The 71,697-nt window shown below is 42.4% G+C and overlaps 2 protein-coding genes and 1 long non-coding RNA gene across 5 annotated transcripts; 1 reads left to right on the plus strand and 2 right to left on the minus strand.

Moving 5' to 3' along the window:
* Positions 1–1,571: 1,571 nt before the first annotated feature.
* On the minus strand, positions 1,572–36,546 carry NUP58 (nucleoporin 58). 3 transcript variants are annotated; one of them, XM_083736712.1, is made up of 19 exons: positions 36,372–36,546; positions 30,444–30,580; positions 29,002–29,037; positions 27,463–27,612; positions 26,610–26,741; positions 25,851–25,961; positions 24,615–24,639; positions 22,920–22,985; positions 21,947–22,121; positions 21,293–21,372; positions 20,156–20,274; positions 19,342–19,424; positions 17,318–17,519; positions 11,779–11,877; positions 9,662–9,757; positions 3,924–4,013; positions 3,696–3,782; positions 3,484–3,564; positions 1,572–1,737 (listed from the first exon to the last, which is right to left on the minus strand). In XM_083736712.1, exons 1-19 carry the CDS (start codon positions 36,443–36,445, stop codon positions 1,658–1,660), a joined length of 1,923 nt encoding a protein of 640 aa, XP_083592838.1. In that variant the 5' UTR covers positions 36,446–36,546; the 3' UTR covers positions 1,572–1,657. The 3 variants fall into 3 exon arrangements, with proteins under 3 accessions (XP_083592838.1, XP_083592837.1, XP_083592839.1); XM_083736711.1 differs by lacking the exon at positions 36,372–36,546 and adding an exon at positions 33,057–33,418; XM_083736713.1 differs by lacking the exons at positions 1,572–1,737; positions 3,484–3,564; positions 3,696–3,782; positions 3,924–4,013; positions 36,372–36,546 and adding exons at positions 5,385–7,613; positions 33,057–33,452.
* Positions 12,376–17,311, minus strand: LOC310843861. The gene is made up of 2 exons (XR_014563712.1): positions 14,151–17,311; positions 12,376–13,887 (listed from the first exon to the last, which is right to left on the minus strand). It is a non-coding gene; the product is annotated as an uncharacterized lncRNA (long non-coding RNA).
* A 112-nt stretch (positions 36,547–36,658) lies between the features above and the next one.
* Positions 36,659–58,528, plus strand: MTMR6 (myotubularin related protein 6). Its single transcript, XM_083736770.1, has 15 exons — positions 36,659–36,710; positions 37,525–37,707; positions 44,405–44,521; positions 46,126–46,288; positions 46,554–46,711; positions 47,875–48,003; positions 48,838–48,972; positions 49,903–50,035; positions 50,527–50,636; positions 51,596–51,721; positions 52,355–52,404; positions 53,852–54,052; positions 54,773–54,907; positions 54,996–55,122; positions 55,988–58,528. Exons 2-15 carry the CDS (start codon positions 37,684–37,686, stop codon positions 56,240–56,242), a joined length of 1,863 nt encoding a protein of 620 aa, XP_083592896.1. The 5' UTR covers positions 36,659–36,710; positions 37,525–37,683; the 3' UTR covers positions 56,243–58,528.
* Positions 58,529–71,697: the final 13,169 nt, after the last annotated feature.

Raw genomic sequence — 71,697 nt, forward strand, 5'->3', positions numbered from 1 at the left:
AGGTGTAAAATTGAGGGCACTTGGAAATGAGGTCATCTGTGTCTCCACATACGAGATGCAGGATGGGGCTATGAGTTAAACTAACATGAACCCAGCTGCAATTTAAAATTAATTTTGAGAGTGCCTTAACGTTTGAAATCAACACCATAGAATTTTAATCCAGCCTTTAGCCTGTTCGAAGATTTTATGTCAAGTACAATTATTAAAATAAAGCCATGGTTTAAAAGCCACAAATGTTTCAGAAAGGAAAGTCATGGACCTAGGGTTCTATTTCATTATAGAAAGAAGCTGAGATCCAAAGGAAGGAGTTGCTTCTTGTTTTGCTACAGCAGCAATGCAGAAGAGGCAGGGCACTTTTTAAGACGAGTAGTGTGGGCTTGTCTCTTCAGCTGCAGAAACTGCTGTTTCCCTTTGTTCATTTAATAAACCATGGTGGTCAATCTAAATGGGCAAAACTGCCACCCAAAGGTCCAGCACAGTTTCCCAGGTCATGCAAAGCAAGTTGCCATCTGGGTCACCAAGTTACACAAATAATTTCCATGCCTCAGTCTGCAGCATCCAGCAGTATCACGGAGATTTGTCATGTGTTTATCAAGATTATGAAATACAATTACAGGAGGAAAGGATACAATTTTAAGGAAAAGATGTATGCTGTTATTATTGCACTGAAACCAACGTAAAAAAGAAGCTGTAACTATGGATGCATTGTGCAGAACATGATTAATTACATATCTTCATACATTTATAATAATGAATTACGGGTGTATGTCAGAGTTGGGGAACTTTTTTCAGTCCAACCTTCCAGAGGTCACATGATAGTGGCGAACAAGGCCAAAGGCAAAAGTGGGCGGAGCAACAAATGCAAATTTTACCTCTGGATAGTAGGCCACACACTCACACAACCCTCCCTAGCCTATATCCAGGCAAGTAAGAATCAAAAATACATTCCTGTCAGGCAAAAATGCTGGAGGAAGGTGTAGCTGTGGAAGGGTGGCACCTGGGGAGAGTCATGAGAGCCAGGAGAGTCCCCCCGCCCTACTTGCTTGGAATGTGGAAAAAATAAAACTCATTGATGGAAAAATATTTGTCATGTGAAACGGTCAATTCACACACCAAGGAAATCTATGCTACCTCAGTGGGCCTTGAGTTAGAAAGTGGGTTCAGGCAACCATGTTATTCTGAGAATGCTTGCAGTTCTACCACAAAGCAACCCAGTTGCTCTGGGTTTTCAGGATAAGGCAAATAACTCTATCCTTTCTTTCCTAGGATGCAGCCTGCACATAAATGCTGAACATGTAACTTTGTTCTGGACTGCCAGCTTTTCAAACTGCCTCTGTAGCTATGCTTTTAACAGCTTATTGAGATGCAGGAATTAGCAGGCAAAGCTTCCCATAACACAGAGATATCCATTGCTGCAGAACCAGCTGCTGCTAAAGGCACAGGAGCGTACCAAGAAGCTATTGGCAACCCTACCTTCATTTTAAGCTTTGTTAGGGATGTAATCACAGATCAAGAAGCCTAGGTCACCTTTGTAATAACTCTTGAGAAAAAACGACAGGTACAAAGTCTGGTCTTGGTATCAGTGCTGTATTAGGATCAAGGCATTGGAGAGAGAGAGAATGGCCATTTCTTGTCCAGGAGATTAATTCTATGCAACTTAGTTTAATTTTGTTGCTGTAACCTCCCCATTTTCTAGGATGGTGCTAAGTGCTACTGGTGAACGCCGCTTAATGATGCCTGAGGTAAAGAGAAAAAAACAATTTAGGCCAGGAGATCGGGAATAATTTTCATGCATTAGGCCACCTTCCCTTCCAAAAGCAAACATCCAGGAATCACATGGCAGTGGTGGGTGTGGCTAGAGACAAAAGTGGGAGGAGCAACTCATGTAAATCTCACTCTTTTTTCCCTTTTCTTTTTTTACAGCAGGCCAGCTTCTACACACACACACACACACACACCACTCCTCTGTACCCTCCATTAGGACAATAAAGAGGCATTATCAGATGTCAATAACACATTTCAGCCAAGCAAAAACACTCAAGGAGGGGGTGAATGGCGTGGCCTGGGGAGTGTCCTGAGGGCCAGAGAGGCCGGAACGCATTATTTGTCATTATTTATTAATCCATTATTTATTATTCATCCAAAGTTCTCAAGGTGATTCACAAGACAGATAAAAGCACAAATAAATAGAAAACAAAACAATAGCAACTCTTCTTTGAGAGTTGTTAGGAAGACCCACATTCTCCTCACGGAGCTACAATTCCCAGAGTTCTCTGTGGAGAGGGATTGATTATTAAACTAGTCTTGGAATAAGGGTCTGTTAACAACTCTCAGCGGCCTTAACAAACTACACGTCCCAGGATTCTTTTGGGGAAGTCATGACTGTTTAAATACTGCTTTACATATATACAGTATAGGGCAGAACAGGTGTCAGTGCAGACGATATTGAGATAGATGGTCTGACTCAGTATTGAGGCAGCTTCCTATATTGTATGGGAATTCAGTGGCTGGAGCTCCTAATGTATTGATTTTAACTTAGGAGCAGAAGGTGCCTGCTGAATTGGAGCCGAGTGTGGAGTTCTGCATGGTGGGTAGAAAATCTTTGGTAGTAGTAGTATCAGTTCAGAAAAACAAGGAGGTCCGAAGTCTTTCCACTGATATTGGGGGGAGGCTGGAGGCTGGACTACTAGGCACTTATTGCCACCTAGTGGTAATGATGTGTGGCAGGATTAAGGTGTATGTATAAGAGCTGTTTGACGGACTGCCTCAGAAGATGGTGAGTTCTCCTTCATTAGATAGTTAAAGAAGGGCAGCCATCTGCTGAGGTTGCAAGGTGGATATAATGACCAGAGCTTTGGGGGGGGGGCACCCCAGAGTTCCTTTCCACTCTAAAAAATGTATGATTCCATATAATCCAGTGCTTTCCTCCCTGACCAAAGACACAGACAGCAAGTTTTTTTGGGGGGGGGAATAATCCCACCTCAAATCTTTTAGCTGGAGTTGCAAGGATTGAGCCCAAACTTTTCTCTTTTGGGTGGGAGGGAAAACAAAGCATATTCTGTACCAGTGGATTATGGTCCACTCTTGCTGGACAATGCACGTCTTCAGGTAGGGTAAGAGTTGTCTTTAGCTAGGAAAGACCCAGAGAAAAGTTATCTCAGGTGCAAGGAGCATTTAGCCCTCCAGTTGTTGCTGAATTACAACTCCCCTCATTGCTCGCCACTGGCCATAGTTGCTGGGGCTGATATGAGTGCAGGCCTAAACCCCAGTTATCTACACAGCTTGCAGATTTCAGCAGATTTCAGCAAGCTAATATTTTGTAATCTGACATTATCTCCTTATCTCTGGGGAAAGTCAACACGAGACCTGTAAAACACTTTATACAGTGGAAATCCATTCAGATTTCACCCTCCTGCACCAGCTACCTCTGAGCTGAAAAGCATAGTAAGAACCAGAGCATAAATGACATAGAAATTATCTAACCTGGCACAGTCTTCATTAAGAGTATGTTTGGTGCAGATCCTATTGAAGTACATGATCCACTGAGTGCTAGGCCTGGAATTCCTGCAGAAGTGCCACACAGAAACAGAACACAAACATCTGATTGTAAGCAATTTCTATGGGTGGGGTGGGGGTGTTTGTGCTACAGCAGAAAAACCAAAGCGTTGCAGCACCTTACAGACTAACAAATTTACCTAGTGTATTCATCGTGAATGGGTTCGGTGAACATCCTACTGAAGTGCACGATGCAGCAGGAGTCGGACCTGGTGAACTCGAAACCCCTGCATAAGCACCATAGAAATAAAAGTCAAACACCTGTTTTTCTTATCCTGATACTGAATTGAAACAATTCCATGCAGAGTTGCTTGGTGTTGCAGCAAAAGCAAAGATCCCTGCGGCAACGTTAAGGTTGCAAAATTTACCTGATGTATAATCCGTTGTAAATATCTTTGGTATATTTCCCATTGCAACAAGTGATGCACTAGAAGCTGGACCAGATCCACTAGGCATTCCTACGTAAGCACCACAGAAACAAAGAGTCAAACATTTGATTTACTTATCTAGATACAAATTATAAAAGTTTTTTGGGGGTAGCTGTGTCTCAGCAAAAAAAACCCCCAAAGAGCCCTGGGTAAAGGGCTAATGTATTCTTTGTTGAGAATATGTTCAGTGTGTATCCCATTGAAGCACACAATCCATATGGAATTCCTGCACAAACTACATAGAAATAGTACATAGACACCGCATTTCCTTATCATATGTTGTAAACCATTTCAGGGGGGAATTAGCTATCACCCAAGGTATTAAAGTTACCAAACGTCCAATATCAAGTGTAACTTTTTCATGATCTTTTGTAATGGCCAGTGGTTGAAACAACAAATGATACGGATCATTCAATATTTTAATTCATCTATCCAGGTTTTGAGCTGGAGACAAAAAATAAAGGTTGTAAGGTATGATGTGAGATGCCTTAGAAGCTAACAGATCCCCGATACCAACCCTATACTGTAATTAATAAAAAAAAGAAGTAACATGAAGCATAGAATTGTACTGAGTCAGTCAAAATTTTAAAATATTTAAATGCTGAATTGGGAACTATCCAACCCAAGTGCCAAATCAGTAAAATGTTCCTAAGTGTAGGGAGGACTCGGGGTGTTCTCGCCACACTCAAGGAGTTCCAGTGTTCTTCAGCAACACAATTGCAGACGTGAATATAATGGACAAAGGACACCAGCAACTCCAAGTACGACGACAGTTCATTTTTCTGTCCATATAAAGCCTTTTAAAGGCTCAGGACCACAATACCTCAAGGACTGCCTCTCCTCATATGAACAGACCCAGACTCTGTGTTTATCACCTGAGGTCCTTCTTCATGTGACTCCCCCATGAGAGGTTGGGAGGGCAGCAACACAAGAACAGGGACGTTTCTGCAGTGGCTCCCCATTTGTCGAATGCTCTCCCCAGGGAGGTTCGGCCGGCGTCTTCATTATATGCCTTTAGGCGCCAGGCCAAAACGTTTCTCTATAACCAGGCCTTTGGTGAATTAAACGATCTATGGCCTTTTAAACTGTTGGGGATGCGTGTATTGTTTTTGTTACTGTTATGTATTTTGTGTTTTTAATACTGTGGTCCTCAGAAGGGTGGTATAGAAAATAATCGAATTGAAAGGAATTGCTGCTGGTTAAATCCAGGGATTGGATTGGATCATATGTTACACTGGCCATACAAATGCATATTGGGAAACGCTCAGGGTTGTTCTTATGTAACAGAAAACATATTGTTTGAAACAGCACCACCGATAGTCCACTGAGCACAATATCATGTGTGGGGGATCACAGCCCAAGAGGAATGAAAACACCATCCAGAAATAAATGCAAGTATTATTGACACATCACACTTCAATCCGTTTTATTATTTGTAGAACAGAAAAGATGCACATATGGACAAAGACAACACAGTTAAAAAAATAGGTTCACAAATTATATACAAAGAAATTTTAACATTTTAATATTGTAAAAAGCAGTTAACATATATCCAAGTTGCACATCTTTTTTGCTGGAGCCCAAATACAAATTCAAAACAGAACTGTGGCCTGAAATTTGTTTTTAAGTTTTCCTTAATTCTGTCAAGTTTAATTTCTTCCTCTTTCCAAAAGAAAAAGAAAAACGGCCCATACTTCATATATAAAGGTGAAATGACTTGTGTTAAGTAAGCTGTTCCCCTTACTTCTGAATGCATCACACTCAGGACTCACACATTTGCCAGATGACTTGCTGTTGCACCAAGACAAAAAACGCTGGCAGAACTTACAAAAATAGTAATGCCTGAAAGCAACCAACTTCAAAACCAGAAAATACATAGGTGCACGACTTATCTTTTTGTTTTTAAAGGTGCCTAGATGAGAACTACGAATACCTGCTTGGAGTTATATACAAAATATTCTTTGTGTAAAAAGGCTAGACCTCACAAAAATTCTGTACACAAACACGCGCGCACAAACACACACACACAGAGCAATGATCTGATGGGCTAATTTACAGCCCGGCCCTCAGAAGAGATGGCACAAGCCCCAGTGAAGTAAATGGGGTCTGTGCTGGCAACACAGTTCAAGGACTATGACTGTAGTCCCTCATTTAAGGCAATAAATGTTCCTGTTGTTTCTGTTTTAAAACATTCACTGAGCTGGAGATGCAGCTCAACTAATGCAAGGCTATTACTATTGTAATTGTGTCAAATATTGTAGTTTACTCTCAAGTGTCCTGCTGTGATCGACCCTTCGTAGCCTCTTACCATGCCTGCTATCTGTAAGCATCAATTCATGCAGAATGACGAGAGAAGCAGAGTCTGTCTGCTTTAGGATGGAAGTGAGCCCGAAGTTTAAGTGGACCCATCTGTTCCAAAACAGCCCCGTCTTATGCAAACCACTCGTGCACACGGCCTGCTCATGTGAACAGCCCAACATGGGAGAGCAGCACACTGATTTTTATGGGCAGACACTTTTTATGGGTATCACTCCCATGTATTCTTCTTGCGAGACCACACTGCTTGGGTGAGCTGTTTGTGAAAACTAAGGCCGTTTCAAAATGCACTAATCAGTCATCAGCTCTCCAAAAATCTACCTGAAGCCCTCTAGTTCGCATGGCTGCAGTTGAGCAACTGTACAGCAAAGACACATCGCCACAGCTGAGAACCAAACCGGTCTGAGAATGTTTACATTGAACATCCAGTTCATTTTAAAGCACTGAATGGAAAACAAAACAGAAATGGAAAACAGACAAAACAGCCCACAACGTCTCACATGCATTAGTAAATGTTACAGCTGGTTTTCCAATATGCTGCCACAACATAGGAGGGGAGAAAGAACCCAAAACACAAACTTGAAAACGTTCTGTCTTACAAGACAAGGTCTGAAATGCATGGTATGTACCCATATACATATCTGAGTGTGCGTTTATACTGTATATATTTACACACATATTCACAAAACCACCCTGATGTTTTTTAAAGGGCCATATCAAGAAACAGAAGACATGGACTCAAGCATTTGTACTAGAATATACTTTACCTGTACAAGGAAACCAAATATGCATCTCTCTATATGGTTTAAAGCATATTAACAAAAATATCTTGTTACTAATCTTAGGTTAAATAGATGGTTTTACACGGTTTCTTAATAATGAAGTGCATATCTAAAAACTATGATTCCCTCCCCCCACAAAAAAGGATTCTTACACGAGTTCTGAGTCACCCAAAAAATAGCTGTTTGTTACAATTACGTTTTATAATCCAGAATGGGAAGAAGTAGCAAAATGTTATAAATCTCCAAGGACACAGAGCACCTACTATATATCAGCTTAAAAAAATAGATTTCCCCCCAGGATGACTTATGCCAATGAGTTGTCCCTTTTCTCTGACCCTAGCCCTCCCACCCCCTTTTCACATTTATCTTTTCCCCCTCTTGTTCCCAGCTGGGGGTTTCTTCAGCTGGAGAAGCTGTCCTCCTGTGCCAAAACTTGCAGAGGCTGGGTTGGACACCCCAAAAGTCAGGCCAGCAGATGCCGTGATGCCAGGATTGCTGAAGTTAAACCCAGATGTGCTCGAACTGCCAAAGCCTTGTAGAGGAGGGGAAAATATTTGAACGTGAGAGACGCTGTGATCACATCAGTCTCCTAGCCAAGGCAGCTAGGGACAATCTACTGTACTACAGCTGTGGAATAAATTTCAGGCAGGTCATAAGCAAGTTCTGGTTCTTTAAACCAGGCATGGACAGACGCCAGGGCTTATGGGATCTACTTTTTTCATTTCTTCACTAGAACTGTCATGTATACCACCTGGAGCCAGGTGGGGTGGTCATGCCAAATGGAAATTGGCAGCTCAGGGGGCAGAGCCAATTACATATTGTGCCCCTGAGCCAGACACTGGGATCACCTGCATATACAAGTATATCTGACCAGACAACAGAAAAGGAATGGCAACAGCTCAATTTAGAAAAACGAAAAACAGAAGTCCTTCTTATCCCAGTAACTGGGACTAAGAAACCTTAGGCCTTATGTGCTGCTTCTAGAGAGAACCAGGTGTTAAATGAAGCAGCACATTAGAACCCTTCTACCATGAAGAGAAGCTCTCTTCCTTTCCGATGAGTCCAGAAAACAGGACCTGGCATGTCCTGAAAACCTAAGATACTTAAAGAGAAAAACTAAATCTGGATAGTACCATCTTTAGCAGAGGTATGTTATACTTTTACAAAGGAGGTTGTCAGAGTGCCACTCTAGAACATTTGGCACTGATATTACCTGGTTTTCAGTGAAGCCTTTCCCATTTGCCTAGGGCATTTTAAATGTTTTTTTGAATTGTATGGTATTCTGTTTTTAGCTTTGTTTTACTTCGTTACATTTACTGGTTGGCTTGAAATTCTATTTGTATGTTGTGAAAATTAATTTTATTCACCCTTCTGCACACCACCCTGGAAAGCTTTTAAATTAAGGACGGATTAGAAATATTCTAACGGTAAATAAATCAATAACATGATGTGAGGAGCAAGTCTATGAAGCGACCTGATGAGAAAAAGTTCCTTGCACATATTGTCAATAGTTGTTAAGCGTTTTCAATTCCACACTAACGTTAAACCCATCCAAGGAAGTTAATAATTAAGCTGGGAATCCAATTAACATTGCAACCATGAGTTGATGGTGATAGCCAATTAGCTTACAATAACTTCAAGGAAAGGTGTTTTGATGAAACATCAGATCTACATTCAGTGGGGTGGGGAGGAAGAGTCTATAGTGAGGGTAGTTGATTCTGCAGGTGCAGTTAAGTTCTTAAGCATATTCCAATAGGGCTACTTTTGTATTTAAGTGGTTTGTACATAAAGACTACATAATCCAAAAACCTGACCTTATCCACCCTGAGGGGTACCCAGTTTGGGAAACGTATTAGGTACAACTCTTACTTTTAACCCCAAAAGTGCAGCAGATACTTCGAGTCCTTTTAATGGACAAAGGCTAGAATATGAACCATCATACAGCTAGTCACATGCACCCAGAATAGATATGGATTTGCTTTTCTCAAAAGTAAACTTACAAAGTTACTGCCTAACTACAATTAAGAGGCATAAAACAATTGTCATAAGCCAACGCTTCACTGAGAGGTGTGCAAGTGGTTCAGAGAAATAACTGGTTTAGATTAGCTAGCAATAAATGAGCTGGCAGAAACTGGTGCTTTTGAAACAAGCTAGTATGCAAAATTGCATTCCAGCGAAAGGTATGGCTGCATCTATAACTAGCTCATCACCATGTCTCTATAAAGCTGCTGAAATGACTTCTTCCTTTTAAGTAGCAAATCTATCGTATCATACCCTACAATGCCGTTTTCTTCATCTTCGAAAGATTTGCTATGCAGCATTGAGGGAGACAGTATTTGAGAAAAGCAAGCCCAAAGTTCCCATGGAAGGGCCTATGGATTCTCACTACTGAGCTTGCGAGAAGGAAATGAAAACACTTTTCTAATCTACTAAATTATCCTTCTTCAGATGGGAGCTTCCAAAACCATTCTGAAAACTATAATTTCCACAAACAGAAGATTTGAATGCAACGACTAAAATGGATGCCATGCGTTAGGTACTGATAACTTATAATACCTTAACACTCAGAACAGAACAAACCTGCACTAAGGCTTCCTGAAGGCTTATTTGTAGCTCCAAATCCAAAAGATGGTGCACCCGTGCCACTGCTTCCAAAAGCAGAGCTACTTCCAAACCCTAGTGGAACAATAGTGAAGACAGGGAACACACGTTAAGATACACACAGGGCTAGATCGCTTTCAAGAATTGGCCTTCCACAATGTCTCTTCAACATATGCTCTGCAGCATTGGAGCTATTGTTATTGAACTGCCATGGGAAGGTTAAAAAAGGGGTTTATCTGCACAAGACTTCGTTATTAAGTCTGATTAAATAGAAAAGTCTGCAGGCAGACACACATTCTTCAATTGCTCTTAATGGATTAGGGAAGTTAGGGAAACGAGATGCATAGTAGGTTCAACTGATTAAGTTAAAGGACTAACTTTCTCAAACCTGGATGTGATTGCAGAAGGCAGTGGGTTGGACTAGACTTTTGGTGGCAGACACAGAAGGTAGTTTGGCATTCTTGTCAAACCCATGGTTGAGTAAATAACAAGTAAGATTCCCTCCAATTATTGTGGTAGAGAGGCAACTTTCTGCTTTGGGAGACAAGGGTTCTACCCCCAATTATAGAATTTACTTGTAAGAAAATAGAATACTGCTATGATTTCAGCAGAATTGCTTTCAAGCAAGCACGCATAAGATATCAGCCTTCTTACTAAGGAGGCAATAAAACGCCCACCTTCTTCCCCAAACATGGCTGGAAAGGAAATCTTGCATCTCAACTCCCACACTTCCACTTAGGGCAATAAATGGAGGGAGCATCTCCCTTGCTGGAAATAGCAATAATCTGGCAAGAATCTTCAGGAAGGCCGGTTTCACACTCCACTTGCACCCACCACATAGGACTGGTAGTTTACTGAGCAACAGGAATATGTATACTCAGAAACTACAGAGAGCTGCGCTTACACCTCCATTTCTGGAAACGGGAGGTGAAGGGAGAATCATGACCGAAACCTAACACAAATGGCAAAGTAGTACGCTGCAGCTCATGCAAGTTTAAAATGATTTGATTTCCTTTAACAATGCTTTTTGCACCTCACAGTTTGCTATTCTATTCTTGCAGCTAATCTCAGCTACTTTATATGGTGGGGTATCTTCACCAGCGCTTTTTGTTGCGTTTCTGACAGGTTTAGGTTTATTCTCCTTTTCTCCATGGATTTCCTGTACACACTCACACAATAACTTGTATTTACATGCACAGAATATGTGCAGACTTTAAAGACCAGGAGATGGCCAAGGGGTCATTTCTTCAAGGGAAATTTGCCAATGCACCAGTTTAGCAACACATGCTTGACATGGAGTTTTGCTGTGGCTATTCTACAGTATCCACAGAGATCTATCAACCTGATGGTTGCTCAGGCATAAAGGAAAATGGAACACCTCTCTCTGCATATCAGCAACAGGGGATGAAGTGTGTGCTGTATCAGCCAATTCCCAGAATAGATATTAACAGAATAGGCCAAAAAGCTGGTATCGACACCAGTGAAATTATATTTTTGTGAACCGTGCACTAATTTAGGTTCCAAATGCATCCTATTCCCTACGATCAAGGCACATGACAGAAGCATATCTATGTGCAAACACAAAAGAACAGAAGCCTAAATATACATTTAGGCAACCAGTCATCTCTATCCCACAAAATGTCTGTTTAAATAGAAGTGGTTTAGATGAGATGCCTTGATGTATTCTAAGAAGGATAAAGTCTTGGTGATCTCACACTATCAAACAGATGCCCAAATGAGCATAGAGATCAGGGCAGATTAAGTGGAAGGGTGCATGATGGAGATGGCAATGCAAATGAATCATCTTGGCTGAGAATAGGGAAATAAGGACTAGAAAGGTAGATTTGTCCCACTCTCTCAATGGGTGCTTACAATTGCAATAGGCTTTCTAACCCAAAATGGGAAGTTGAGAGTACAGAACCAGAGGCTGGTGGTGCTTTTGTATCAATTCATGTGGATTACAGGGCTTGATCTTGCTTATTTAGCATAAGACATTTAAGAATTTAGTTCTATGGGTGACGTGTGCTGCCTAGTCCAATTCAGGAAGTGCTGTATAATAGTAATTCAGTGAAACATTAGAAAAAGTTAAAGTGTACCTCCAAGGCTTGAAGACCCTAAGCCACTTGATTGCAAGCCAGTGCCAATACCTGAACCGAATGGCGTTCCAAAACTAACTCCCAGAGACGGCTGTGGCCCTGGTGTAAAAAAAAAATGAAAACAAAACTTGCCTTACTCTTTCGCAACAGAGATCCATGACGTAAACCCTTCCATTAAAGAGAGTAAATAATCACAGCTTAACAAACGCTTTCTGAAGCACCCAGACTTTCATTATAATTCCTCCCCAAACTATCTTAGCATCTGAATCAGTAATTCCTTAAGATACGAAATGCAATACAAGATGAAACTACTGGTAAGCCTTGCATATTATGCCACAGCATGAAACCATGATATTATGACAACTCAGCATGTAAGTTAGAATTTCTGCTCCTTGCTGGAATTATATCTGAATATCCTACAAGCAGCTAGAAGTGATTCTTTAAAAATAAAGTTTTATAGGAACATGGTTAAAATTACCACGTTACAAATGTCTGATATTAAATACTCATTTGAGTATTTTATCCAAGTTCTTTAAAAAAAACAACCCACCAAAAACAAAGTGAAACAAGTTGATAAAACACAAGACAATGACTTTGTTTTATTAAATTTATTGATCATTTTAGAGCAAGTCAAAACATGACAATTAAAACTGGTTCACACAAAAAAATGATAGAGTTACTGAGTTGTTAGAACTTTGCTACATTTACAACCATTTTGCCTGCTTAAATAAACATTTACAGAAAAGGCACAGATGTGTACCTTAACCAATACATTCAAGATTTCAGATTCAGAAATTTCTAACATCATTTAGAAGATTAGAGACAGTGGTTTCCCTACATATGCACACTGCCAAAATCCATGCTTATATGCCAAGTTTAAATAGATATTTTTAACCCATTGTCCTGTGCGGTGTGGGGTGGGGAGGGAACTATGTACTCGTCCCTCATTATAAATAAGTTATAACAAAATATCTGGAGATTAATTTCGTAACTTATAAAAAGCTACTTAACAGTTTTCAGAGTACAGTCAGCATTCCTACCCTTAAGCACAGCAAACAGTGCATTAGTTAAACCTGAAGGATTTGACAAGTTCAAATACTGTGCCTGCGTCTTCATATTTGTGTATTCCTGCAATGACTCTAATGCATGCTAGTAAAGGACAACTGGCAATATGATTACCAGCAAGTTTTTTTTTTAATTAACAAAAGCTACTCAGGATTCTAGGGGTTCTCAATTTTCCTATTTGGATACTGATCTTCCCAATTAAAATTTGTCAAGTTCTTCTGCCTCGTTATTGCATTACAGTACATTCATCTACCATGACTGCCATTTGGAAAGAAAAGAAAATAGTTGCTGACAATTTTTAGGCTGTATTGTACAAATCAGACAGTGTTCATGGCCCCCTTCTGCCCTTGTAAATATACAGACACTTGAGATTCAAGTTCTCACAACTGCTAATTAAACAGATAGCCAAATATCAAGCAAAAGGCACTGTTCTGCATTGCATCTTTTGAAAGGAACATCTCCAGACCTTAGGTGATCCAATGCAAAAATGAGGTTGTTATATTCAAGGTAGAATTATGCTGTAAAGGGCAACTAGAGTTGTGAACTTGCAATTAGTACTTAGCACTTATTTGGCAAGTTGAGGTTCTTTCTGTATTCCAAGTATGCACTATACACTAACTAAAGGTTTTGGGTCAGATCCAGACCAAGCTGAACATAATTTCTACTGAAAGGAGTAGGAAGTAAGGAAAGTCTTGACTAATTTATCCCACCAATTTCAGTGGGAACAAAGTTCAACTAATTTAGCCAGGATCTAACGTTTTATTCTTTTCATAGAACAAGCATTGCATTGACAGATAAAAACAAGTTGTAAACAAATTGATATACTCTCTACCTAGCAGCTCCTTTAAAAAATTCCAATCCAAAGTAATTTAGGCTTCTAACAAAAAAAAAGTGTCCAGTGTTCTCTTTTAAAGGAAGTGTCTCAGTTTTCCATCCTAGGAGGCACCATTGGTGGAAGACCTTTAAACAGTTTGATGACACCAAAGTCCCCCAAGCCAAGCTTGCATAAAAAGCACGCTCCAGATTTTTAGAATACAGTGGTACCTTGCAAGACGAATGCCTCGCAAGACGAAAAACGCGTAAGACGAAAGAGTTTTCCGTTTTTTGAGTCGTTCCGCAAGATGAATTTCCCTATGGGCTTGCTTCGCAAGACGAAACGTCTTGCGAGTTCTTGCGAGTTTGTTTCCTTTTTCTTAAAGCCGCTAAGCTGTTAATAGCCGTGCTTTGCAAGACGAAAAAACCGCAAGATGAAGAGACTCGCGGAACGGATTAATTTCGTCTTGCGAGGCACCACTGTAGTTCAAAACAGACCTATATTCAAGTTACGGGGGGGACGGGACAGGATTTCGTAGTTAAAGCTGACAAACTTTCAACTTAATGGCAATCTCAAATGCAACTCTGCCAGAAAACCAAATAACTTCTCATTTAAAAGTTAGGTGTACATAACTTAGGTAACACTAGAGATAGTCCATGCCAAAACACGTAAGTAAACATTGTCACCTTTGGATCACATGTTATGAAATATTTTAAACTATAATTACCTGCATTATATTTTTTAAAAATTATATATTTTTCTCCTAAGGAGCAATTTTAGTTTAAATAAATAGAGCTCACTACTAAGAGCCCGTTTACGGTAAACATCAGCAATGCTCCCTACCAGGTTTGCAAGATATCATTGCTCAAGTCTCTTCGTACTGACAATAAAAGGTGCAACCAAAATTGCCTAAGCCTATTTCAAAATAAAGTGAATTAACCCTAGCTTAGCTTCAGTTTGTGGCAAGGCATTGGATTTTAACTACACAACTAGCTCAAGCACAGGGTCCTATGAAGTGTTATGATTTGGACAGGCATTCATTCCAGCGAATATTTCCAGCGATTGCACCCTTTGCAGAGTCAAATGACACAACAAACCAGGGTAGCCAATGCTGTGCTCTCCAGATGTTGCTGGACTACAAGTCCCGACATCATTGACCAGGAGATAGATGAGTCCAACAGCATCTGGACAGTAACATGTTAGGGTATCCCTAAAACTTTAGGTGCTAGAAGGTGTTGGAACACAGCCAGGCAAAGTGCTTTTTAGGTAAGCCAATCAAATCTTGATTGCTTAGTCAGTAGCAACACACACTTAAGGCAGTAACTACACTAAACTATTTTTACATGAAAACGTCTTGATGACACAGCTATCAAAGGAGACAATAAATTAATTATTTTAATTCCTACTTTACCTAGGCTAAACAGCTTTAATACAACCTGTGCTGGGCAGAATGTGAGGCGCTCTGCTACAGTGGAGCAGTCACCATTATTCCCAGCTAGTCAGCCATTTCACAGGCATTTGTTTCCAGTTAAGAAAATATCCTAGAGCTGGAAAGGAGCGTGATTATAAAAAACAAAACCAACCCTATGGCCTCTGCTGCCATACTTCAGGGAAGTTTACTTTTCTATTCCTGGGAAACTCCCCTATGTCATAAATACAAGAATCTTCACAAATACCAGACCTCACTAACATTTAAGTTACAGAATATTCTTTAACACAAATCAAAGAAGACAGCCAGTTAGTTCACAGAATGAGCAATACCTTTTGTGACCTCTTGGCTACTTTTGATAGAAAACCACACAGCCGCCGCTTATGAACCAATGCTCCAAATGGCTGTGGCTGGCAGCGAGTCTCCAGTGTCTGAGGCTTTACTAACCCTGCTGCCCAAAAGCCTCAACCTTTATTGAACTTAGAACCTCTGTGTGCCAAGCGTATGCTCTGCCCACTGAGCTATGGCCCTTCCAAATTCCGTCGACACTTTCAATATTCACAGTTATCTACAGCTATACCATTTAGGATACACTGCTATAACATTATCAGCTGCACCTCCAAATTAACGGCCTCTCCTCTCTTTTTTTGCAATTTTCTCTTTTCAAGGCCTAATACAATTTACAGCGATGGCACAAATTCAAATACTCGCTTCCCTACCTTGCTGCCTTTGTACTAGAAGAAAAGGCAAAAGGTTGGATACAATAGGTGCCTTTTCTGTTCTGTAAGGGGCAGCTGCCTCCCACTCACAGAAGCTCTGTTCTATGCTTTACGCTACCGAAGTGCAAAAGAAAATCGAAACTAAACAGTCCTTCGGATCCATCCCACTTGCAGCAATCCATCACAGACTTCTATGGAAGCAGGCTCCACTGAATCAATGGATTTCACTTCCAAGGAAGGATATTTTGGATTCCGAGAGAGGTTTCCTACCAGGCTTCAGGTAAAGTGCTTTCCCCTTAATTTTACAAAGTGTTTAGGCAGCATTGCTTCAACAGCTTTGGGAAAAGATTTTAGAGGACTATGGTAGTTAAAGATCAGATTCAAACCTCCCTCCATAAGAAAAACCAACAACAACTGGGGAATGCATTCAAAAGTTGTCATACTTCAGCACATTTCTAGGGAAAGAATAAATTGCATTGCTACAGTAAACTAGAAGGATGTAGCAATCCTTTCGATCTCATCATGTTCTATTTGGATTCACTTATTATAGCATCCAGCTGTCAACAGTTAACTGTATGTCAAAGCTGGAAAATACCCTGTAGATCCCAATACTTACAACAGCAGCACCTCATTTAATACCTCTCTAGGTAGAAATGCTCTGTGTTGCTTTTTGCCCAGCACCAGAAACACAAAGGTGTGGTTGATGGAGACAGGACACCAAGAGCGAACGAAACTCTCTGATATGTCCAGAAGGGAGACTGCTACCCGGGCTCAGACCCATGTTTAGGCAAAGTCATCTAGTTTCAGAGTTTCTCTAAATGCAACCTGCAGATCCCGAACTCCTTGGAAGGTAGGCACTTTAAAAGAAGCAGCCACCTAGCTTCTCACTTCAAGCACCTAGACTGCCATATGTCAGTCAATAAGATATCTTATTGGAGTATTTTATAAATTAGAAGTCAACATCTCCATCCCCAAGTTGTTTAATTTCTACCCATGTTTTGCTCACCCTTGATCAACACCTCAGCTACAACTCCCCCCCCCCCCCCCAAATTTCTATACACAGTTCTGAACTACTTTAATCAACTCTCTTAATATTTTTAATGGTCCTTACATTCGTCTACCTTTTGAGGCATAATTTCAAATTACAAAGTGCTATAATGGAAAACAAATTTGAATTAGGATTTCCCAACAAATTTGAAAGTTTATACAATAGTGTCATAATTTTAGAGATAAGCTCTCCTATGTGTATTCAGAGATGACAAAGACTCACATTTGAAAGGGTTGAGTAATACAGTAAACAAGCTACTACAAATAAAAAACCACAAGATTAAATACTGGGTATATAATTATTGCTAAGTCTATCCCGCTTTTTCTATTACCTACGTTTTGATGAACTGTTACTCACAATTTTTTTTTTTTAATTTCCAACACAAAGGAAGACCTTATATAAAACATCGTACAAGTTTACCGTTTGTGTTAACACTAAAAGCTATAACTTGAATGCACTCAGACCTGTAGCAGGCTGTTGCTGCTGGGTAAGTGTTGCAGCCATGGCAACAGCTGCGGCATTTGGTATGCTGCTGAAAGGGGTCGGTCCAGTAGTAACACGCGGGGCCGTCTGCCACTTCTTTGCTTCCGTTCGCCTGGCCTCAAACACATCCACAGCATCCCCCAAAAAGGTTTTTCTGTAACCAAGATACTGGTCTTTGAGCATCTGAAAAAGACAGCAAAGGCTATCTTGATCGTACAGTTTTCAAAGGTTTGCCATAGAATCACAGACTTGTAGAGTTGGAAGGAAACTTGATGATGTTTTGGGACTACAACTCCCATCATCCCTAGCTAACAGGACCAGTGGTCAGGGATGATGGGAGTTGTAGTCTCAAAAACACCTGGAGGGCCGAGTTTGCCTATGCCCGGTCTAGACCAACCCCCCCTGCAATGCAGGAATATTGAATATTGGGGATCAAACTTGCAATCTTGGCATTATCAGCACCACACTCTAACCAAGTGAGCTAACATTTACAATGGCAACGCTACAAACAGGAAAACAGGCCCTGAAGTGCATTGGCAGTTATTAAAGATAAGAGGTGATCCTGGGAATCAGAATGCTAGAGATGTATTGTTTTTAAAAATATATTCTACATTTTCATAAGCTCAAAGTGGCTTATTATATTAAGTAAATGTTGAAGGTTTAGATATTTCCAGTTTCAGGCTCAATTTGGAGTGATTTTGACCTTTAAAGCCTTAATATCTACACCACTATCTTCTGCTACATGAACTTTCTTGTCAGTTTAGGTTCTGGAGAAATGCACTTCTCCAGGCACTGCTGAATAACTAAAGGGCCTTTTCTGTGGTGGTACCCAGATAAGCAACTCCCCCACCCCCATTTGCCTGCTGTCAACTCCATTATCTTTCAAAAACTGGGCAGAGTTCATTCTGTTTTCTCAGGCATTTAAGCAGTATGCAAGATGTTTTAATGGCCATTTATCTCCTGGACTGCTGTTTTATCTTTTTGGTTTAATTGCATTTGTTATATCGTGTTTTACTACTGCAAGTCACCTTGAGTTGGTTTATTGTAAAAGGCAAGAGAGAATTTTTTATAAATATGCTTCTACAACAAAACTAGCTAGGATTTCCCTTGCTGAACTCACAGTAGATATCAACACAGCAGGTGACAGAATACAGTACTAGCAACAGAAATAATCCTTGCTTAAACGCCTAGTAGGTGTATAGTGACACCTACTGTAAATATCTGGCTACCTCACAATAAATGAAGACAGGAATCAGCTCCACTTCAAAAATAAGACTATTCAAGATTATCAAGTACTATTTTGAATGATACCTGGTAACTTGAGCACCATGAAAAGAAACAGCGCCTCTGAAAGCCCAAGATTCTCAGAATTAAAAAACTTCACATTATGAATTTAGCAAGCCATCAGGAAACAGCTGCTAGATTGTCTGACCTTTGAAAAAAAAAACTTTCAAAAACTCCTAGCTTTAAAGTCCCTCAAGGAACATTTCAGCAACATATTCCATTTCAAAAGAAAAAGTAGAAAGTAATCTAAGAAGATACAACAATGCAGGAAGTAAAAGGGCACTGGAGTCTGAACTAGGAGCCAGAATAATTCATCAACATTAGGTAAGGTAAGGTAAGGTAAGGTGACCCCTGACCATTAGGTACAGTCGTGGCCGACTCTGGGGTTGCGGCGCTCATCTCGCTTTATTTTGCCGAGGGAGCCGGCGTACAGCTTCCGGGTCATGTGGCCAGCATGACTAAGCTGCTTCTGGCGAACCAGAGCAGCACACGGAAACGCCGTTTACGTTCCCGCTGGAGTGGTACCTATTTATCTACTTGCATTTTGACGTGCTTTTGAACTGCTAGGTTGGCAGGAGCAGGGACCGAGCAATGGGAGCTCACCCCGTCGCGGGGATTCGAACTGACGACCTGATCGGCAAGTCCTAGGCTCTGTGGTTTAACCCACCATAAAGAAGCCAGATAATCATGTCACAATTTTACATTATAAAGCAATCTTTACCTTCACATTTTCATGTACGGATTGAAGTTGTGCAGCTAAAGCTACAAATGTCTGATAGATTTTCTGCATAGCCATGGATAAATCTGTAAGACAGGGAAATTTGAAAATCAAGTCACATTGCAATATAAATTCACAGTGAAACCATGTAATTTGCCATAAAGTTACCACATAAAGCCACCACCACATTAAGGAAGCTGTGGGGATTTGTCAAAATATGATGGGGGAAGAAAAGGCGTCTCTAAACATACAGAGAATGGAGGTAGCAGTCCTTTTGATGTTTTATCAGCAAGATTATTTCTTTCTGAAACAAGAAGTTTAGTCTTAGGCCATCATTTCAACTAACGTACACACTTGAGAAGTATGATACAAAATCCTCAATGTAGTGATATAGGAACTCAAATAATAGTGGAACATGTAAACAGACTCAAACCTCCTCTAAGCCTCTCTTCACGTGGAGCATTGGTCAAGGGGATCCTGGGGGATCTCCCTCAGAGTTTTTAAAAAATGCTTGGGTTCTGTAGTCAAAGGACATACCGTATATGTGAAGGCTGTTTGCAAGAAAATAAGTAATGCTTTGCTGCCAGCCCTCTCTTGGGTGTGTGAACCCACCTTATGGATCCCAGCAATTATGTTAGCTTCTGTAACTTCGGCCCTAAATTTGGAATCAAATCTGAACACAAATCCCTGCGAGTCTGCCAGAAGCAAAAAGTGCGGTATGACACAGCAATTAATTTTTTTAAAAAAATAATATTTATTACTTTTAAACCTTACAAAAAAGCAATTAAGGCAACTGGTGAAATCACTAACTTTTTACCTTGTGGGGTTATATGGGAATTGTTTGCCTGGGTGGCAAGATGGTTTTCCAGTTCTTCAATTTGTTGTCTGTACTGCTGCAGTTGTACTTCAAACTGTTCAACCAAGATCCTGAAGTAGCTAAATTAAGTATATTTTAGAGCATTTAAATGACGGAAGTGAATAAAGAACTCTACAGAAAGTATTCAAGTCTAATTTTAAACCTTCAGAAACGGTGCATGAATTCGCTTATTTTCTTTTTCTTCTGTCCAATTCCCTTTTCTTTTTTTGTCACATCTTTCAGATGGTCAGCCTGTGGGCAGGAACTGTCTTAATTTTAATTATATAAGCTGCTCTGGAAGCCTTTTTCTGCTGAAAAGCAGGATAACCCCCCCCAAATAACCTGTGTACACACTAACGGCTCTCAATCACGAGTGAGGGAGGAGAAGTCGAGTTTCTGCAATCAGTAGAGTGTGAGACTCTTAATTTCAGGTTCATGGGTTTGAGCCCCAGATTCGGAGAAAGATTCTTGCATTGCAGGGGGTTGGACTAGATGAAGAACATGCTTCCTTCTAACTCTACAATTCCATGATTCTATATACACCCCCTGTTAACAAAGCCAGGGAAAGCCTACCATATTACAGTAACCTTTTCTTTTAAAAGGCAATTTAAAGAAGTTGTCTTTCCACCCAGCTAAATTATTTTGGACATATTCAAATCATGTCCCTAATTAAAAGGAAAAACACTAATTATTTCTCAGGAAACATCTCCCACTACAGTGAGAAATCAGTCCAGCCAGAATCAAACTGTTACACCCTTTGGTATCTATTTGAAAGAAGCTCAGAAGGCTGATCCCTTAGAACTATGTGCAAAAGAGAAATAGCGCTTAGCATATCTCTGCAAAGGGTTCATAGCAATTATCATACTCTGCTTGTGGAATCAAAATAATACATTCGGATTTAGTTTACTTTCCTTGTGCAGTATTCTAGCATGAGATACAGGACAGTCTGAGTGAACCAACCATGCAGATACAAAAGCGTATTTTATATTAAACCCATATCCAATATAAGGCTTGAACCTGTATACAATATAAGACTAACTATACAACATGCAATATAAAAACACTTATTATGGGCAAGACATGCAAGGCTGTACTCACTCTGCTGGTGCTGAATTTTCATGTTGAAGGCCAGGCGGCGTTTTCTGTGTTCTTAATGCTATTTCAGCATTTTTAAGCTCCTAAGGTGGAAAAAATGGCTCTTGTAATTCTTGCAGTTCAGTAAAATGACACACCTGTTTCAGTGAACAATTTATTCCTGATAATTTAATTAGCTAATATCTGAAGGATGAACTTTACCATGTTCATTATTATTGGGGGGCGGGCGAAGGAATGGGACGTGATTACAGATCAGACTATAATTTTAGACCAGGGGTTTTGAAAAACAAGGGGACACAGAACTTAATTGGGGACCACTGCAATAAAATTTTGCCCAGAGGCTTCAAAAACCTAACAGATAGGAGCTGGAAAAGACTAGACCTAATGAACTCTACAGGGAAAGCACACGAGAGGGAAGATATGATACAATGCCAGATACCAAGTGATGAGTTTTCTGTATTATGGAAACAACCTTTCAGGACAGCAAACATTATACTGTTACAGTTGTATGGTAAACAAAGTTCTCAGCTGCTTCAAATCAAGGACTGCCCAGCACAGCTGTTAGGCAAGCCGATCTGCATTTTCCAAGAGGATAGGAATATTATCATTTTTTCTAGCTTTAGGCTAGCACGTGATCCCCATCAGAGTTGCTTATACCTGAGCAGTTTCCACTTTCAGCTTATCAATATTAAGAGTGTTTCTCTGTAATCCACTGGCAGCAACTGATAAAAGTTGTTTCAAAGCTTTAATGTCTTCCTGCACTTTGAGCATTGCTTTGGAGGACATTCGACTAATTTCTTCCTGGACCTGCTTCTGCTCTTTTACAAACTTCCTGGGAGAGGAGAAATCAGAAGACAGAATTAATCCATGCAATGCTCCCAACCCCAACTCTTCAGAACTACAGGCTAAGGAACCTCTCTCTCCTCAGCGCTGGGAAATCTCAGAGGAAAGTGGTCAGGGCTGCGTACTGATGGTGGTTTGGGGAATAAAGTGTGTGTGTGTGTGTGTGTGTACGCGCTCTCTCTCTCTCTCTCTCTCTCTCTCCACATATCTCAAACACAACAAAGACCCCTCTCCCCCATCCTCTCTCTCACACACTCACACCTCTTTCTCCATGGCCAATTCAGTGCTTGTGTTCTGCATCGCACACTGACAATACAGACTTCCCTTTCTTAACGCAATTTCCACCTTTCCCATTCTTGAGCTGCAATCTCAGATCTGAGCTGTGCTGGGGAGAGGCACTGCAAAGAGGGGAGAAGCTTAAGGCTCCCCCCTCCGTCATCTTCCCCTCTCTCTCAAGAGAACTCTCCTCACATCACCGAACAACAGGATAAGCCGTGGTAGAGTGGACAAGGATTAGGGCTGTGACGGAGTTATCAGGGGCCCAACGGAAGCACCTTGTGGGCTGATTCCAGCCTGCAGCCCACCAGTTACATTTTACTGAAGTGACTTCAGGTAAGCAAGACCTGAGGTTCCTTCACAGCATCTGCAGAACAGTATACTCGCAGCTGTCAAAGCCAAGTATTTTGAAACTGTGAACAAAAGAGTACTCTTACTAGTCCAAAAATCTTCAAGGTAAGTTTCAGTAACAAAAGAGATCTGGAATTCCAAGGACCCAGGAAATACTTACTGAAGATTTTCTACATCTTGGCAGATTACTGGAGGTAGATTTTCATCTTTCAGGGCTTTACTATCCCTGCCAACAGACATGTACATCATTATTAGCATGACACTCTCTAAACAGCAGTAGCAGCAGCTTTTATTTAACATAACAGATGCAAAGAACTGCACTAAGCCCATTAACCACTGAATTTTTTGAATGTTCTACCCAAATTATCATTAACCAGCAGCAGAAAAAAGTTTTGGAAAACCTTCTCATTATTTCCCCCTGCAACCCCAAATATCTTTCTCCTACAGAAATGAGAAACTAGTGTTGAGAATGAACATACTAATATATATATATATATATATATATATATATATATATATATGAACATATATATATATATATGAACATACATACCTTCCTCTCTGGAAATTACAACATCACAGTCAAATCTGCACCAGCTCCATCATCCTAACTTGTTATCACGAAGATTAAACCCAATCAATTTAGTCCACTAACTGTAAACAATTCGGTACCCTTTAGGGGTCACTGACGTAAACTCCCAAAAGCCTCAGGGATGATGGAAACTGGAGTCCAGCATCGGAAAAGCACCATGAACCAGGTGTGGCCATGCAAGTTCTGGACCAGGGTACAAGTGCAGTGGTAGCCTAGAGGAGAGCCAATAAACTAAGCTGGAATCCTGGCAATATGCAGGCTCCATGGTTGGCCAACTTGCCTCTTCTGACCAGGGTTATTGTCTCTGAAGTAGCAGGTTAGGAGGTTGGTGGTGTTCCTTGACAGCATACAACACCAATGATGAAGTATCTCCTCTCAATATACTTACTATCTGGCCAAATTTAAGGTGCAACTGTTATCATATAAAGCCCTAAATAACTTGGGACCACCCTCCTTGAAGGACCACCGTTCTCCATACATTCCTGCCTATTTGAGATCTGTTGGAGAAGCATTACTAACTGTCCTTGTGATATACGTTATGCAGCCATAAGAATGGGGTACTTGGCATAGCAGCGCCAATATTGTGGAACTCATTGCCTTTGTATATTAGGCAGGCGTCTTCTGTGCTTCTTTTAAGACACCACTTTAAAACATTTATTCACACAAGCTTACCTTTCCATGTGACCCACTTTATGTTCTTCTGATCTCTGTCTTTTTTTTTTGTTTAGTTTATAACACTGATCTTATGTACCTTGGTTTGAGAATATTTAAAAAGGTAAAGGTACCCCTGCCCATACGGGCCAGTCTTGCCAGACTCTGGGGTTGTGCGCCCATCTCACTCAAGAGGCCAGGGGCCAGTGCTGTCCGAAGACACTTTCGGGTCACGTGGCCAGCATGACATTGCTGCTCTGGTGAGCCAGAGCTGCACACGGAAACGCCGTTTACCTTCCCGCTAGAAAGCGGTCCCTATTTATCTACTTGCACCCGAGGGTGCTTTCGAACTGCTAGGTTGGCAGGCGCTGGGACCGAGCAACGGGAGCGCACCCCGCCGCAGGGATTCGAACCGCCGACCTTTCAATCGGCAAGTCCTAGGCGCTGAGGTTTTTACCCACAGCGCCACCCGCGTCCCAACATTGAGAATATTTAGCGGTACAGAAATTTATGTATGCTTAAATAAAATAAGAAGTTATTGGTTGCCTTCCATTTAAGAGGCACATGGTCCCAACAGGTATTTTTCCAGCTATGAATATTTGGTACACTTACTCTGGTCTCGTTCCTGTTTTGTCACCTGAGGGGGAAAGGAAGTTAAAACTCTTAGTATAAACACAAACATGCTCCTAAATTTGAATTATGAAAGTATCAATAGGTTTCTTATATTGAACACCATCAATGACTCTCTTTTCTAAAAAGGATACCCACCCCTATTACCCTCGGCTAAAAGCTTCAAATATTATTTGGAAAAATGCTAGCTTCTGGTTCACCGCTATTGAACAAACAGCAGCCAGTTCCCTGACTTGTTTTACTTTAAGGGTCACCAAATACGGGTAGGATTGCACAGTTAGTGTCATTTAACCAATCTCAGGCCAGACATTTTCAAAGCATATTTTGATAGGTAGCAATTATTTTATTTTGGAGTACAGACTAACATGTCTGCATTAAATTTAGATTTTAAATAGTGTATTTTTTTCTTTTCTATTTTTTAAAAAACAGCAATTCTCTAACAAAAATAACCTGGTATTTTAAAACCACTGTTATTATCCATCCTACAGGGGCTCTATGCATAGTTTCAGATGCTGCAGGGCAGGGTGGAGAATGTATGGCCCTCCAAATACTGTTGGATTACAACTCCCATTGGTCAGTCAGCATAGCCCATATTCAGGGAGCTGTAATAGGAGCTGTAATTCAACAACATATGGAGGGCTACAAGTTCCCCATCCATGCTGTAATAGGAGCTTCAGTCGGAGATAAAGACAGGGGGGAAGTATATGGGAGGAGGAGGAGAAGGAGAAGAAGTGACCAAGCAGAGTTAGGGTATGTGAGAGGATTTCCTTGAGAATGCACTTGAGCACCTGAACCAAGCAGAAATGAATTTTCTGTGCATCAACTGGTGCACAGGGAGCTGGATCCTGCTTTTTGCAGGCTTCAGGTGTGCAGGCAGCTGATACAGCTCCACACCTGAGATCAGAGGTGATGTGGCTGCAGATTTGGGGAAATGGCCTGGGGGTAGAAATCTGGCCAGAACAAAAATTCCCTACTCTTGGTGTATGGAGTACTGATGAGCTGCGAAGCAACTGGGAACACAAGCCTCAGCGCCAGGCACCAAAATCCCAGAGCAGTAGAATCATAAAGCAGTTAGTTTCATTAAATAGTTTCCTATTTAAAAAGATAGATTTAGAATTTGTTGTTTTAATGAGTCCCCATGCAGTTCCAGAAAAAAGCCAGTGCCTAGTAAGTATTCTTGGAGAAACACCTTTCCAAGCTGTGTCCACAAAAACTTACTCTTTTTATCTGAAGAACTACTGAAGTCTATGCCCCCAAGACCTTCATTAACAGTAGTAGCAGGTGCTGCAGCCGTCCCTAGAGTCAAACCGAAAGCATTCTGTCCGAGCCCTGCAAGTAATCCATCAACTGTATCAGAGACTTCCTTTTGTCATGCATCAGTATTGAAAATAGTCTGAATATAGCATTTTTGAAGAAATATATCCTCAATAAATTGCCAGTAGTGAAAATCAAAGGCATGTTATGTCTACATTCACCAGCTAGAACCCATATGTAGATGTGGGGGAAAAAAAGACTTGTAGTATGTGTAGACAATGAAAAATTGTTTTCATCATCAACACTGCTCTCCAGCCAAAAATGGTAGGGATAAGGCCGTGAGCTTCAGAAATCTTCCGAGAAACATCAACACCCGACTATGTGGGTGTTATTCCAAGCTCTAAGGTGGGCAGAGGTTCATCCTTGATTCATTGATCTCAGAAACTCTCAGAAAGCAACTTAACTACTGAGAACTCTCTGTTGACCTTGAGCCCCAAACTATTTCTAATTTTCAGATAGTAACACAGCAAGTGATGCTGTTCATTTATTAGTTGTTAATGTAGATGACCACAAACCCAAGTACTTCAAAATAAAGGACCAGGAACAATTACTTAGTTCTAGCACAACAGGATTAGCAACACACACGGTATCTCAACAGTCTTGATAAGACACACATCTTTTGGACAAATCTGAGGCGGTAGATGCACATAAAAGGCTTGTCACCTGTAGCAGCTGAGCTTGCATTTGGGAAGAGTGTCCCTCCTAAACCAGCTAAGGCTCCCCCAAGAGAAAGTCCTGTGGATACTGTTGTGGTTGGAGCTGTGCCTCCCAAGTTCAGCGTAAAGCCAGTGGACCCTGAATATTAAGCAGAGGTGTAAGCTGAAAACACGCATGCTGATTTTCCTTCATAATAACAGCTATTATTACCTGCTAAATAAACAACTATTGGAATTCAGTTGTGGACAATATGGCCGAAACTTTCACAAATTCTACCTGCTGTTACCGCTGTCATCATTTACTTGCATGGATTAAGCACTCTTGCACTAAATCATCTGGAGGACTTGGGGCAACAGACATCCTTTTAAAGGAAAGCAAATTTTAAAAAGTATCTGTGACCATGCAGATGTTGCTCAGCTCCAACTCTAGCCAGCATGGCCAAGGGTTAGGAATGATACATGCTGTAGTCCAGCAATATCTAGAAGGCTATAGATTCCCCCACACCAATCTTACAGCATACATTCTGAGGCAAGTATTCCTTAGGCATGATGCATATGCTCCAATCTTACATCACTGTGCAGTTAAAGGGATTTTGATGACAAACAAAGCAGAGTTTCTTGGCACTTTTCTCCTCTTATCAGACGTAGGATGCTTCTTTTAGCATCCTTCATACTGGCTTCCCTATCACGTACCATGTTCTCAAGTTAATTCAGTGTACTAAACTAATACCATTATGTGAATGTTCAATCATCTTTATCAGAACTGCACTGATTCACCTGGTTTCTTTTTTTAGGAACAATTATGCATTTGTGAACAATGGAAAATATGATTTAAACACAAAACTATAAGTGTATATTACCTGTTGCTGGCGCAGATGCAAGAGCAGAGGAAAGTGAGAGGCCAGAGGTGGCAGAAGAGATAGGCAAAGCAAATGGTGTGGCTGATCCTGCAGGTTTGCTGAAACCTAGACTAAGTCCTGGGGTACTTGCAGAAGTAGAAGCAGGTGTGCCTGTAAAAGAACAATAAAATGTCATTCTTCTTTTGATGCCACTTAAACTGGGTATGTTCAGTAAAATTAAGAATTCTAAATTTATTACTCTAAATCTGTATATAGCCTGTGAAAAGTGAGCAAAGCCACATTAATTTTTTCACTCACTCTTCCATTAGACTCAAAGCAGTGAAACATATTTAACAACATGTACTAGCAGTAAGAGATAGCCAAGCTTCCCATATTTTGAGTGCTTCTGAAATTCTTTTAAAAACAACAACCAATAATATATGCACTGCTTCCCAACACTGTTGTCCCCTGTTCCCAGGGGATACGATGACAAAATCATCACCACCACTGGGGAAGGTCAACCCTGGGACCTACAAGTTTCATGTTTTTAATATGTACCACCTGAAACAAGGTTTCTGGTTCATCCCAGAGCATTGGAGAACCTGGAATATAATGGGTCCAAGCTATTCACTGCTTTATAGGACCACCATCAGGACCAAGGATAATAGCCAGAAACTGTAGACAGATCAAGTGGACAATAAGCGACATAATATACTCTTTGGGCCATTCCGGTCAAAACACAGGCAGAATTTGGCACCAGCTATCACTTCCCAGCTTCAATAGTGGGCCTACACAGAGTACTTTACTGTAGTCCAACTCAGAGATCACCATGCATAAGTGACAGTGGCCTAGTCCTTTTAACTAAGGAGCAACTGGATGAAGAATCAGATGCACCTGATAAAAGTATACTTCCGATGACTACTACAACCTGGATATCTGGAAGCAGGGCCCAGTCCAGGATCACAACCAAGCTGCATTAGGCATGGGATCACAACCAACACATGCTAGCTCAATTCTACCGCATATCAATGGCACGCCCTTAACAGATTATACAGAGTGCGGAAGCAGAATTGTTGATGGCTATGGACTGTGGCCTGAATACAGGCACCTTTGAAAAAAATGGGAGGAAGAGACAGACCTGATAAAAAGAACATGAAGAAAACGAAGAAAACAGGGAAACAAATAGAAAGATAATGGGAAAATATCACATAGGCAGGTTACAGAAATTGAATAGCACATATCACAACACACGAATAGCCAAGAGCTTTGGAGACTGGGGATCAGGAAGGCTAACAAGGCCGTGGAAAGGAGGTGGGGAGCTGAATGTTACATCTGGATTTGAACCAACCAAGTAAATATTTGAGTACATGTTCCTAATGTACCATTATCTACAGTTTTTACTTTCATATTTTTCTTCTTGACACTTTAGTCATCTTTGGGGTTTATCCAGCATTCCAAGTCTCTCATCATCCAAATCCAGAACTTTTCGTTTGGGCAGCTCTGAAAGTCACACCCCATTTAAAGAAAAAGCAAAGCTAGCTTTGAACATATAGCACTTACCAAGTGTCAGTCCTGTAGCCATGGTGGTTGCTGTTCCTGTGTAATACAGTGATGCCCCGCAAGACGAATGCCTCGCAAGACGAAAAACCCGCAAGACGAAAGGGTTTTTCGGTTTTTGCGTCGCTTCGCTAGACGATTTTCCCTATGGGCTTGCTTCGCAAGAAGAAAGCCCATAGGGAAATCTCCGGGGACCTCTTTTAAATGCTGGCGGTGGGGAGCAAAGCCTTTCCCCCCCCTCCGGCCTTCAGAAGAGGTCCAGGAAGGGCGGCGGGGGCCGAAAGGCTTTGCTCCCCACCGCCAGCATTTTAAAAGCGGTCCGGGATAGCAGGGAAGCGCTTCCCGCTATCCCGGACGGCTTTTGAAGACAGACGGGGGGAGCAAAAACTTTTGCCCCCCGCCGGCCTTCAGAAGAGGTACTGGACCTCTTCTGAAGGCCGGCGGGGGGCGAAAGTCTTTGCTCCCCCCCGCCTGCCTTCCCGGGGGCTTTAAAATCGCTTCTTTAAAGGACTTCTTTAAAATCGAGAAGTCTCCGCTGTCCCGGGGGCTTTTAAAATGCTGGGGGACGGCAGCGAAGCCGGTGCGCCCTATAGGACAAAAAATACGGTAAGTCTTTTTTCCGCTACGCAAAAACAGTGGCCAGAATAATTTATGCCTAAAGGTTGAAGGCCAAAAATAGACTGGCAGAATAAGCTAATAGAATATGCAGAGTAGTAATGTTGACTGCAAAGATAAGAAATCAAGATGAGTTGGATATAAAAGAAGAGTGGAAATACTTTGGCGAATATTAAAAGAAATATAACAATCAGATAAACTTCAAAGTGGCATTAGGTTTATGAGCAGCAGATAAAATAAGCAGAAGAGGGGTGGTAATTAAGGAGATGCAGCTTAACAAGGACTAAACAGGACCCCCCAGAGGGATGTGTGTGGAAGTAAGAGTGTGAGAGAAACAATGACTACTGTATAACTGATATATTAAGACATGTAAAATGCATATTTTTTTTAAATACATTATCAGCTCTCTAATAATACTATATAACCAGAGAGTGCTTTTAATAATGAAGATATAAATATTTTTGGCAAGGAGCAAAATTACTGAATATAATTTGAAATTTTAGCTACTCCTGCATTTTGCCACTAATTCTCATCACTAACTCTCAAATCAGTTACCAGTTCAAGGCTCACCTTTTTTATTTTTCAATTGAACAAAATAAAGTAGAAATAAAAAATGCATAAAGAGAAAAGCAAAAAAGGTGTATTATATCACTATACAGTATATGCAAACAACTACAGTTCCATATATGCTTGTCTAGTATACAGGTATATAAAGTGTTATTTTTAGACAAATGCATATACCGTTATTTATAACCTACTATATTTTTTTACACATTTCAAATGTCATTATACTTGTCTCATCTTAAAAGTGTAGAAATATAATATTTTACCTGTATTAGCCCCTCCCAATGTAAAACCAGTGGCAGGTTTTGAGCTAAAAAGTCCAGTTCCAAAGCCTACCGATGAAGCGGTTGTAGTTGCTGTAGCTGTCGAGCCCAATGTCCCAAAATTAAGCCCTCCAGTTGAGCTACATTACAAGACAAATAAATTAGTTAAATTTAACACACATTCATTTTTTTATTTCTTCATTGCAGTAGTTCTACAGAACAGTTTGAAAGTCAAAATGCCTCTTCCATATTTCTCCCTTTAATATGAACGTAAATGCTACCAGCAGATATTTCACCCTCAAGTCAACCAAGATTTATGTTGCCTTTTTTGGGTTTTTTGCTGCTAATTGTCATTATTTTAACACAGGCAAACACTTAAAACAAACAATTGCATTTGCAGTGTTAACATAATCAAGTAACTAATTACATGTTTCAGAACCCTATATGGAAAGGGACAGAGACCCAAAGTTATTAGTGATTTCAACTCAAGCTGAATAAAAAACAGTCCACTAGAATGAAGCAGCTCTCAAACTAAACTTCTGACATTACTGGAAATATTATAGGAAACACAAAATTCTTTACATTTTCAGTCTGAAGGGTAGGGCCTGACTATCCCAGAGATATACAGTTAACTTTATTTCTCACATCCCAGAACAAGTTTTAAAAGAAGTTATTAGCAGATTAAAAGTGAGCTCTTTTTCAGACTGAAGTAGAATAAAAAATCCTTGTAGCAATGCAACACATTTCATACATGGTTTTCAATTTCTACTATTGTTCACTCGCCATCACCTATCAGGCAGAAAAGTTTACGTGACGCTGTTGGCTCTCCAGTAATAACACAACAAGCAGCTTCTATAATTGCTGTCAACTCTGTTTTGGATCTCATATAACATTTCAGACATGGGATGTCTATGTTGCAAAATTAATAATGATGTAACCAGCAGGTTTAAATACCTTAAAGTTACGACAGTACGAATGTAATATATTATAAGACAGTGCAGATGAGCTCTATCATAGCCACAATATGGAAAGCAACTGCGAATACAACACAAAATCTGACAGCTATTCTCATCAGCACTTGTAAAGTTTATTTGATGTTTTAACACCCTGAGTGTCAGACACAACGCAATCAGGGTAAAGAACATTGAGGGGAAAAAGAACACAAAAACATAGTGTGTTCAATGTGATGGTGAGCTTAGCCTAAACCCCTTCCATCGTTATCATCCGCTATGCTAATAGTGAAATCAGTTATCTTATGCACTTTCAAACAGCACCATCGAAAACACAAGAGGCTAGTGGGAATCCTGACTGCTGGAGAAGTACAGGAAAATTGAAGAACAGAAACTCAAGAAGATATACAGAGAATAAAAAAACAATACATAAATACCTCCTAAAGAGCTCAGTGAGGAATGAGGATGCTCAGCAACCATAAAATAGTGGCTGGCTGCTGCAAGGGGGAGCAAGGGAGGTGGGAGAGCTGAATAGGAACACTCTGCTTTGCAACATTATGTACCTGCTTATTATTATTTAAATGGCAAGTGAATTTCCAGCATCAACAAGCATAGACATATCAGTTTGCATTTCTTGGTACAGAAAGTATTGGTCAGATGTGTAGAGATCTTTCTTATTCTAATTAATTCAAGAGGGTTCTGGAAGCTTCTCTGTGTGAAAGAAACAAGCAGAAGGCTCATGATGTTTGGATTATTCCTTCAGAGAAGCTGAGTACAGCTGTCTTAAGTACAGAAGATGTCTGAAGAAGTGTGCATGCACATGAAAGCTCATACCAATAACAAACTTAGTTGGTCTCTAAGGTGCTACTGGAAGGTTGTTTTTTTATTTTGTCCAAAAGAAAACAGCCAGCAATCTGCAGGTATCTAATATTCTTCACAGGACATACTTGTTTCTCCCCTAGATTCACCATCCCAGATGCACACTTGCCCAGAAGCAAACCCCACTGAGCTCAATGGGACTTAACCCCAATGTATGACTACAATTGCCGTCTTAGGTTTTGCTTTTGACTTTAGCTATTATTCATTGTGGCTCTTTCTGAGACATCCAAAATCACTTCACCCTACAAGCTGGACATATTGTGGCAATTATTATATATGGGGGTTATTTGGTTGTTTTTGATTATGTTTTTTGTGGTTTTATATTTTGTTGTGTGAACCGCCTAGAGACCTCTAGGTATAGAGCAGTATACAAATTCAATTAATAATAATAATAATAATGCTTTTATCGATCGCAGAAATTCTAGTTGAGTTTTCTTTCTTTTTTTTAAGTACTTCACTTCGGCTGCTGTTCACAACACACTTCAAAATAAATCCCAGCGTGGACTCTGGAAGACCTAGGCTAAAATCCCAGCTTCACCCACGAAGCTGGGGATGAGAGATATTTTCACCGCATAGCAACAAACTACCTCACAGGGTTCGGGTGGCGGGTGGGGAGGGAGCCACGTGCGCAGCCTCGAGCAACTTGGGCGCGCGTGTTCTACGTAACAAGACGAGGATAATAATGGCAGGGAGGCGATGCCTTCAACCGAGCCCTGCCGGCCAAGTCTACTCCCCGCTCCGTCCGAGGCGCCTCCACACTTTCCCCGCCTCCCCAAGCCCTGCTTACCTCGGGGTGCCTCCAAACGAGAAGCCCCCTCCGCCGCCGCCTCCAGTACCAGCAGCAGCTGCGGTAGCCGAAGGCAGAGTCCCGGCTCCGAAGGAGAAGCCCGCCGACATGGCGGCGGCGAGGGGGGAAAGGAACCCCCCCCTCTCCCAAGCGTGGGATGTGGGGTCGTTATGGCCTGAGCTCTCTGGACTGCAGCCGCCCTGTCAGGCTGCGGCTCTTCGGAGGTCTCCCCGGCGGGAAGTTTCAAAAGGCGGCAAGATTCCGGAGCTCGAATTACGCCACCGGCGGCGCCGCTAATAAACGTCGGAGGGAAACTCCGTCGCACGTTGTGTTCCCTTTGCGCATGCGCGCAGCCGCACGGCACCATGGGATCGTGGAGGACACTCTTTCTTTCTCCCCCCTCCTACAACTTTCGATAATCCTAGTGGACCGCAAAGATAAAGAAAAAAGTATAGACTGCCTTTTTTTCCTTAGGAGAGGAAGCTTCCGGGGCTCACGTTATAAACCGGCTCTTTTCTCCTCTTGAGCGGGAGTGAGAAAGCTCTGCCCGTAGAAATTGGTAAAGTCCGTGTTTTAGGGCAGGTGTAGTTGGGCAGCAGCGCGTCCTCCGCAACAGGTAGCAGGAGAGCATTTATGTTCTGGGAAGCCAGGACCTATTTCGGAGTTCGGTGGGCATTAAGGCATTTTTGAACATAAAAAAATTAATTAATCGCCCTAACCGTGCGACTTCAGATGTAGACTATGCTCATAACAAATGCATTCGCACCTCTTTGCCCGCCATCCTTTTAAAGGTGAGGGATGCTAGCTTGAAATTGTCATTGTTGCTGTTGTTTAATCTGTATGAAGTTTATGCTGGCCTGGTTTGATATTCTCGTTTAACTTTGGCCTTATGTCATTTCTGCCCTGGGATCTGGGGGGGGGGGCGATAAATTAATACGGAAAATAAATAACATAAATGATGAGGAGCTAGAAGCTGAGGCACAGTAGTTTAGGAACTGGGCTCATTTGGACTTCCTTTCAAAATTCCCGCCCACGAAGCACGAAAGTTGAAGAAAATGTCCACTTAAATTGTCCTGCCTGAACAGATCCAACACTCACCTGCATAAAGAAGTCTAATATTTCATTGGTTTGCATGTGGACGGGTTAGATGTCTATTCACAAGAAGAGTTCAGTGAGGCTCTAGTCTAACCTAAATGTTTAAAAACGCTGAGAAAAAAATATTATTTTTTACAAAATAACACCTAGCAGGAACGCCCGCCTAATACTACTACTAGGCTGCACTCATTGGTGTATGGAGTGACCAGCTGTTGTTCAGATATAAACCAAAATAAAATCATGGAGTTCTCTATTTGATTTCTATAGGCAGCTCTTTCTCCCGGCTAGCGGAGGGGGAAAATGTTTAGGAAAAACAGAAGTTGAGTCCTCAAGATGATGTTGGACTACAGTTCCCTTCAGCCCCTACCAGCATAGGCAGAAAGTTGAAGTCCAACAACTTTATAAGACTACCAGGTTGCCTACTTCCTCACCTCTATGGCAGCCTTCAACCTAGTGCCCTCCAGATATTGTTGGACTACAACTTCCATCAGTTGCAGCCAGCATAATCAATGGTCAGGGACTATGGGAGTTGTAATCCTAAACCTCTAGAGGGCACCAGGTTGGGGGAAGAAAGACTGGTTTATTTAGTTAGTTATTCTTACATTTACATACATGGTTCTCCCACGCCACATTTTATCCTTGTAACAATCCTGAGGAGTAGGTTTGGCTGAGAGACAATGGGTGGCGGGGCAAAGAGCACCCCATGAACTTTGTAGTCCTGTGTGGAATTTGAACCTTGGTCTCCCAGGTCCTAGTTCACCAGCTCTAACCACTACACCACACTCAACAAACTGTGAGGAAAACATTTTATCTTTCACACTTCTTGCCCACTGGCGAGTTGAGGAAATGGCTTTCAAAAGAAAGGATGGAGGTTGGCAGGTGATCCAGCTGCTTGTGCCTCGTCATACTGTACTTTAAATTGCTAAGCCTCCTGCTTTATGTAGTTGTATTTCCATGGCAAGATAAGATTCTAATGGTTAAATTAGATGACAGAGCTGTGGCTGCAGGGAGATAACTTTACTCAACTGGCAGCTGCTCTGGAACAACAGATGTGAGAGTGAGGGAAGACTCTGGCTTCTGCCAGTGGCCAGAGGAACAAAAGCCACTGTGTTGTTTGTTTTGTACTGCTGGAGATAATTTGATTAAAAGTTGCATCAAAAATCTTTGAACTAAAGACATAAAATGTCTCTCAAACTAATCTGAAAACTAATTTTATATTCATATCTCTTCCCCACCACCAGATGTTGCACAGTATGGTTAAAAGTATAGCATGCATTTAAAGCACAACTACACCACTTTAACAGTCCTGGGTCGTCATCCCCCCCCCAAAAAAAATCCTGGGAACTGTAGTTTGTTAGAGGTGCTGATAATTAGGGCTGCCATAAGTCCGGAATTTCCCAGACATACCCAGGATTCATCCATCGAAAATAGCATCCGGACGGAATTTTCAAAAATCGTTGAAAACCCGGGCATATGGCAGCACAACAACTTTGCCCAAAAAACTCAACAACTTTTGTATCTGGCTTTTCACTTTTTGAAATATGGCAACCCTACAATAATTGATGAGAGGCACCCTATTCCTTTCAAAGAGTGATCTCAGAAGCCTGACCCACATCTCACTAATCTCACACTGACTGTACAGTCTTGGGACTGTATTCTAGAACTGCACATCAAAGGCACAAATCCCACAGCTTAGCAAATTGGTCAGGTGACTGGACTTTCTCATGAACAATACTGTAATTACTATCAGGAATAAAGAAATAAGCTCTGGAGACTCTTAAAGCTGCCTCGGTAGATGCTGCCTCTGGATATAATAAATCTTACCCCCATGTCCTGATCTGACATAGGTAAAAAAGGTAAAGGACCCCTGGACAGTTAAGTCCAGTCAAAGGCAACTTTGGGGTGTGACACTCATCTCGCTTCAGGAACACCGTGACAGAAGCCAAAACGCATGGAAGCACCGTTTACCTTCCTGCCGCAGCAGTACCTATTTATCTACTTGCAGTGGTGTGCTTTCGAACTGCTAGGTTGGCAGAAGCTGGGACAGAGTAACGGGAGCTCACCCCGTCGTGCAGATTCAAACTGCCAACCTTTCGATCAGCAAGCCCAAGAGGCTCAGTGGTTTAGACCACAGAGCCGCCCGCTCCTTATTCTCCCCCTTTTTTTACCTTACCTCTGACATAGCACCTCTGATCCTTAGTATGCAATGAAGCTTTTTACCTGCCTGCATTGTTGGTTTTGGGGCCACCCCTCCAGAGAAGCCCCAGATTACAAAAGTCATTCTTCCTTGACATAGCTGCTAGCGTGACTCTTTTCTAAAAGTAGTTTCATCTGTGTAAACTGAATCAGAAAATGCCCTTAATCCTTTCCCAGCTAATCAGCATGACAATGTAACCCAGACCCCTTTGTTGTTGGGAAATTCCCAGTTGATTGGCCGGATGGATGATGTCACAAGTATTCCAGTTTACCAATGACTACCCTTGTGTCCCCTGAAACATATTTATTCTGGCTTCACCTTCCTTGGAGTCTGCCAGATATATGAAGTATGATCTTTAGCAGGTGTCTATATCAATATATTTTAAACAGGCATACGAAGCCCAGGATATGCAATGCGAGAACGGGCCTTTTCTTTCCCTATTTATGAAATCCTCTCCCAGGGAGGTTCATCTGTTGCCTTCATTAGACGCCAGGAGAAAAGGTTCCTCTTCTCCCAGGCCCTTGGCTAGTTAAGTAATCCTATGGCCTTTTAATTAATTAATTAATTTTAAAATAACTATTTATTTGGTTTTTCAGATTAAAATTTTACAGTCACATATCCAGCATACAATATAGAAACAAGATTCCAAAGAATCTCCTGGACTTCCCTCCTCCCCTTTATGGGTCCTATAGTTAACCATTTCCTCCTGCATCTTTTATAATAATCAAAATCTTTTACCTCTTCATTGTGTCCAAAATTCACCATTAAACTACAAGTGTTATTCTGACCCTACTAACTATTTTAACTGTTTACACTTTTTTTAAAAAAATAATAATTATAAATTTCCCCCTATTCCTTATTAAAATTTTGGTCTTCCTGATTTCTGATTCTTCTGGGCATTTTAGCCATTTTTGCATCATCACATCCACTTGATCTGCCATTCTTCTCTGGTAGGGACTTTATCTTCTTTCCAATCCTATGGCCTCTTAAACTGCGTGTGTGTTTGTGTGGCGTTGTTTTTGTTTGTTATTAGGGTGCATATTTTTTGTATGTGTTCGTGTATTGGTAAACCGCCCTGTGATCTTCGGGTGAAGGGCGGAATGATAAGCAAGTAAACAAAGCGGCCTTTTCTGTTTGAGAATTCTCTCTTATTTGACTGGGTCTTCCACCCGGCAGGGGCCGCTGTGGGACGGATCCGGCCCTCTTGCAGGCCGCTTTGGTCTCTCCACCTCCATCCCCAGCACTCGATTATCAGGAAGTGTCTCCAGGAGACGCCGGCTGAGCGGCTAGTCGGAGAGGGGCGGCGGCGGCGGGCAGCTTGGGCGCGGTGGCATCATGGAGCACATTCGCACCACGAAGGTAACTGAGCGGGGCCTTGCTCGGAGGCCGGCCTTGTCCGCCGCCGGAGGAGCGTGGGAGGGAGCCTTGCAGACCCCGGGGGCTTCCTCTTGGGAGGCTTGAGCACCCGATCGAGCTTGCTCCCGGATCGCAGCCTTGCCGTGAAACTGTGCATGCCTACTCAGACGCAAGCCTGTATGTGCCTTAGGCTGCAGTCCTGACCGACCCATATCTACCCTAGAAGTCATTCCCATTCAGTTCAGCGGGGCTTTAAGGTTGCAACAAAACATGCACAAGAAATAAGTCTTATGGCACCATGGTCAATTCTGCTGTCGCCTAAGCTCTTTACTTGTTTCCATCCTATCTAGCCACAATTTGAGGAAATTGGTTCCGAGGCCATGATGGTTTATGGCACAATGCCTTGGGTGGTTGGGCATTAAGGTTGCTGCCATACTGGCTGGAATGCAGCTAAGTTTTACTCAAGAGCAGGCCCACTGAAATGAACGAGCGTGACTAAATATTTAGTGAGTCCACTCTGAGTAAAACTTGGATGAATGTCAGTCACCCTCTGGGTTTCTTTTGCTGTTTGCTGCAGCAGGCTGTATCTGAACTTAGAATTACCATTTTTAAAATATTTTTATTAACCAATTTCAACATAACAATTTATCAGTCCTCTTAATCAATTACATTATTTCCCCCCCCAACTCTCCCTCTCCCCCACCAAGGACTTCCCTCAGCTCCCCTCCCTGATTTATTTACATATATTGTTTTCTGCGTATCTGAACTTAGAATTTAATGGGATCCTTAAGTTTTCATGGACTAGTGCTCCCATGATCCTATGTGTGGTGAGAGTGGGCTTTAGGCCGCAGTAGTTTAGGCCGCAGTAATGTGATGCTATTTAATCTTACAAACTGCACTAATTTCCATAGTACTTACTGTCTGTTAAGGTTGCAGCATATAGCCCTATCTTATTCATGTTTATTTGGAGGTTAAGTTTTCAATTATATATGTGTGTGTGTTCTGTGTCAGCGGGCATGATATCTTACGAAGTTCAAGAGCATAGTTCCTGTCCCAAGGAGCTTGACATACATAATTTGAAACCACGGGGGGGGGGGGAGGAGGCTAATGGCAGCAGGAGAAACAGGATTGGGGAGTGGACAGGAAGCCAGTGTAGGGGTTTAGATAGAGGTATTGCCTGATGTAAGGTGAGAGGTGGAGCATGAGAATCTTAATCTCAGGGTTGTGGGCAAAAGATTTCCGCATTGCAGGGGGTTGGACAAGATGACTCTTATGGTCCCTTCCAACTCTGCAATTCTCTGATTCTAATTTTGATGTGTTTCCAGTCTTCTTGTAACCTACAGGGTGATATTTTCTGACAGGGCTCTCAGCCAAGGGTGGGGCCCATTTGATTTTATGAGATCATGTCATGAGATAGACAACAAATTCCATATTATCTTTTCCATCTCTCTTGCCAGGTCTTTTGGAAGGGCCATAGCTCAGAGGTAGAACATCAGCTTTATATGCAGAAGGCCCCAGGTTCAATCTCCAGGCATCAATGGGAAAGACTCTGAAGTACTGGCAAGCCACTGCCAGTCAGTGTAGACAGTACTGAGTTAGATGGGTCAATGGTCTGGCTCAGTAGGAGACAGCTTTCTCTGTTCCTATGTCTTTTCAGTGGAAGTCATGTAAGGGTTACATGACAGTTTTAATGCAGCTCATTTCCAAATTGAATTCAAAATATTTTCTTTTTAAAAATGACATCATCTTAGATTGCTGTGCTCTTAGGGAAGTTTTATCACTGTATAAACAAGCATTATACAGGGATACGGGTGGCGCTGTGGTCTAAACCACAGAGCCTCTTGGGCTTGCCGATCAAAAGGTCGGCGGTTCAAATCCCTGTGACGGGGTGAGCTCCCATTGCTTGGTCCCAGCTCCTGCCAACCTTGCAGTTCAAATCATGCCAAAATGTGCAAGTAGATAAATAGGTACTGCTCCGGCAGGAAGGTAAACGGCGTTTCCGTGTGCTGCTCTGGTTTCGCCAGAAGTGGCTTAGTCATGCAGGCCACATGACCCGGAAAAACTATCTGCAGACAAACGCCAGCTCTCTCGGCCAGTAAAGTGAGATGAGCGCTGTAACCCCAGAGACGTCTGCGACTGGACTTAACTTAACTGTCAGGGGTCCTTTACCTTTAAACAAGCATACCTGTATGCAGAAAAAACTTCTTAACTTTCTCTACACCCCCCACCCCAATTGTTTCGTTCTGAAGCTAAAGTAACTCAGTGTTTTTGTGAGTAGCTGGAAAACAGTGGCTTAATATGAGTTTAAATTGTGGAGAATCAAAAACAAAGATTATTGTGTTTAGACCTGAGAAGCTTAATACTGCCCTTTGACCATTTACTACTTTTCTTAAGTAGAATCATAGAATCATAGAGTTGGAAGAGACCACAAGGGCCATCGAGTCCAACCCCCTGCCAAGCAGGGAACACCATCAGAGCACTCCTGACATATGGTTGTCAAGCCTCTGCTTAAAGATCTCCAAAGAAGGAGACTCCACCACACTCCTTGGCAGCAAATTCCACTGTCGAACAGCTCTTACTGTCAGGATGTTCTTCCTAATGTTTAGGTGGAATCTTCTTTCTTGTAGTTTGGATCCATTGCTGTGTGTCCGCTTCTCTGGAGCATCAGAAAACAACCTTTCTCCTTTTACAATAGAGTAAAAGCTCTATTGCATTGTAGAGGATCACTGACCTTAGCCTGAAATGTGATCTGTGTGCATAGATCTCAGAGCCATATAGACTGTTTGCTGTTGTAGCACAACCTGTCCGCAAAGCAAAACCACTCCAGAGTATCAATCAGTATTTACTCTTGCTGTGTGTGACCTGCAGTATTTTTAACTTCTTAAAAATTAAACCTTCCACTGAAATTCAGATATCCTTTGAATGAAACTTTGTATGGCAGCGAGAGAGGAGGAAGCAGATGACTTATCTATAGTAATCTGCAAGTTTCAAAATGCTAACTGAGGCAAATTGCTGGTTTTCCAGGCCGGGTTGGGGGGAGGTTGTGGAAGAAGTCTCTGTATGCTGCAAGTGCCATTAGTCACAAAAGTAATTGGGAAATCATCAGCTGAAGAGGAAAGACCTGCACCTCAAAAGGAGTATGGAACGTATTCAGGGCATGCCCAATCACTAGGCAGACTGGGGCAGCCACTTGAGGTTACAGATGCTGGGGTCCCTGGTGTTCCTCTGAGTTTCCTGGCTGTCCTTTATTGTTGGAGGACACAGCTATGCAAGCCATGTCCTGTCCTGCATCCTGTAAGATATTCTGCTCCCCTCAGGTGCTGTAAAGTACACCATCCTATTCCTAGCACTGAAACAAGATTCAGCTGCCGTGCTTCTGTACATGGGTGGTGCAGGGGGGGAGCTGCCTCCCCCCCAAATTAAATAAATAAAAGACTTAACTAACTGACTACTTGCATCACAGATACCTCGGTTCTGCCCCCCCCCCAACATAAAGCCTGCCCCACCTCCAATATAACCCTGTGCCCATGTGGAGAGTACCATCTACATTCATACCTCATGTTACGTTTGCTTCCAGTTGAACGTTTTCAGGTTGCATCCCGCAGCGACCCGGAAGTACCGGAAAGGGTTACTTTCAGGTTTCGCCGTTTGCGCATGCGCAGACGTGCAAAAGGATGTCATGCGCAGAAGCAGTGAATCGTGGCACGCGCAGACGCAGGTTGCGTCCTGCTCATGTTGCGAATGGGCCTCCAGAACGGATCCCGTTCGCAACCAGAGGTACCACTGTATACCTTCACTTCAGGCAGCAAAATGTTTTGGGCTGGATCTGAGCCTGTTCCTTTTGGCTTAAAATGGCTATCTTTCAGAAGGCAGAAGCACCTGTCATGCGATTTATGCTGTCTGTTCAACTCTGTATAATGCTACAAGGTTGAATATTCTTTGGGGGAGTTCCTAAGAAGGAAGAAATTGTGCTACAATGCTGAAGTTTCCTTTGGGGAGTTCCAAAGAAAAAAGAATCACCCTTAAAAAGCATCAAAATGCTCACAAAGCAGCCTTGTAAATAAGCCCACAACAGTTACTAGCCTGCAGAGTGTTTTAATAGCTTGCTTGGAGTCTAGTAGAGAAGGGAGAAAGAGCCCACCTCATTCCTATACAGTACTGGGTGCAGAAGAGAGCCGTTCCCTCCTCTGGCAATCTGTAGTACTTAGTCTCTGTATTGAGCACAGAGGAATGATAAGGCACCCATCCCTCCTCTGCCAGCTTGCTCGTTTTCCTGGTCACCTATTACTACAAAGCTGGTGCAGCTTTACCTTTACGCTCTCCTTGCTCTTCACCAGTGACCTCTACACCACATTGGTCCTCAGTTGCCACTCCTTTGGCCCACATTTTCACGGGTTGTCTTGTTTACTTTTACACATAGTGCAAATAATTCAACAGCTCAAAGTGACTGGCTTTGTGCGCAAGCTACTGTTTCATCCTAAGGGCTGCACATGTAGTAACATGATAGCAGCCATAAATTAGCTTATGGAGAAGTGGATTTATGCCACGTTTATACTTGATACTTTGCAAAAAGTTCAATCCTTAAAATTAAATAAATCCTGCCCTACAGTTACCTGTTCCGTTAGACTTCGTTTCTGAGGATGCTCATGTTTTCTTGTTTATTGGTGTACAGTTGTGCTTATCAAAATTGGACAGGGTGGCTGAGTAAGGGGGGAAAGTACAGTTCACAAACTGGCAAGTCTCTGCCCCTTAAGGGCTTGCTTTACTTTAGACCCTGGTCATGTGACTTTGACCTGATCCAGTCTGCCTGTGTAGCTGGTCCTAATGATTTTTTAACATAAATGTGCCTGGAAAGCTGCTTTAGTTGAAGCTGCTGATTTTCTGTTTCCTGCAAATTAGCACCATCATATTTCTGAAAACTACTTATTTAAATGATGCTTACTGATTTGTATTGCCAGCATTTTTAAAAAGCAAAGAGCTGGAGAATTGGTTATAAAATGTTTCTTGTAATCTGGCCAGGTCAAATATTGACGTTGAGACAGAATTCAGGAATTGCAGATACCTGCATTGCTGATGCAGGAAGTTCCGTTCTTGTTGCTGCTTTCTCCCTTGAGTTCTAGTTCTGCTGGATTGTATGAGAGATGCACTCTCTGAATCTTGTGGCAGACTCATTGTTAGAGCTCTAGGAGCAGACTGGTGAATTAGTGCTAATGAGCCAATCCTGCCAAGAGAATATGAGGAACGCATCCTTGCCAAACCTTCCCTTATAGCCTCTTTGTGGTAGCTTTTCTGGCCTGCTGTTGGGATTCAGACAAAACAGACCTGTAGAACATTCAAAGTCAATTTCCGATCGGTTAAAAGCAGCTAAATTTCTGAGTGCACCTTCTGCAAATTGCTCTCTGCTACAGCTGAAAGCATCCTATGTTATTTTGGAAGAATACTGCACGCAGGACCCTTTGGCTCTTCTCAGCCTTTGTGATTTGAGGAGCTTTTTCGTTTTCTAAGAAGGATAGATTTCCCCTCAGTCTCAGTTCAGAATAGGCCTTATAGGACATATGTGGCATAACCACACAGCACCATACTTTCCCTCCTCAGTAACATTTAGCAAACAACACACCTAAAAAACAAGCACCCGTGTTCTTCCTTAAATATGTGGGTTACAACAGAACCCTCTATTTGTCTTAGCAGAGAAAAGCTGTGTTTGGTCCCATGTATAGTTATGGGGGTTGCCACCCAAGGCCTATAGCCTTACTTTGGTGTTGCTGTGTTATCTGCTCAGCAGTTCTTGAACCGTGCTCCAAGTTGGATGCAGGAAAAGTAGCCCCTAGCTCTCTCTAGGAGCAGTCTTTCCAATAATCTTTCTGAGATCATTGCATGATGGTACTATTTGAAATGAGAATTGTGGGAGAGAATTTGTTCACGGCAGAACTGTACTGAAAAAACACAAGAGGCTTAATAGAATATGGAGCAGGGGTCAGGAAGGTTTATCTTGCCTGGGCCGTATCGGCAGGCAAAAATTTCCTGCTTGGCAGGGGGTTGGACTCGATGGCCCTTGTGGTCTCTTCCAACTCTGTGATTCTATGATCCCGCGCAGACGCGATTTCTGGCACTGTGGAAGTGAGTCCCCATGTTTAGTGCAGCGCACGAGTGGACAACTCGGTTTGGGGGTGGCTCGTGGGCCAGTCAAACAACCTCCGCAGGCCGCTTCCGGCCTATGGGCCTTAGTTTGGTGACCCCTGATATAATCCCGTTTCTGTTCTGGGGGCTGCATTGTTACCTTTGCAAACACAGCCCCTGGAACCAGTTGATCTTGAGTTACCACTTAGCCAGGGTTTTACTAGCCCAACCAGAATGTTGTCCTCTTGGTCAGAAGTCAGAACGGGAAGATACAAAGCCAGAAAATGTTCTAGCCGAGCGGTTCTTCCTGTTAGCAGGCACATGTGAGCTGCTGCAGCCTAGGCTGTGCACGTTAGGGTATCTGTCACATGCCTGGTGGCTGCATTTTGCATTATTGGTGCATTGTGAAGCCTAAAGGTGGTCCTTGCAAATGCACGCACACTTTGTTGCCAGATAGCGATCTGCCCCTTAAGAAGGAGATAATGAACTGAATGACCGGGCTGTTTTTATGTCAAGATCATATGTTTCATAGCTTTACTTCATGGCAACGTGTTCTCTCCCCTCCCCCCCCCCGCCCTTACAGGTCGAACAGGTGAAATTATTAGATCGTTTCAGCACAAACATCAAGTCACAAACAGGAACGCTCTATCTCACGGCAACTCACCTGTTATTTATAGACTCGAGCCAGAAAGAGACATGGGTAAGGATTCCGATGGTTTTCTCCAATGGGGCACCCTTTTTATTCTATTTTGTGTCGCTTTATTCTGATGTAGAGGACTCCCCAGGCCCAGTCTCCTGTCTTGCAATAACTGGGTAATTGTTGCTGCAAGCTGTTTTAAGTATGCTGAATGTGAGGTGCAATTGTTTTAAATGGGTATTTAACCACATGCTTCCTTCAGGTTGACTTCCAATGTTTTGCAGGGCACTCTTCCAAGAATCAGAGGCTTTAGTTCCAGCCTCCTGAGAGAAGGCTGTGGTATTCTCACTTCATTTGGGCCAGTTGCCCAGAGATCATTCCTGTGCATGCGTGCAGATTAGCACTGGCAAGTGTGTGAAGTCAGTCTCCCATTCCCAGGTCCAAGCACATCGTCAGTTCTCTTTGCCCATTCCGCCACAGTTAATAGTTTAATTTTGCAAACTGTTTTGTTTTTTTAAGTGTGCTGTATATCCTATAATAGTCTAGCTAATTAAACTCCATCATTTTATTGAGTTATGAATAATTGGCATCTCCCCCTTTGGTAGTTCCTTAATTTTAGTCTTTGAAAAGAGAGATAATGCTGAGACTTTTATTAACAGGTTTCTGGCTATGTATAGCTAGAGTTTTTCCTCAGTGTGTTGGTGTGTCTGCATTTGTAGCCTGTTTAAGGTCACCTTCAGAAGCAGGACTAATAGAATATAGGTTAGCTCGTATCCCTACACCCAAAGGGGCTTTTCACTGCTTTCTCAAATAGCAGTCCGTGCTCTTCATTCCACAAGGCAAGTTGCTTTTGAATCTGAGAGAGCCAGAGAGAATCGGAGAGCCAGTGTGATGTAGTGGTTAAGAGCAGTAGTCTCGTAATCTGGTGAACCGGGTTCGCTTCCCTGCTCCTCCACATGCAGCTGCTGGGTGACCTTGGGCCAGTCACACTTCTCTGAAGTCTCTCAGCCCCACTCACCTCACAGAGTGTTTGTTGTGGGGGAGGAAGGGAAAGGAGAATGTTAGCCGCTTTGAGACTCCCTCGGGTAGTGATAAAGAGGGATATCAAATCCAGACTCCTCTTCTTCTTCCTCTGAGGGGAGCTTGGAGTTATCTGAATACCAATTGCTGGGAACCAAAGATGCGGAGAATGCGGTTGCGCCCTGGCTCTGCTTGCCTCCCATGGCCACTGTGAGAGCAGGATGCAGGACTTAGATGGAGCTTTCGCCTGATTCATCAGGGCTCTTCTTATCTTCCAAACTTTGAGATACAGTTTGTAGTGGAGTATGAGAAAATAAGAATTAAAAATAAATCCCACCGGGGTTACTCCTGTATTTAGTATATCAAATTTATTTATTTTTTTCTTCATACAGCTGAAAGAAGTCCCAAAGCAAGTTAAAAGAAAAGCAAAATACAAAATTTCACATTAAATGTCCAGAAAAGCAATAGAAATATTTTAAAAGGTTGTTAAGCAAAAATATTGCGGACAGGGTCTTTGGATACTGGTCACAGCATTAAGTAGTGTAGCACATCCGATAACAAGCAAGCAACTTGAGATAATGTCTTCGGTTCTTCCGTGGAAACAAAGAATTATGAAAACGCCATTGTGGGTTTTCTGTGTGCTGCAGATACTGCACCATCATATTGCTGCGGTAGAGAAACTCGCCTTGACCACGTCCGGCTGCCCCCTGGTGATCCAGTGCAAGAACTTCAGGATAGTTCACTTCATTGTTCCCAGAGAAAGGGACTGCCATGATATTTATAACTCCTTGCTTCAGCTGTCAAAACCAGGTAGTGTGACTTTCTCATTACACAGGCATGCCCTTGATCCCTTTACCCGATTCTCCTGTTCAATTGCTATGTTGTTTTATCATCTAACTTAACTATGGTTTATTATGTAACTTAATTATGAGTGCTTGTGCAACTGCTTTTTATACTTTGTAAACTGTTTCGAGCGGTATATAAATTAAACAACGACGACAGTGTGGTGACTCTGGAATCCCTCAGCGAGGCTCAGGCTCCTTCCTCTTTTTCTCTTTCTCCTGGCTTGTTTTAGCAAGATACGACGAACTGTATGCCTTCTCATACAACCCAAAGCAAAAGGAGGAAGAGCGAGTGCAAGGCTGGCAGCTCATAGACCTTGCAGAAGAGTACAACCGGATGGACGTGCCTAACTCGGACTGGCAGTTATCAGATGCAAATCGTGATTACAAGGTAACAGATTGCAAAAATAAAATAGATTGCTAACATAAAATAAAAAATGAAAGACCAAAGTGAGAAGTGGCATTTTCCACCTCATTCACACTGGAATAATTGTTGGTCTGTTCCTTTTCCTCATGGGAATTCAGTTTCAAAGGTTCGCTTGGAAAACCTTGTTTCTTGCAACTCTTTTGCAGCTGCTTCGATTGAGTTCACACTCAATTGCATGCAGGAGGGACGGATGACTCAACGTGTCATTAACTGAGAGAATGTATGCCACAATATAATTAGGCCCCCTCTCCCCTTGCTGTAGAACTCAGTTCAGTTTTGTGTGCAAGGCTACAGCAACTTCTTTGCTTCTCTTCTAATTACTTTTTTCTTGCTTGTTGTGCCTCTAACTAAAGAAGAGGCAGTGTAGAATTAACACTAGGAATTAAACCCCCACACCAGTTTTATTTTTGAAATCATGCAAGTATTTTGATGCAATGGCCACCAACCTGAATGGCTTTAACAGAGAATTCGGCAAATTTATGGAAGCTATGGCTATGTGCTACCTCCAGTGTCAGACGCTGCCGTGTAACACAAACAGGAGAGGGCTCTTTGCACCCATGTCTTGCTTGCAGGCTTCCCACAGGCATATGGTTCGCCATTGTGAGCACAGAAAGTTTAGACTAGGTAGGCCTTTGCTCTGATCCAGCAGGGGTCTTATGTTCCTGACATGTTTCAAAAACCCAGTCAGCGTTTTTCTGAAGCCCCGATACTTCAGAATTCTTCTAGGTAAGGGTTAAGCAATATCCATTGTGAAGATGGAGCTCTGTGGGAAAGGCCTTTCCCATTGATTTCAGTGGATGCCACCAGTTGCACACCATATCTTGAGGAGGGGAATATTTTTCTTCCTGAGGGCCATATTCCCTTGTGAGCAGAGGTCTGGGAGTGCGTACTATTGGTTGGTGAGGGCAGAGGCAAAAGTAGATAGAGCTATGGCTGTGGCTCTTTGTACCAGATGCTACCTTCCCACTGCACACAAGTCACTTTAAGGACATTCCAGCCTGGCAAAAGCACTTGGGCCCATGGAGCAAGGCTGGTGAGGGCAGTGGCCTAAGGAGAGTTCCAAGGGGGCTTCCCCATCCCTGCCATATCTAAATGCGCTATCCCTTATATTTCCTTTCCTCCTTCAGATCTGTGAAACATATCCCAGAGACCTCTATGTTCCCAGGAGTGCAAGCAAGCCCATCATTGTTGGAAGTTCTAAGTTCCGAAGTAAAGGAAGGTTTCCTGTGCTGTCATATTATCATAAAGATAATGAGGTATAGTCTGATTTCCATTCAGGGGAGATGGGCTAAAGGCTATTTTCCATCACAGGAAAAGACAGGAAGGGTAAGTACAGTAACCCAGATTCATAGATCTGTTGCGGCCCATCAAAAAGGGCTGTTAGTAGAATGTAGCATTGGGGTAGCCCCCACTTCACCAGGGCTGCAATTCTAGCCCCACTTACTTGGGAGCAAGTCCCATTGACTTCATTGGGACTTAACTTCTGATTAGACATGGTTACGGCTGCACCACAGATATCTGTATCTATATGCTGATTTTGTCAAGAGTTCCGGAAGTAGAACCTTTACAACTTGTCTTGTGTTGCAATTATTCACACTGGTTTGAAAATTCAGGACTTAAAGATTCAAGTTTTTGCTTCCCGTTTATGGGGATGTGGGGAAGTTGAAACTAGAACTAATAATAGCATGCATGACACCAAGAAAACAAACTAATGTGGTCTGGGCATTGAAAAAAATGGTTTGAGTTGATTGTGCATAATGCAAAAGTGTCTTGTCTCTCTTCTAGAAACTAATTTTGTGTCTGCCACCTTATATCTCCAGCTTTATCACTAAAATCTGGGCAAACCGTCTCTGCCTATAACAGAGGAAACCATGAACTCTGAAACATTTTGGCTTTCAAGTTTCCTTCTGGAGGTTTTGCATCTTCAGAGTCCCATGCATCACGCTTCTGGCTTTCATCTTCCCTTCTTGCAGCTACCAGAGAACTAAGAACTGTGCTTAAAATTCAGACCACTGTTCCTGTCCTCTAAAGTGCTCATATAGACCTTTCGTTATCTTATCTTTATATTTGTCTCTCCATCTTCTCACTAGGCTGCCATTTGCAGATGTAGTCAGCCTCTCTCAGGATTCAGTGCCAGGTGTCTGGAGGATGAGCACATGTTGCAAGCGATCAGCAAAGCCAATCCTAATAATTGCTATATGTATGTTGTGGACACCAGGCCTAAAGTAGGTATCATTCCCCCTAGTTGGTTTCTCATGTGATATAATGCTGTAGTTCGGAGATGGGAACTACTGCTCCTTAACTGCACCTTATCGTTAGGTTGCTGTTTCTGTTAGGACCCAGTTTGATGAACAACCTGAGAGTGGCAATGGGATGAATTGGAGTTGGAAAGGGCCTTAAGGGCTGCCTAGTCCAATTCCCTAATGATGCAGGAAGTTGATTACTGCAGCATCCCTGTTAGCTAGTCACTCTGCCTCTAATAAAGAAGAACCCAATGCCTTCCAAGGCAGTCTGTTCCACTGTTGAGCAGCTCTTTCCACCAGGAGGCGGTTCTTAATGTTTAGGTTGCGTCCTTTGTCTTCATGAGTTCTTCTGGGTTCCACCGTCTGGAGCAACAGAATAAATTTGGGCTACCATCTGTGTGTTTGCAGATAAGTGGCTTCTCCAAAGTAAAGCATACTCGGCTCCTTCCTTATAGGACTTGATTACTAGATCCCTCATCATCATTGGACTAGCTGTTTGTACTCATGGACTAATCCCCCCCCCCCCCGATTTTGGAGGAGTTGCTTACTTGACTCAGGCCCCTGGCCAGGGCCCAATGAACAATGCAACTGATTGAATACCTCCAGAGGGCTTTGTACTGGTGCTTCTCAAAATAGCAGCCTTCCATGCCGCATAGCATATTGTGATTATGCTACTGGGAGCTGCTATTCAGGCTTCAGGACAAATTGTGGGGGGTTACCAAGTGAGTAGGATGCTTTCTGATACTTCATATCCAACGTGATTAATGGTTTGGCTTAGAAAGGAGGAGGTCATGAAGGGAGGAAAAAACCCTGTCCTATAGATCTGGAAACCTGAGCAATCATAACGTTCCTAATATTTATCAGATGGGAGTTCCCACACATTTTAACTGCTTTACCTCCTTTATTTTCAAGCTGAATGCACTGGCCAACAGAGCAGCAGGTAAAGGCTATGAGAATGAAGACAACTATTCTAATATTAGATTCCAGTTTGTGGGTATTGAAAACATCCATGTAATGAGATCCAGCCTGCAGAAACTTTTGGAAGGTATGTATAAATTTGCTTCTAATTGGTAGAAAGCACTTGATAATTACAAAATAGACTTTTGTAGAGCCTTCGCCACCCCCACATAGCCATACCAAACAGCTTATTGCTTGAAGTAATAAATACAGTATCCCTTATGTACCGAAGGGTTAATACATTGGTTTCTATCTTTCTTTTTTTGTAAACCGTTTTGTGTTTTTTCTACTCTAAAGCGGAATATAAATCTTATGAAAAAAATACCTGGAATGCACATCAATTTCAGGTCCCTCTCTTTTTGTTTCATGTGACATTTTCAAGCTTTCAACAACACGCATAGTTCAGCATCCTCTCTTGCACAGCCCCCATGGGATGTAGATGAAACTCTGGGAAGAAAAGGTTGTTCATATCAAGCCTAGGAATTGATTTGTTCAAAAGTGAAAGTAAGCTTCAGTTGCTTCCCTACAGAGGAAAGTGCCGCTATTTGAATTTAATGACCGAGTATCTTTCTATTTCAGTCTGTGGGACAAGGGGCCTGTCAGTCAATGATTTTCTGTCTGGTTTGGAGAGCTGCGGATGGCTGCGACACATCAAAGCCGTGTTGGATGCTGCTATCTTCTTAGCCAAAGTAATTTGCTTTCTTCAACTTGTGGCCAGTGGTTCATGCCCATAATAGTACACCAGCAGGTGCAGCCTGCATTCCGCAAGCTTAGTTACATTCCAGGATAAATGCTCAGGGGCACTACCCCAACAACACCCAATTTCCTTTCTAACTTAGTAAGGAGGGTGGAATGCTCCCAGATCCAGTTGGCTGGGTGTATTTAAGAAGGTGCTGCAATTGGCTACTCAGTTCATGGAGTCCCTCCACCCGCATGTGGTGCGGGTTCTTAGCTCAAGAGTAGAGCAGAAGCTTTGCATGTGGAAGATCCCAGTTTTTGTTTTTTAAAAGAAAGATCAGATAGCAAATGATGTAAAAGGCCTCTGCTTGAGCCTGAATTCCAACTCCCATCAGCCCCAGCTGGCACAGCCAGTGATCAGGAATTATAGGAGTTGTAGTTCTGGAACTTCTGGAGGACTACAGGTTCCCCATCGCTTTTCTAGATAGTTACTCCCGGCTTAGGGCAGCTTTTTTGTGTCCTTAGGTCTGTATTGTCAACTTCAGACGTTCCAATTGCCTTTTGGCATTTGGAAGGAAAAGAGTGTGGACTGAGTAACTTGCGCCTCCCACGCCTCAGGCTGTCGGGTATCGATGCACATACCACAACCATCTGTTTCCCTGTTAGGGCTGTTCCAAGCGAGGAGATATCTCGCTGTATCATGGTGCCTGAGTGCAGCAGCAGGCTGTATATTTGAATCAAATTATTGCTGCTGTTTGTTGTGATTTGCTAGCTGCTTTACTCATTGGAATGTTTAGGGAAGCTTTTAGTGTTTGGTGCATTAATATTTTGTTGGAAGCTGCCCAGAGTGGCTGGGGAATGAATGAATGAATGAATGAATAAATAAATAAATAAATAATTCAAAGCTGTGTTTGTTTTCCTTGTGATACAAGTGCATACGCATCAGTCAATCTTCTTGTCTTTTTCACAGGCCATAGCTTTGGAGAGTGCAAGTGTGCTAGTGCATTGCTCCGACGGCTGGGACCGGACGTCTCAAGTGTGTTCTCTGGGATCTCTATTGTTGGATCCCTTTTATAGAACAATGAAAGGCTTTATGGTGCGTACTTGAGGCACACCAAGTTGTTTTCAGTTGGCACATGCTACAACCGAGTTACTTTGGTGCAATCGCTCTTGTTTTACTTCCTATATACCATTTTTAAATGGCGCTTAATATGCGAAGTATGTCATAATAAATATTGGGGGGGGAATCTTTATCCTATAAAGGTACATCATTAACATTCAACACCGGTGTTAATATCTGCAATGTTGGGGTATCCCACCAAATAACTTAGCAGCTGCATGCTATGCTAGCTGCAGCTTCTGACCCATGCACAAGGGTAGCCCCTCATAACAACACATTATAGTAGTCTTAATTTTGAGGTTGCCGATGCATGGGCACTGTGGCAAGGCTATCTGAAGGGCACCGAGGTTGGGGAAGAAGCCTGTTTTGTTTACAGGACTTAATTTTAAGTAGTAAACACACCAGTTGAATCAGTTTGATTTTTTAATATTACTCTGACATGAGACTTAAATCTAATGTATATATTTGAGTTTAGGATTATTTTGGGCACTGCTCTGATATTTTGGGTTTAATTCATCAAAACCAAGAACTTTGACCTGGGTAATATAATCCAAACTTAGACCTGCAGCATAAAAACAGATGAAAAGCTGATGCCTTGTTTTCTTCTAGGTTTTGATAGAAAAAGACTGGATTGCGTTCGGGCACAAATTTTCAGACAGGTAGGGTATTTTGCCAAAATGATGCTGTACGTTTGAATTAATTATGTAACTCATTGTGTTACTATTCATATGCTTACATAGATCTCATAATCTTATAAGGGACCTGTATACTTTGAGTCCAGAAGATGCATTTGCTCTGTTTTTAGAACCCCTCCTGAGCTGGGACACTCCTCAGATGACTTTTTCTGGATATCAGCCCCAGTCCAGCCAGGCCCTGGTCTTGGATTCCCTACTTCCCAACCCAAGACCCTGGGGAAAGCTCTGTTCCTTGCACAGACGGCTCCTGGCTTTTAGCATCTACCCTGAGCTTTGTGTTGTCACCAGTTAACTTAGACTTGGTAGCCCCTCCAGGATGAGCTATGAGTCATGCTCCTATACTTACTGTCTTTCTGAGAGCTCATCTTCGTGTGTGCCCCATTTTATTTTTGGTTTCTATGTGACTTGGCATGTGCCGTTCAGAGCAACATAGCAGTAACTTGGGTAGGGCGGGGTCCAAAAAACTGCATCCCTAGTTCCACCTCCCAAAGCAGGCTTTAAGCTAGTGTTTTTCAAATAGCCGTCTGTTCCACCTCCACCATCACTCTGCTGCACAACAAACTGGCTTGGAAACATGGTGGGACTTCCACAGAGCAATGGAGATGTGCTCCTTAAAGTCAGAAAACCCCCTTTAGATCACATTTGGTAATTTTGTTTTCTTCGTGTCCACTAATCGTTATCATAGGTTGAACCCAACTTCTTGGAGTAGACCCCTTGATATTAGCAGACCTAAAATGAGCCAAGACCATTCAGATCAGTGGGTCTACTTTGAGTAGAACTTAGTAGGATTCAACCCCAAATATTTATTATACTAATAAACTGCTTTTAGTTCTTTTTTAAAAAAACCAACAACCCTAAAGCAATACACAGAAGAATAAAAAGCATATGATGGCTAATAAAACAATACAAAACATAATTCCACAGCATCCACAGAGACCAGTAAATATATGACAAGTTTCTCTACTCTGCAAATACTTGGGTGCACAGAAAGGTTTTTAGCATATCCTGAAAACATAGATAAGACCCAACTGAACCTATGAAAGGAGGAGGAGATTATGTCGGTGCATTGAATTTTTGTGACTACCCAGGGTTAGTTTTGCCCACCATTTCCCCCACGTATTTATCCTGAAGTGCTTTTGCAGCAGCTGGTCTTATTTTAATGAAAATGAAATGTAGAAGTTGTTGCATGCTGCTTACTGGATCTGCTCTGCTGATGATTTTCATACAATATGAAGGTGGGAGGAGTTCCATTCTGTCTGTCTGTCTGCCCCATTAGGTTTTATTGCTGTTGTAAATATTCTAGATGGTTGTGATTACTATTTTACGTTGCCCTTCGTTCTCTGTTGTGACCCGCAGTCGAACAATAAAAACTAACTGGCTGGCCTCTTTTAATGTGGAATGTATTTTATAGATGTGGTCAGCTGGATGGAGACCCAAAGGAAATCTCTCCCGTGTTCGCTCAGTTTTTAGAAAGCGTCTGGCACCTGATGGAGCAGTTTCCGCAAGCCTTTGAGTTCAATGAGGCTTTTCTCCTTCAGATCCACGAACACGTCCATTCCTGCCAGTTCGGAAACTTCATTGGGAACTGCCAGAAAGAACGAGAAGAGCTCAGGTAAAGTTTCATATTAGCTCTCTTAACCGCTAGGGCTTAGAATCACCTTTCTGGTGTGTGATGGTGGGGAAACCAGCATTGCAAAAACATTAGATCTTTTGCACTCCTTAAAACATGAATCCTTGAAAAATCTTCTTTAGAATATAATCGCTTTCAAGAGAGAGAGAAAGGTTTATGGGAGAATCGTTCTCCCTTTGGTTTAGAAATACACCCTGCCCCAGCATGGCATTTCACTACTTTAAATTCCACACACCCTAGACTGCAGTTTCCCATCGTCAGATAAAATGATATATATCTGTAGTGATAATCCATTGTCCAACTCTGATTAAAACTTGGTTAATCACCACACTATATCACCTTCTACCCCCACCCCCACTTTAAAGTAAAGAAACAGCATGGGGGAGGGGGGAGGGAAAGACTCACCCCAAAATACTGCAGGCACAATCCAGTTCTGTTTCCATTCCCTCCCCACCTCACCCCCAGTGATTGCTTTCTGGCCATAGATCAACCTTTCCTAACCTGGTTTCCTCCAGTTGTTGGACTACAACTCCCATCATCCCTAGAGCTGATTGAAGTTCCAGTCCAAAACATCTTGAGGCTGCTAGGTTGGGAAAGGTTGTCCTAATATCTCCACTGTGTGGGTAGCTTTGCCATTGAAATATGACATTAGTGTTGTTCAGGCCCTGACTGTGATTCACTCAAGTTCTTCTTCCCTTCAAGATTGAAAGAGAAGACGTATTCACTGTGGCCTTTCCTCCTGGATGAATGCAAGAAGTACCTAAACCCCATCTATAATGAGAATTTTTCTCAGTCGCTCACAATTCTGGAGCCTGACACAGTATCATTTAATTTTAAGTAAGTTTCAGTGATGTTTAAAGAATAATAATAATGTTCCAGCTGCCAGGATGGTGTATTAAAATACTATTGCGATTGGCACGTGCAGGTTCTGGAGGAACATGTATCATCAGTTTGATCACACCATGCACCCCCGGCAATCCGTAGCCAGCCAGGTCATGAGCATGAGCGAGCAAAATAAACTGATGGAGAAAGACATTAAGGAACTGGAAGCTGTGAGTATTTCCAAGAACTATTTTGTCTTCAGAGGTCTGACACAGGCCTGCTTTGCTCCTAAAAGGTCAGAACCGCATCCCATCGGATGCTTTTTCAAATGATGGTTTCTTTGTATTGCTTTTGTGAAGATTATTTTTGCAACTGGCAAGGGAAAGATGGCACTCCACCTGCTGGGCCATTCAATAATACGCACACAGAGATGGACTGGAACATGTCAGAGAGCAGTTTGCACCAGAGGGAGACTTAGAAGATGCCCTTGAATGTCAGCTTTTCATCCGCATACCATAAATACCAGTCCTTTGTATAGTGTAACTTGCTATCCAAGTTGTGAGTCTTGTTTGTTTGTAGGTCTCTTGGGCTGACCCTGTTAATAGGCTCCCCATCCCAATTCCTGCCTTAGTGCATGTACTACAGCTGTTCAGGAACAGCAGAGGGTACAGAAAGTATGAAGGACCTGATACTATAAGGTAGCAAGCGGTGCCACTGATAGTGCAAAGCTGCAGTGTGTGTGTGTGTGTGAGAGAGAGAGAGAGAGAGAGAGAGAGATAGTTCAGAAGTTGAGTGCATTGGCCGTGTTTCCCAGAAGGCCCCAGGTTCAGTCCATGGGATCCCCAGTTAAAAGGAACTCTGGTCGCTAGCTGGGAAAGACCTCTAGATGAGTCTGGAGCTCCACTGCCATCAGAGAAGATGGTACTGAACTGAAGGAAGGAATGGTTGGACTCTGTGTAAGGTAGTTTCATATGTTGATAGGGAAGGTGAGGAGTTCGGTAGGTTGGGGGCTGGATGTGAACAACAGCTTCTCAGGCTCCAAACGGTCGCAAAAGGAAAAAGGAGCCTACTCTGAAATACTCCTTTTAATCCCAGAAATTAGGTCACCGTGTAAACAAGGAACTGGATGCGGCCTTCACCAAGGAACCTTTGCGACCTGTGTCACCAGTTCTTAAGACATCCCAGTGCTTTAAGAAAGAGCAGCCTCTTCTACATGGGAATGACTGTATTCGAACAATAGAGGGCTCCAACGCAGCAGACAATCGGTACAGCGAGTATATGGAAGAGCTCGCCAAGACAGAGCCTGGTGTTGTCAGTCTGGAGTATGGAGTGGCAAAAATGACGTGTTAAATGTCACACGGAGTATTGCCGTCTCTTTCTTAAAATACTGACGGCGCATTGTGAGACTGGTCTCTTGGAGCGTGACCAAAAACCGGATTTGTGTAAAGGAGAGCCTCATTGATGTAGACTAGCATGGCACACGAGTTGCTAAGGAGAAATGCTGTTCTTGTGAGAAGTAACTGAATTTAACAATACCGAAAGGAATGTGGAAAATTTAGTAAAAACTTCTTTTGGCTTAAAGAAATGAGGAATGGAAGTTGTTGTACGTGTCTAAAGGATAACAAACTTTAGTTTGCACTAGATAACTTGGAATGCTATTTAATATATCAATTGCCAAATGGTTTAATGGGCTTTGAAGATCTACTTACCGGGGCCGCTGAAAGTATATGTATATAGATAGACTGTACTGTGTATGTGTACTCCTATTTAATCTGTTGCTAATTTTGATGTCTCATGTTGCCATTGAAAGTACTGTATATCACATGCAAAAGATGGAAACTTAGCATCCCAAGTTCATAGCATGATGTTTGGAGATACATGAGAGAGGCACTCAGCAGGATCTAAGTTTGCTTTGGTAACTCTGGAATTCCAGATCTCCCCTGCCTCTTGAAAAGTCCTTTTACAAAAATCAGGAAAACTGGTTATCTAGATAAATTAAAACTGCATCCCCAAGGGCTGTGAATCTTCTGCAGAAATCTAGCCACAAGCCTTATAGTTACGTTCCAAAATCCATCTAAGGACAATGCATTTATTATGCCATCAAAAGTGTCACAATATAGCATGCAGGCCTTTGAGTTCTCAAGAGCACTTTCAAGTTCTGGAGAAGTACTGGAGAACTTGAAAGCTTTACGTAACATTTTGGAACATTCTGATTGGCCAAATAAAAGCCACTGGCCCAGTATGGATTTAAAATTTGCCTTTTACGTGCCAACACAACAGTCTTCACATTTATGTAATTGTGTGTATTCCTTCAAAGAGCCAAAACATTTGTGTGGGATGGATGGGTGTTCATCTCAATTAAAGCAAATGTGGTTCTAATTTTTTGTGTGTGTTTCTTTCAGATCAGTCAGGTTTCAGAGTTTTTGAAAGAATTAGATATTGTAAGCTAATAAAACAAAAGAAATGCTGTAGAAGCAGTATCTGTTTTTCTGAGTTTGATCAAATTAACGGTCGTCTGCAGGGTTTTTGTTCAGTTTGCAAATCTTTCTTAAAATAAATATAGGGATTTTTTTTAAGCACCTTACTTTTAATCAGTAGAAAAACTATGTAAATGAAATCTTCAAATAAGTCTCCTTGGATAGCTAAGGAGGTAGCCGCTCTTTGATGTGAATGGAGAAGAAACAATAAACTTTAGGTTTGCAGGCCAGCTGGCTGCACGTTTCTAAATCCACTTGCTTTAAAAACCTGATAATGCTCATATCCTCAGGATACAGGATGCCACCTGGGATTGAACTGATCTCTAGTTAACTAACAAGAAGGGTTGGTTAGGAGGATTATACTGTGTCCCTCTCGCATATAGGCAAATCAAATGTATCCCCAGAAATCATTGTCTCGGCTTCATCAGAAAAGAGAATGGATTTGCTTTCAGCCTGTGATCCTGCTTCTGTTCACATTTTTCACGTTAGTTTTTATTGTCTTAATGAAGGAAATGAAATGAGCTTTGAGAGCCAAGATTATAAACATGCATGCCTTGGGGTATCATGTGCTCCCTAGGTGGTATGGTAGGCTAATTTGTACCTGAGGGATCAAATGCTTATTTGGCTCAGAGTGAAAATTAGTTTAGATTTGCTCTAATCCCTGAAGGCTTTTGATCAAAACTGCCAATACGCAGCATGGAACTTGACACAGTTGGCCGTGTTTCCCTCTTCCCTAGTTGGGATCCAGGCTGTAACAGCAAGGGCAATGCAGGTCATAACTTAATGGAGTTGGCAAAATTGTATAGGGGAGGAGAAGCATTAACCTTTCTAAGTGGTTGCTGGTTTTGTATTGTAATATGTTTAAAGAGGGAACAATGTGGAGGGTATTTTTCAACGTCGTCTTGGTGGTAGATGTTCTTGTCCACGGCTGGTTGGTGGGTTGGGATCCTGCATTCAGTGTAGTAAATGCTGTAAAACTGTACATTCTCATGTCTTCTGCCACTTTAGTGGATGTTGCATTGATACTGACTTTCTGAAAGTATGAGGACAGAAATATGTGCCTTCTGGTTGTTTCCCCCTTTCCCGTTTTATGCTGTGGACAAATAATCTCCCTGTGTTACCATAAACACTGAAAATACAATACTAAATGTTGCCGTAACACACGTTTCTTGTCGTCTGTTTGTATATTAGTAAGAAATAAGCTGCAGAAAGCTGCACATCAGGCTTACTGTGGAGCTATGGAATTAACAGGGTTGCCCATGTTGATCTGTTGCTGCAAAAGCAGTGATGTTTTGTGGCCCATGAAATACAAACCAAGTCACTATGGCATAAGCTTTTGTGGGTGATGGCTTACCTTGTCATGACTATTAATGATTAAAAAACTTTAAAGATGCAGCGTCAAGTGAAGTGTTCAGCGTCCTCTCGCTTGGTCCTCACTCTTTCAACCAAAGTTCTCATATAACTTGAACAGTTGTTAATTGATGAGTGTTCCTGTTGAGTATTCTAGTCTGCCAGCCATGGCTTCTTGCAGAATACCATTGCACCCCAATCAACACTTTTTCTTTCTCATCTGACATTCAACATTCTGTTGCTACTAAATATGTTCAGTCCTCATTAGGCTACTTTGGGGTTGGGTTTCTGCTTTAGGTTTTGCTTTTTTACAAATTGGGCTTCTGTAGTCCTCTGGGCTCTCATGAGCACGCTGGTACCTTCCACTCTTTCTCAATATCCCATACCTATATATATTCAAGTAGTTTTCCCTGTGGTCACAGAGCTCTAGGAAATGGAGCTCTTACATGATCAGTGTGGAATCCTTCTGGCCAAATTCTTTCCCCTCTATGTTCTCCACCTACATTAGGTGAATGGTGTACTTCAGACCTGACCTGCATGCCACACAAGTGTAAACTACAAAAGAAATTGGATCTGGACAGATTTCATCATATTGATGAAACTGACTCTTGACTCAGAAGCTCTGGAATTTTTAAAGATTTTCTTTCTTTTTTAAATAATCCTGCAAACATAATACCTTGTTCCAGGAAATTGTGTCTGTTTCTTTACATGTGTTTGGTTGTTTTTTTTTAATTAAAAAAAAATGACGCTTCCCCTGGTGCAAAGAGGTACCATTTTGATAAAAGCTGTATGGGTGAGAGTTAATTGTGTAGAGGGATCCTTTTTGTTTAATTGGAGCTTTAAATTTCCAGCCGTTCAGTTTTGTAGGACAGCTGCCAAATGGGCAGGCGAGCAAATGTGGGAGGGCTCTGCTGAGCTTGTGCATTTTCTATACGTATCCAATTACGAGTGACCTCAATCTCGAAACGCAGCAACCTAAAAGCATCTCGTCACAAAGGCAAGCAGAAGCATCCCCACCATTCCCTCGTCTCGCCCACCTTTGCAGTTTTCAAATCAAAACAATCGCCTTGCTGTGTGCTTCAAAGAGCGGGCTGCAATTGGAAAAAAGATAGGGAGCCTCTTTGGCCCCACCATGGAAGAAAGTCCTTATGTATTCCCTTCTGCCGTGGCTATTTCTTTCTTCCCAAAGACTTCTTTTATCAGACTCCCACAGTAATACAGCACATCTGGAAAACTCTGAGATAACACAGTATTCTGATACTGGCGTCCATTGTATGCTTAACAAAGGCTCCTACAGCTGCTAAATCCAGAGAAGGAACACAGCCAAGCTGGCAAGACTTGGCTATTGCCCCTTTTCACAAACACTGCCATGGAATTTCTTTTCGATTATTACTGTTGCCATTTTTCTTCACCACAGATGCTTACGGATGGAGTTGTGATGTTCTCTTAGTCACACCACTTGAAATGGTAAAGGGACCCCTGACCATTAGTCCAGTCATGGCCGATTCTGGGGTTGCGGCACTCATCTCGCTTTATTGGCCGAGGGAGCCGGTGTACAGCTTCCGGGTCATGATTAAGCTGCTTCTGGCGAACCACAGCAGCGCACGGAAACGCCGTTTACCTTCCCGCCGGAGTGGTACCTATTTATCTACTTGCACTTTGATGTGCTTTCGAACTGCTAGGTTGGCAGGAGCAGGGACCGAGCAACGGGAGCTCACCCCGTCGCGGGGATTCAAACCGCCGACCTTCTAGGCTCTCTGGTTTAACCGATGGAGCAAACTTGTTTTCCGCTGCTCCACATGGTAGGACCCAAACCGATGGATTCAAATGACAAGAAAGGAGATTCTGACAAAACATTAGGAAGAACTTCCTGACCACAAGAGCTGTCTGACAGTGGAAAGAACTACCTTGGAGGGTGGTAGACTCTCCTTCATTGGAGGCTTATAAACAGAGGATGGATGACCATCTGTCAGGGATTCTTTAGTTGTTATTCCTGTATTGCAGGAGGGTGAGCTACATGATCCTTGGGATCCCTTCCAATTCTAGGATTGCTCTTAAAAGAAATATGGCACTTGGAATAAGCTTGGATAGTGGTGAATAACTAAGTCACAGAAATGACAAAAAGCTGCTTTATCAGACTGTTCAGGCCAGCGTTGTGTGCAACAGACCTGTTCTCCAGATGTGTTGGTCTACAGCTCCTTCGGGTCCCAGGCAACATGTGCTTGATGGGAGTTGTAGTCCAATGCAGCTCTCCAAGATGTTTGGCAGGGACTGAACCTGCATTCAAACCATGTGTTCTGCCATTGAGTAGGATCCCTTCCTTGCATATCCCAATTTTTCATGCGCATGTCCTGTTGAAATAAATAGGCGAGGTGAAGGCTGTGCAGTAGATGATGAATCTGGGCACATTTTAATGGCAGCGAGTCTGGAGAGTGCTGTTGTACTCTGGTCCTGCTTTTGGGCTTCCGATAGGCATCTGATTGGCCACTATGAGAACAGGATGCTGGACTAGATGGCCTTTAGATGTCCAGCAAAAGATTCTTATGAAGAATATGTATCCAAGATGCACTGTCCCTATGCACTAACCTCACACTCTGCGACAGCCAGGGAAGGAGTGGGAAGCTATTGTCCACTCTGTGTACCCAGCCCCATCATTGGCTGTGTTTACACTAGCTTCAGTGTTCTCCCACTGCTCCCTTGTGACATTATCTACAATGCAGAGCTGTCCTGTAGTTTCTTGGGAAACACCACTGATGGATGTGTTTCCCCTCAAACCAGCTTGAATCTGAAACGAAAACTTAAGCCGCATTCAATTCACAGTTAAGATGAGGTGTGTACATCTGAGCTAGCCATTGCACATGTGCAGACGACCGCTTCATGAACAGGCATGGAGAAAGGAAACGGGAGATTCAGATCGGACGAGGATATCATCTCCCTCTTCCTGGTGGGTACAGCAACATGCAAAAGTGACTCGAAACACAGTGGTGATACTGTGTTTTAAGGTGCTGATATGCACACAGCCTTAGAAATACTGCACCATACAAACATTTGTATGCACACCAGAGAAGATCAACAAGATGTGGCAAGGAGGGGCAAGGTGCAGAAGAAAAAGCAGTGTCACCTGTATTTTTGAGCCAGGTAAGCGAAAAAGCTCAGTTGCTCCATTCTTTCGGGAGTTGTGCAAGATCACTGCTCTAATTCAGCCCCTGTCCATTGCAGCAGGGTTTGTGCTGGAGGTGTTCAGCAATGTAGGGGGTTCATGTTATCAGGCGTGTACTGAGTGTACTATTTCGCCACCACTGTGTTCAATGAGTTTTGCAGTGCAATCCTATGCATGCTTACGTGGAAGGAAGTCTCTTTGATGTCATTTATTAATAGGCAAACATGCATGTGATTGCAGCCTGATACCCTAACCCTGTGCATGTTTACTCAGTAGCAAAGTCTCAATGGGTCTTGCTTTCCAAGCCTGACATTTAGAAGACATCCGAAGGCAGCCCTGTTTTTAATGTGTGACATTTTAATGTATTTTTAATCTTTGTTGGAAGCCGCCCAGAGTGGCTGCAGAAACCCAGCCACATGAGCGGGGTACAAATAAATAAATAAATTATTATTATTATTATTACTCAGTGGGCACTGGACTACTGCCTAGAACTTTAAAGGACAGGTGAGTCTCGTACACCCCTTCATGGATCACTGCCTTGCCGTGGCGAAGGGGCTTGAAGAATTCAGAGAAGCTATGAACTATGCCGAGCAGGGCACCCAAGATGAACAGGTCATAGTGGAGAGTTTTGACCAAACGTGATCCACCTGGAGGAGGAACCGGCAAGCCACTCCAGTATCCCTGCCAAGAAAACTCCATGGACAAAGACAACAGGCATATAAAAGATATGACGCTGGAAGATGAGCCCCTCAGGTCGGAAGGCGTCCAACATGCTACTGGGGAAGAGCGGAGGGCAAGTACAAGTAGATCCAGAGCTGATGAAGCGGCTGGGCCAAAGCCGAAAGGATGCTCAGTTGCGGATGTGCCTGGAAGCGAAAGGAAAGTCCAATGCTGTAAAGAAAAATATTGCATAGGAACCTGGAATGTAAGAACCATGAACCTGGGTAAGTTGGAGGTGGTCAAAAATGAGATGGCAAGAATAAATATTGACATCCTGGGCATCAGTGAACTAAAATGGACAGGAATGGGTGAATTCAGTTTGGATGACCATCATATCTACTACTGTGGGCAAGAAACCCGTAAAAGAAATGGAGCAACAAAAGAGTGGCGAAAGCTGTACTGGGATGCAATCTCAAAAATGATAGAATGATCTCGATACGAATCCAAGGCAGACCTTTTAACATCACAGTAATCCAAGTTTATGCACCAACTACTTGTGCTGAAGAAACTGAAATTGACCAATTCTATGAAGACTTACAAGACCTTATAGAAGTGACACCAAAGAAGGATGTTCTTCTCATTATAGGGGATTGGAATGCTAAAGTAGGGAGTCAAGAGATAAAAGGAACAACTGGCAAGTTTGGCCTTGGAGATCAAAACAAAGCAGGGCAAAGGCTAATAGAGTTCTGTCAAGAGAACAAGCTGGTCATCACAAACACGCTTTTCCAACAACACAAGAGACGACTCTACACATGGACATCACCAGATGGGCAGCATTGAAATCAGATTGATTATATTCTCTGCAGCCAAAGATGGAGAAGCTCTATACAGTCAGCAAAAACAAGACCTGGAGCTGACTGTGGCTCAGATCATCAGCTTCTTATAGCAAAATTCAAGCTTAAACTGAAGAAAGTAGGAAAAACCACTGGGCCGGTAAGATACAATCTAAGTCAAATCCCTTATGAATACACAGTGGAAGTGAGGAACAGGTTTAAGGATTTAGATTTGGTGGACAGAATGCCTGAAGAACTATGGATGGAGGCTCGTAACATTATACAGGAGGCAGCAACGAAAACCATCCCAATGAAAAGGAAATGCAAGAAAGCAAAGTGGCTGTCCAATGAGGCCTTACAAATAGCGGGGGAGAGAAGGCAAGCAAAATGCTAGGGAGATGGTGAAAGATACAGGAAATTGAATGCAGATTTCCAAAGAATAGCAAGGAGAGACAAGAAGACCTTCTTAAACGAGCAATGCAAAGAAATAGAGGAAAGCAACAGAATGGGAAGAACCAGAGATCTGTTCAAGAAAATTGGAGATATGAAAGGAACATTTCGTACAAAGATTTCCATAATAAAGGACAAAAGTGGAAAGGACCTAACAGAAGCAGAAGACATCAAGAAGAGGTGGCAAGAATACACAGAGGAATTATACCAGAAAGAAATGGATGTCTCGTATACCCCAGGTAATGTGGTTGCTGACCTTGAGCCAGACATCCTGGAAAGTGAAGTCAAATGGGCCTTAGAAAGCACTGCAAATAACAAGGCCAGTGGAAGTGATGGTATTCCAGCTGAACTATTTAAAATTTTAAAAGATGATGCTGTAAAGGTGCTACATTCAATATGCCAGCAAGTTTGGAAAACTCAGCAGTGGCCAGAAGATTGGAGAAGATCAGTCTACATCCCAATCCCAAAGAAGGGCAGTGCCAAAGAATGCTCCAACTACCGCACAATTGCACTCATTTCACACGCTAGCAAGGTTATGCTTAAAATTCTACAAGGAAGGCTCAAGCAGTATGTGGACCGAGAACTCCCAGAAGTGCAAGCTGGATTTAGAAGAGGCAGAGGAACCAGAGACCAAATTGCAAACATGCGCTGGATTATGGAGAAAGCTAGAGAGTTCCAGAAAGACATCTACTTCTGCTTCATTGACTATGCAAAAGCCTTTGACTGTGTCGACCACGGCAAACTATGGCAAGTTCTTAAAGAAATGGGAGTGCCAGATCACCTCATCTGTCTCCTGAGAAATCTCTATGTGGGACAAGAAGCTACAGTTAGAACTGGATATGGAACAACTGATTGGTTCAAAATTGGGAAAGGAGTACGACAAGGCTGTATTTTGTCTCCCTGCTTATTTAACTTATATGCAGAATTCATCATGCGAAAGGCTGGGCTGGATGAATCCCTAGCCGGAATTAAGATTGCCGGAAGAAATATCAACAACCTCAGATATGCAGATGACACAACCTTGATGGCAGAAAGTGAGGAGGAATTAAAGAACCTTTTAATGAGGGTGAAAGAGGAGAGCGCAAAATATGGTCTGAAGCTCAACATCAAAAAAACGAAGATCATGGCCACTGGTCCCATCACCTCCTGGCAAATAGAAGGGGAAGAAATGGAGGTAGTGAGAGATTTTACTTTCTTGGGCTCAATGATCACTGCAGATGGTGACAGCAGCCACGAAATTAAAAGACGCCTGCTTCTTGGGAGAAGGGCAATGACAGGCCTAGACAGCATCTTGAGAAGTAGAGACATCACCTTGCCAACAAAGGTTCGTATAGTTAAAGCTATGGTTTTCCCAGTAGTGATGTATGGAAGTGAGAGCTGGACCATAAAGAAGGCTGATCGCCGAAGAATTGATGCTTTTGAATTATGGTGCTGGAGGAGACTCTTGAGAGTCCCATGGACTGCAAGAAGATCAAACCTCTCCATACTGAAGGAAATCAACCCTGAGTGCTCACTGGAAGGACAGATTGTGAAGCTGAGGCTCCAGTACTTTGGCCACCTCATGAGAAGAGAAGACTCCCTGGAGAAGACCCTGATGTTGGGAAAGATGGAGGGCACAAGGAGAAGGGGACGGCAGAGGACGAGATGGTTGGATAGTGTTTTCGAGGTTACCAGCATGAGTTTGACCAAACTGCGGGAGGCAGTGGAGGACAGAGGTGCCTGGCGTTCTCTGGTCCATGGGGTCACGAAGAGTCGGACACGACTAAACGACTAAACAACAACAGCAACGAGTCTCGTACAAGGCTTTAGAGCTTGGCCAACAATAAACCGTTCTTACAGCACGTTGTATCAATGAAGGAGGAGTTGGTCAAGGCTCCCTATGGGCAGATGCCTGGTGTCCACATTATTTAAGCCCAACTGGCATATTTGTGCCACTGGAACACATCATACAAATTACAGTGGTACCTCAGGTTACAAACACCTCGGGTTACAAATACTTCGGGTTACAGACTCTGCTAACCCGGAAGTAGTACCTTGGGTTAAGAACTTTGCCCCAGGATGAGAACAGAAATCGTGCGGTGGCAACAGGAGGTACCTCAGGTTAAGAACAGACATTCGGAACGAATTAAGTTCGTAACCAGAGGTACCACTGTAGATGTTAACACTGCATTGGAGACTGATCTATTGAGGCAAATAGGGCATGGGCCCACCAACCTTGCTTTGCCCTCAGTTAGTCCACACCTGCCTGTTTTATTCCTTATAACCAGCCCAGGGGATGCTCCTGGCTGTCAGTTTTCTCCTCTGAGCCTTGTAGACCTCAGCAGGAAGGATGGGGACAAAACTAGAACAAGTTGACTCTGTGTGCTTTGGCTCCCCCTACTGCTGGGCTCCCCGCTTTTCACTCTAACAGGTCCAATGGACACCAGTCCTCACAGGGAAAGTATGCATGGCTTCTATAATGGGGGGAAAGGGTGAGATGGCACTTGAGAACTACCGAGGATTGTGTGGCAGAATACTAAGGTGTAATTTGAGTAAGAGAATTCAGCTACTTAAAATTCCCAGGGGAGTTAAAGTGGTTTAATTCATGCCATTTGAATAAACCTCCCTTTTCCAGCCACAAACCATTCCAATGACTCTTTCTCTGTCTTGATGAGTGATTCAAGAGCATCTGCAGTTATTCAAATGATCCTTTTTTCTGCTTCATAATCCACAATTGTTTCTACATATTTTCCTCTGTTCCTCCCTGCCCTCTCCCTCCACATCTGCTTGCTTCTAAAAGACGTCTTTAAATCCTTCTTTGGTGGTGGCTTCCAACACAGTGGTTTAAAACTAACGCAGTACCATGTCCTACTTTCGAAACTGCAGGCATTGCCACCATTGATGCGAGTTTAATAACTTGGATGTGTCCTTTTGACTTTCTTCATCTAAACTCCGGTTCTCTTGGACATGGGTTTCCTTTATTTCACCTTGTAACTATTCAGCCAATTGCAGGATTTTCCTTCCCTTCTCATTTTTTCCCCAAAAGAACCTTTGCCAAATATGTGTGGTGTATTTATTTATCCTTTCTCACACACAGTCTGCAGTGTTTTATTTTTGGGTGGAGAATGATGCTTTCCACAGCATTTGCATGCTGAAAGACGCATTGTGTTGGCGGTTGTTTTTAAAAACCATTCCAGTCTATAACTGTAAGCTCCACTGACAAGCCCACTTCCTTTTAGGACCACTGATTTAGTGCCACCCTTTTGTAGTTCTCCGGGCTTTTTCATGAGCTAGTGAACTTGAAAAACACTGCTTTTTCTCTTTCCTTTCAAGGCTCTTGATTGTAAAAGAGCCAGCCCTTCAATGCTTTGCATCTCAATATATAACACGCAGACACTTTAATGGAGTGCATGTTGGGGGTGAAGAGAGGAAATTATTCCTTTTGGTGAGATGAAAATGGCATGCACTAGGGACAGTATAAAAATGGCTAATCATACATCACTCTGCTAACCCCTTGTGTTTGAGCCACAATGTGCCAGTTCCCAGAATTTATGCTTTCTAAAAATTCTACTCATCATAATTGCATAGTGATTTGGGATCAGATCATGCAGTTTCCTGAGTGAGCCTCTTTTCAAACATGGTGGGGAAAGTAGGAACAGAAAAAGAATCCTGCAGGATCAGGCCAGTGACCCATCTAGTCCAGCATCCTGTTCTCACAGTGGCCAGCCGGATGCTCATGGGAAGTTCACAAGTAGGATCTTAGTGCAACAGTACTCTCCCCTCCTAAGGTGTCTAGAAGTATTCAGGAACAAACTGCCTCCAACAATGGAGGAAGATCATATCCATCAGAGTTAATAGCCATTGACAGCCTCGCCCTCCATGAATTTGTCTTTGAGCTCATGTGCTCCCACCATATCTACAACATCCGGCAAGTATCCTGGGAAAAATGGGATATCCGGTTTTGGCGCATGAGAGCATGGTAGCCATTTTGGATGCCTTGCTCTCGCACAATTTCGCACTGAGATTTAACACACACACAAAACCTCTTATTGGGGGACTGCAATTTCACGTGGCACCCCAAAATATGTGTTTTGAGGTGTCATGCATGCATAGACTCATTCCAAAGTGCATATTTTGGGCTCCGTAATCTTGCATTGGAGCACAGGCAGGAAAATGCGTGCCGTGGTTTTGGGACTCAATATGTTGCTGCACAACTAACATGTGACATCCTACTTTGCTTACACAATGTGTATGTGGAGGTTAGACTAGGTCCAGTCTTTATTGAGCATTCATTCTGCTTTTTTTGCAGGGAGTGTATAAAACAAGCAATATCTATAATGATTTGCTTGCTGGGTGTTTATACACCTTAATCGTTAGTTTATCCCACAGTTTTTTTAGTGCGTTTCACCACCACTTTTCTGACCGAAAAAAGGCTGTGGTTTGTTTGTTTTTTAAGTGGATTTGTTGAAACCGAGTGCGTTAATCAACTTTAAACGCACATACAGTGGTACCTCGGATTAAGTACTTAATTCGTTCCGGATGCCTGTTCTTAACCTGAAACTGTTCTTAACCTGAAGCACCATTTTAGCTAATGGGGCCTCCAGCTGCCACCGCACTGCCGGAGCACGATTTCTGTTCTCATCCTGAAGCAAAGTTCTTAACCTGAAGCACTATTTCTGGGTTAGCGGAGTCTGTAAGCTGAAGCGTATGTAACCCGAAGTACCACTGTATTAAAATTCAACACTACCAATCCAATAGACTATAAATTGTCTTCAGCAACTGAAGACAATTTATAGTGACAACAGCATAAACAAACAACAATTTTGAGAATTGCGTGGGGTGGCAGAGGTATGGATCTCCAAAAAGTCAGGCACTGAGGAGTTTGCTTAAGATATTACCCCACAAGCAGTATAGATATTACCCCACAAGCAGCTTAAGATATTACCCCACAAGCAGCTTAAGATATTACCCCACAAGCAGTATTACCCCACAAGCAGTATACCCACAAGTATACTGCTTGTGGGGTAAGATATTACCCCACAAACAGTATAGAGTTTCATCCTAATTTTGGAGGGTAAAGTATATGGGCTAAACCCCCCTCCCCATTTGTTCAAATGCTTTTTGTATTGTGAGAAGAATGTGTAAATTCCCAATGACACAATCTGTCAAGGTTCAGAGGGGAATTCTGCTTCCTCATGTTCACTGTGCAGTTTTTCACTGCTTTCTCTATCAAACGTGACAAGCCTGAAATATTTTCTGGTTTATGGAATGTGCCACAGGTATTGATTGGTTCTTCCCACCAGCTTACTAACTGGTGCATAAAGTAAATGAGCTATTTTGGCAAGCATTGGAGAATTGCCACATGCCCACTCTGCTTGCATCAGCAGACTCTTCTGATAGTCACGGAATTTAATTCACTTGTAAGTAGAGCAGAGGATTAATTGCTTTTATGGACCTTCTCTGTTGACACAGTTTGGGAGCAGAGGAGAAGCAGCCGTTCAATTCAAAACCATCGGTAACACCACCCCATCATTTTATAGTCAGCGACATTAGAGTTTTAAATTTCCATGTGACCTTAATGAAGGAACTAACAAATCTGTCCAAATTGAATTAGCTTCATTTTTGCCTTTAACCAAATCCTACAATTAGTTTGATTTATTACATCCCATTTTTGTGTTCTTGAATGAAAATAGAGCATACCGGCTTTATAGCTGAAGATGGTTGCTCAACCCTAATGAATCCTAACTCTGTTTACCTGGGAGTAAGCCCTAATGAATCCAATAGAACTTGGGTCATATCCATGTCATACATTTAAATAACATTATTTCCCATCAAAGAATCCTGGGAACTGTAGTTCTATTGTATCTCACAGAGATACAATTCCCAGCATCCTCACAAAACTACAATTCCCAGGGTTCTTTAGGGGGGTGCCATGTGCTTTACAGTAGTGTGAATGTGACCTTACATCTGAATAGGCGTGATCAGGACTGAGTTGTAAACACCCAAGGTTCTTGCTTCAGAAGGAGTTGGAAAGCCCAACGCTACTCGAATTTTGCTTTTTCAAATAAATAAGATCCTTGCCTCATTCACTTGTCTAACACCACTGGGAGTTTGTTTTATTTCCACAGGCAGGGAAGATGATATAGACAGTTACACATATTTGCTGAAGTCTACAATGAAAGCCCATTTGAAAGGAGCTGGTTTGGAACACCCTGAGGATCCTCTCTACTTCTGCCTGGACATCAACGGGTAGCTAAGCAAGACATAGTGACATATCATCATCATCATCATCATCATTTTTTATTTGTATACCACCTTTCCACAGTTAAAAACCAATGCTCAAGATTTACATAATTACAAAAGTCATAAACAATAAATAAACCACACACAAAAAAATACACAACCAAATGGGAAACAATTTCCACATAAATCAAAATCTAAAACTAAGAATACAGCATTAATATCACAGTTTAAAATGACAGCAATTTAAACAAAAACAAAACAAAACCGAGCCCTCTCTGCCCAGCAGCAGCAGCAGCAGCAGCAGCAGCAGCAGCGACAGCAGTCCTTTATAGACCCCATCAGGCCCCGCCCTAGGCCAGGTGTTGAGTGGCAGGACTTGGCCCTCAGGCGCTGAGCAAGGGAGTCCTCCTGGGTGGTAGCCTCAGCAGCAGCATATACCTTGTACAAAGTATAACAATTCGAATAGGATCACCTGAGTATATGCACAATTTTATGTACAGGTGGCTGGGGAATGGGTAGAAACTGGTTGCAGGGGGAATTAGTGCATCCCAAATCCACAACAGAAAGGATTCTGCTTGTATTCAGTTGAATTTGTTTAATCTTCTTTCACAGCCATCCATGTTGGTGGCCATCATGGCATCTTGTGGGAGAGGAGGATATGGCAGAGCTTGCTAGTTTTCCATCTGGGTTAGAGCCAGCCCTACCATTAGACAGTGTGAGGCAGCTACCTGTAAGGCAGTGGTAGGGTAGGGAGAGCAGCAGCTAGGTTAAGTGGGGAGCAATCAGCAGCAGGGTGATGGAAGACAGAAATGTGTGGGTGTCGCATGGCCAGCCTTCTGCCCTCTAAATTAGCGTACTGCCCTCAGGTACAGAGGAACATGCTGCACTGTCACTCGGTCACAGTAAACCTGGTTGGCTTTTGTACTTGGAACTGGAGTGGTGGACGGCAGCAAATGCTATATGGCCTTCGATTATGATTTTCTCACTTTATTTATCGGAGAGAGAGGTTTGGAAGAGAAATCTTATACTCTCTCATAGCAGAGTTAAGCCCAATGATGATTCTTCTAAGAACATTAAAACTTGGTTAGATGTGCATACGTCCTCATCCACCTTTGAACAAACATTCCTAACAAAAATACTTAGGCTAGAATAAATCACAGACACTTAGATCTGCAAATGAGTGAAAATTTTACTCACAGAGTTTCCAGAAGTAACTGGAAACAACTGTCCATTCACAGAAAACAAAGATGAAAAAGACTTAAAGAAAAGGATCATGCAATCTTTGGGTTAGCAAAGATGCAGGCTTTAAAATATCCATTTTGGAGAGATTCCGTTCACTTGTTTTTTTCTTGCCACTGTGAGCCATTGGCTGCATGGCTCCTTCTTGCTTGTTTCAGGAAGCACAAAGAGAAAGAGGAAAGGGGTGTGACAGAGCCTGCTAAGCCACACCCACTCTGGTAACTTGAGCTCAGGGCTCAGATTAACCTTTTCATGTATCAAAGTCTGAGTCAGTAACTGCATATTACAACAATCTAGTCCCAAGAGAGCATCCACATTGCAAGCAGAAGGTGTCATGTTCAATCCCCAGCATCTCCAGGTTGGGGTGGGAGAGACTCCTGCTTGAAGTCTTGGAGAGCTGCTGCCAATCAGTGT

This window comes from Podarcis gaigeae, assembly GCF_964106915.1.
Source record: "Podarcis gaigeae genome assembly, chromosome: 4".
Lineage (NCBI taxonomy): Eukaryota > Metazoa > Chordata > Lepidosauria > Squamata > Lacertidae > Podarcis > Podarcis gaigeae.

Coding starts and splice junctions, on each gene's coding strand:
- NUP58 (XM_083736711.1), bottom strand. CDS start 33,166: ATGTCGGCGGGCTTCTCCTTCGGAGCCGGGACTCTGCCTTCGGCTACC. Junction 24,640..25,850: donor TAGTTCTTCAGATAAAAAGA/GTAAGTTTTTGT, acceptor TTTCCCCCTCAG/GTGACAAAACAGGAACGAGA. Junction 3,565..3,695: donor ATTCACGATGAATACACTAG/GTAAATTTGTTA, acceptor GCACTTCTGCAG/GAATTCCAGGCCTAGCACTC.
- MTMR6 (XM_083736770.1), top strand. CDS start 37,684: ATGGAGCACATTCGCACCACGAAG. Junction 48,004..48,837: donor ATTATCATAAAGATAATGAG/GTATAGTCTGAT, acceptor TCTTCTCACTAG/GCTGCCATTTGCAGATGTAG. Junction 48,973..49,902: donor TTGTGGACACCAGGCCTAAA/GTAGGTATCATT, acceptor TTTATTTTCAAG/CTGAATGCACTGGCCAACAG.